This window comes from Struthio camelus, chromosome W (assembly GCF_040807025.1).
Source record: "Struthio camelus isolate bStrCam1 chromosome W, bStrCam1.hap1, whole genome shotgun sequence".
Lineage (NCBI taxonomy): Eukaryota > Metazoa > Chordata > Aves > Struthioniformes > Struthionidae > Struthio > Struthio camelus.
The window spans coordinates 56594982-56667070 of NC_090981.1; the positions used below are offsets into that span (position 1 = coordinate 56594982).

At 41.4% G+C, this 72089-nt stretch overlaps 1 protein-coding gene across 2 annotated transcripts; it reads left to right on the top strand.

Moving 5' to 3' along the window:
• Positions 1 to 8757: 8757 nt before the first annotated feature.
• LOC138064278 (atrial natriuretic peptide receptor 3-like) lies at positions 8758 to 58253 on the top strand. 2 transcript variants are annotated; one of them, XM_068926058.1, is made up of 8 exons: positions 8758 to 9455; positions 14894 to 15016; positions 20107 to 20273; positions 38390 to 38525; positions 42420 to 42514; positions 45278 to 45413; positions 46994 to 47081; positions 50133 to 58253. In XM_068926058.1, the coding sequence occupies exons 1-8, from the start codon at positions 8759 to 8761 to the stop codon at positions 50242 to 50244; spliced, it is 1554 nt and encodes a 517-aa protein (XP_068782159.1). In that variant the 5' UTR covers position 8758; the 3' UTR covers positions 50245 to 58253. The 2 variants fall into 2 exon arrangements, with proteins under 2 accessions (XP_068782159.1, XP_068782161.1); XM_068926060.1 differs by having other exon boundaries at positions 46997 to 47081.
• The last annotated feature ends 13836 nt before the right edge of the window (positions 58254 to 72089 follow it).

Below are 72089 nucleotides of genomic sequence, written 5' to 3' on the forward strand. Positions count from 1 at the left end.
CCTCTGTGAGAGGAAAAAAAGTAAAGAATGCATAGGAGAGATGTTGAAATAGAGAGAGAAAGCAGAATGGATCTTCCTGAGAGGGATGCGGAAAGAAACATAAAGCCATTAATCAGTGACTAAGACTTAGATGACAGCTGATTAGGCATTTGCAAAAGAGAACTATGATGATCTAGAAATACACTTGATGTGTGAAAAGCACAGAAGAGGAGGTATTAATTATGGGATTTCCTCAGAGACAGGGGGAAGGAATGATAATCAGCAACAGTAAAATTCAGACCTACTGTAAGAATAATCTTTTTGACTGAGATAAATGAATGAAGCATCTCAAGGAAAGTAACAGCTGACCATTTGCTAAGGACTGTTGAAACTGTCTTGAATTACAGTAGATAGGGCCTTCTTCAGCTCCAGCCTGCACTATCCAGAAGAGTATCTGGGTGCCTATTCCATTTTTAGTTTTTATTTCTGTATGAATTCAGTTTAGATCTTAGCTAAAACAGTTACATAACACTTCTGAACTGTAGATGGCTAATGATAACTTGAAAGAGCCCCCCACTTACAGTCATCTCTGATGTCAATTCTGAGTTGTATGCCTTTTGCAAGAAAGAAGATGTATGTAAACATAAACACAATGTCAATAAGCAGTAAGAAAAAAAGATGAAAAATAAATACATACACTTCAGTCACTTGGGATTTTTTTACAGAATTTAGTCAGGAACTCACCACATTAAAAATCTTCATAGATTTGTATTGTCCTTCATGATGTCTATGGCTATAATGAGTGTATTTGCTGCTATAATCTTCAAAATTGAGTTAGTCGTTTATCTAGGCAATAAATTAAATGGTAAGTTAAATTAGAGAAAATTCTTTAAATAGGAAACATACGGTTTTTATTGTTATTTGAGTGCAAATTTCTGAATTAGGATTTAGATGCTTTCATAGAGACTACAAATATTTTCCGTTCATCAAACTATGCTCTGACCATACAGTAGACCACTGCTTGGCTTTCTCTTGCACCTAGATCTTGATACCTTGTAAATCAGTCCTTCATCTGAGTCTTACAGCATGGCTGAAAATTGCACAAGAACAGTCTTATCTGTATAGCTTCAGCTCTTCAAGCTGCCAACCTGGCTAGGAACTAGAATCTGAATGCTTCACTAAGTTGTGCTACTAGTAACAGTGGTAGACACTATGCAGCTCTTCTTATCTGGACTCAGTTTGGTGTTCCCACATTAATCTGTTGAAACTTTACATAAAACAGGCAAAACAACTACTACCTCTTCCCACATAGAGGTATGCGAAATGACTTCTTACTGTATCTGGCTTGATATCTGATCAAATATTATACAGTACCAATACACCCAATAATTAAGTCGGTGTTTTTCAGCTGCAGGGTGAAAAGTTACCTGGTTCCTTTTTCACTTTCTTTTGAACTCAATTTAAGGACAATTCCTAGCAGTCAGAGTGCTGTGCTAAACAACACCCTTCCAAAAGAAGAAATGGGTGGTCAAGACAAGAACTAGTTTTAAAACAGAGCCGTGTCCTTCTATGAAAGCATTCATTACATGCATTTTTTCCATGTAAGGGCATACGATTTCTGCTGATAGCGGAGAAAGAGATGTGATGAGCTTGGAGACCCTTTTCAAATCTGTGTTCTCAAAAAAGACTCTGACTCTCACTCGCCTGCTTGCTCTCTCTCTCTCTCTCTATCCCCCTCTCTTTCTCATTTTGGGAAGGGACAACATAAGGAAAGGGTACTTTATAAGATTATACTTTTTCAAATAATGCAATTTAAAGTTTGCTTTCTAAATATTTATCTCATCTCTGAAAGTACTTGGAAAATCAAAGGAAGTGCTGGGATGCTTTGCTTGAATTGAAAAAATTCAAAAAGTCTTTATTCTTAGAAACAAAAGGTATATCTGCAGTCCTGCTGTCAACTTGTGATCAGTACTTCTTGCGGTAGAGTTCAGTGGAACCACACATATGCTGTAAAAGAAAAACGAGTAATGTAAGTAATACCTGCTGTGTTTAAAGTTGCATTTCACCCCATATTATATGTTGTCTGGGATGGCAGGCAGAGGACAAGAGGTATTATTCTTTGCACTCCTTGAACAGCCATCACAGCAAGTTTAATCTTCATTATTTATGGAAGAGAAAGGAAAGATAGTTTTGCTCTGTGAAAATCCAGTGCTTCCAAGGAGTAAACTTGTAGAGCCCAAGTAAAGTTAGTGGAGTCTGGCGATCTGACCTCTTGCATCTGTGGAGCTACAGTTTGTTTACTGGAGGCACCTCTTGCAGCTGTTTAGGATATGGGTCCCCTTTTTATAGTGTGGTTGTCCACTTGTGACGTGGGTTATGATCAGCCAGTCATTTATTACAAATTTCCTCTTTGTCTTTGAGTGAAGCGTGCAAGCGTTGAACTGTTCCTCAGTGTTTGTCCACGTTGTCTGGCTGTCCGTTGGCACCGGTTCGACACTGTGCAATCTCTTCTGCAGTGCAACACAGACACACAAGAGCCACATGCCAAATTTTGTGGTGAGAATTCAGTGAGTCACGTCTGAATGGTGTTCTTGGCTTTTATTGGCAGCTAATTACCTCCAAAGTCGAAGCTAACAACCGAAGCTCAACTGGTTCTTTTTAATAAGGCTGTACTAACAAATGAGTCTATGTTTTCAAGTTGGCCTCTGAATTCTTACACCTTTCCTTGCTCTGCTGCATGTTGTCAGTAGAATTTCAGAGTCTGTGGATGCTGAACTGAGATTATTTGACCTCAACAGATATACATCTATACCTAATAATAAGACTGAATTCTCCCTAGCCCAGTCTTATAATTTAAATACCATGCAAGTATAGCATAATTTCTTATTATTAATCAGAACTTTTAAAAAAATTGGTTCAAATTAAATGCTGCCCAAGCTGAGTATAACACGTAAGGATTAGTTCCTGTTACCCAGGCTGTTTTTTCTGTGAAGCATATGAAATGCTTTTTGGAAATCTATGGTTGGGCATGGGCAAGAATCACCATGCCCAGCTGACTCTGGAGCTTGTCTTGGAGAACTGCCAGCACGGCGGTGTCTCAGGTGGATGCAGAAGAATCCGTCCAGCTTTCCTCTGGGCTATACAAAGAAAACAACAGGATCAGACTTCCTAATGTTACTTCTGGTGCCTTCACCCAACACAGCCTGGAGCAGCTGGAGCCCCCCAAAGACTGAAGAAAATACCTTCATCCCTGTGAAGCTGTGTGTGTGCATCTGGGTCACAGCTAAGGTAGAGGGTTGGAGTGGAAAGAAGGCTTGGTCACTCTGGGTGGACAGTGCAGGTACAAGGTGATAAGCAAGTTGCAAGGGGATGGTGCATACATAGGGCAGATGAAATCTTCTTGGCTGTAAGCTGTTACCCTTTTGCAGGCCTGTGCTCTGCTTGTAGGAACATCAGTCTTTCGGATCTCAGAATTTGCATCTGGTTAAATGCAAGCACGTTTTTCATGCCCCTGCCCCTCACATACAGGTGACCGATCACCCCCCCCCCCCCCCCCCCAGATTTGAAGGGCTGAATTCAAAATGAAGTTGCCAGGATTTGTTATGGGGGTAAGACAATAACTATTTCCTTAACTTCTTGAGAAATGGCCAAGATTTTCTGCCTAAATTTAGAAGAACAAAAAGCAGCCTAGGGTAGACCCACATCATGGAAACTTGAGCCCAAGCAGTTAATATTGGGCTAAAATTATAAGCAACTGAAAACATTGTCATTTCATGCATAATGACCGTACATAATACCATTACATAATCAACAATATCAGGCAGGCTGATTGACAGGTAGCGCTAACAACACTATTATAGCTGAGGTATGTTATACTTATTGCTGCATTTGCTGAACACTACGGGTCTTTTTTATAGTAACGTCTTTCTTAATGTTCCTTCATTTTGGAGATGAAAGGCATAGGTGTGGCAAAGTTACTGCGGCAGCTGCAGACATGCCTTGACTGCAGAAGTACAGGTCATTATATTTCTCATGAATATTAGTCATAGAAGGGAAAAGAAAAATATACTTTGCAATAATCCCTAAAGCACCTATTTCCATTTGGTACTACAGAAGAGAAATTAACTTCAAATAGAAAGAGAATTTTGTGCACATTGTTCTGTCTTATTTCAAAACGCTTGAAAAGATGATTTCGTCTATTCCTCTTTGAATTTTCAGTATCTCTTCCTGCATTTAGTAGACGATGACCTTCTTGAGACAGGTGACGAGTCAGTAGAAACTGAAAAATACTACATACAATTCCTGGCAATTTTAGCAGCATCATAGAAATGAAAAACTATTTCCCCGTATTTTAAAACCGACATGAATCTTTCTGAGCTAGGCCTACAATTCCTTGGCAATCTATCATATATTTAGATACATTTATTACTAAGGCAGTTTATTGTTGACATAGACTAGGGTAGAGATTAGAAAGGCAACACAGAATATACTTCAGACATGTATTGATGTCTACCTGTGTAAAATAACTAGTAGCTTCAGTAACTTCAGCATCCACGAGCAACCTATTGCATATCTTCAGAATTCTTTTCTATAAAATATGTTAGGGCTGACTTATCCCTGCCATAATGTCAGATAGTTTGATGGGAAAAGGAAGGGGAGAAGAAATGAGGCGACTGGAAGTGTTTCATCAAAGTGCTAAGGAGATATCTCTAGTTTAAGGTCATTAGAGCTGTTCCTGTATGCAGCGAAGCGCAGTGCATCAGGGAGTCTCCAAAGTCTTCGGATGGAAATAAAGACATAGACCCAGTTCCTGTGTTGGGACTGCTCAGGGCACAGACCTGAGACTGTCACAAGGCACATTTGCGGGCTGTGATTTATGCCCGAAGTCAGTCCCAAGGGATTATTCAGGACCATGTTGAAGTTGCTTTAACTCATACTAGTTGCCAATAATCTAATTTTGATAAATCTGGATACGTCCCCAACATGCATATAAGAAATATACAATCACGTCTCTGTAATAATTCTTCTAAACCCAGAGCGGGGCCTCCTAGGACAATTCTGAGAGCAGGGTTTTTCCCTAAGCCATGGCAGCTCTCCAGCATTTTGCCTTGAATGTCATGTCTCTGCAAAGATTTCCTGATTTGTTGTCTTTCACCATACTGCCTCACATTCAATATTACCCTGTAGGTGGGAGGAAACACGGCAAGTACCAATTTTTTACTTTTAGCCCTCTAGTTTTTATGCCATAGAAGAGTGCGTGCTCTTGAAATGCTCCTCAGAAACATAAGCACACCCTGGGAGAACACCCACTAGACTGGTTGGGGGATTTCCAGCTGCTAAGATAGTAAGCAAAATAAGTTCTGCAAACTTTCTAGAACCAGCAAAGTGTTATTGCTGTATGCTCACGTTTTCCGTGTGCAATTTTAATCTGTCATTTTCTAGTTCTTAGAAACGTGCGTACACAGAAGTTGGTGTCAATTAAAGAACAGAATTAAACAGATTCTATAGGACCACTTTTCATTCACTTTTTTAAGAATCAGCTCTGCCCATCTTGAGTTTTCACGCTGCCAGGTTTTCACCTAAAAGCTGTGCAGCATTTTAGTGGAACATAAGTATAGAAAGATAAGACCACAACATGCAAAAATAAACACCAAGATGCGTCATGTGCAATAAGAGCTCCATTATGCGTGCTTCAGAAAAATACAGATTTCCTGAAATAAAAACAAATACATTTCTAGAAAAACGATGATTTTGAAAGTCTGAATGGCAGGATGTATTTGCAGTACAGGCGACATTAAAATATTTCACCTTTTCAACCTCTAGGGGGGACTATGTTTTCAGCAAACCTGTCTGTGAAGAATTTTCTTAATCTACAGCAGGCAGTTCAGGCTGTTAATGCTAGTTGGAGCGAGCCAAGTGATTCTTGATTTGTGCACGTGTTATTTCAGAGGGGAAAAAAGCCTATGTCTGTAGTGACCTTAGCCCTAAAGGGTCAGTCTGAGATCTTTGCTCTTGCTGCAGTGCACGGACAGTCTGCCTGCTACCGATTCAGCACTGCAGGATTTGCTCCTATGAAAAAGCATTAATGTAGCTGGAAAAAAAAAAAAAGTCTGTGGAGAAATGTTGGATTTAAAAGTCTGTGGAGAAATGTTGGATTTATAGCTACGGAAAATCCTGGAACTGAACTAATGATGGGTTGGATTAAGAGATATTTTGAATTGGGATTAAAAGTCCACTTTCATACATAATTTTTTGGCTCAGAAAAATAAATGAATCACAGGCTGGAGTTACTCTTTATAAAATGTCTTTAAGGTGAAGAATTTCTTGATGCTTCGGGGCCTGCAGAGGCATGGTTACTTCCGTAAGGTTGAATGCAATTGCTCATGCAAGTAAGGACCGCATACCGTGGGCCAAATCCTTTTCTAGAAGCATCAAAACTGGTCTTTACCCTTTACTGCTAAATAATACTGGCTCTATGCCCTTTTCCCACATGCTGGCGCCCTGCTTCTCCCACTCTTATTCAGTCCCCGCAGTACTTCACCTCACAAGGAGCAGCCAGTGTGAAGGATGGCAGCCCTGTGATTTATACGCTTACTATCTCTGCCTTCGTGTTTACACAGCTTACACTCAAATAAGACAGCTAGGACAGTATGGAGCTCACACGTAAAATGGAAAAGATATTCTGGTGGGGGAAGGAGGGAATCAAAAGAGATGTTTCCAGATTTCAATGTTGTAAACACATCTGTAGGGTCACCATAAAGCAGTAACTACAAAGGTCAGCATTTCAAAATGTGTCTTAAGAAAATGTTTTTGCAAGCTCTGTGGTGAAGATGGCTGGAGTGTTGTATATTGTAACATTCTGCTTAATCTCGACTATGTTATATGTAGTCATTTACAACAAAAAATGCCTGACATAACTTACAGTACAGGAACATACTAAATGAGCTTCACCAGGGTGGATGTTTATGTGATCTTCAAGAACGCTCTGAAGTTCAATTCAGTAACCAAATAAAAGTACTTTAGAGGCACATTTCTTAGAGAAGCTAGCCATCTATGAATTTCTGAGCTTTATTATTTTATTGAGCTGTATTAGATAAATGATTCCCCCCAAAAGATTTTTTTTTTTGATGATTACTTTTGTACAGAGTATTATCCGGTGTTTTCATTCCACTTCACAGTTGTAATTGCAGATGCACTTCCCAGCTTTCTTTTCTTTTCAATCAAGAAATCGCAAAGCTGAGTGGACGGGTCACCCCGGGAGCCCAGGTTTCCCGTTCAGAGGTTGAATGGTGAAGGCAGCAACAAACCTGAGTTTACACATAACTGCCCTGACAACGACCTTGGCGCTGAACGAAACAAACCCTATCTGTAAAGCAAGGAGCAGTTCACTCACCTTACTAATTCAAACCTGGGACTTTCTGAGTAAGCACAGAACGTGCCGCCGTGCTGCCCTGCCCGGGTTTGAGGGTGCGGACCATTATGGGACACAGAGACATCCACTGAGAGACGTGCCTTAGGATTTCACTGTCAAAAAACATCGGAGATCCCAAAGCCTCTTTCACAAAATATTCCGCGTGTTTCATGCTGGCATTGTTCCTTATTCCAAAAAACGGGTGTCTGTTTTAAATGGATAACACCGAAATCTTAAGCATAGTAGCTTTACAACTGGTAAATAGAGCAGATCAGGGATGCAGTTAACACGCTGCTGTTGGGCAGCCTTGCCAGGACAATTTCAAAAGTTATTTTCCTTTTTCTTTTTTTTTTTTCTCCCCCCTCCCCCCAAGAAAAGCATCTCGGGACAGCCCTTGTCTCCCCTCTTTCACCGGGGAAGCCTCTGCCCCTCGCGGCATCACGTCGCGCCCCGGCGGCTCCAGCGGGCAGGCGGCGGGGCGCAAAGCGGCGCCCGGAGCCCCTCGGGCGGCGGCCGGCGGGCTGCGGGGACCGGGGCCGCCCCCCGAGGGCTGCGATCGCCCCCTTCCCTCCGCCCCCCCCCAGCCCTGCGGAACCCCCCGCCGCCGCCGCTGCCCCCTCTCCCCCCCGCCCCGGCAGCCGCGGGGCATCGCCGGGGCCGCTCCGCGCCGCTCCGCCGCCTCCAGCGCGGCTTGCGCCCCCCCGGCTGGGGCGTCAGCACCGCCCCCCCCCCCTTCCCAACGAAGACAAAAAATTAAAACGAAACGCAGTGGGTTCCTTAATCGCCGGTGTGGAGCCGCTTCTCAGGAAGGCAGCAGCCTAGCAGGGATAAATACATAAATGTATACGCGCAGGTCCGCAAGGACGTGTACATATACTAGCTAAGCCCGGGGCTCGCTCCGTCCGTCCGTCCGTCCGTCCGTCCTGCGCGGCGGTGCGCGGGGGTGCGCGGGGGGCGGGGGCGGGCCGGCGAGCGGCTCCTCCCCGGGCGCAAGCCCGGCCTCGCCGCGCCGTGTGTGCGCCCGCGCTCCCACCCTATTTAAACCGCCGGGCGCGAGCCGCGGAGCGGCACGGGGCACCCCACGGGGGGCGGCGGAGCGCGCGCGCGCGCGGGCGATGCTCCGTCCGTAGCGCCAGCCGGCGGGGGCAGGTTGTTAATTTATTTATTTATTTTTATTTATTTTTTTGCAAAGCACCTGAGCAATAAAAGCACGAAGCGAACAACTCGAGAGGGGAATAAGGAGGGAGCGAGCGAGCGAGCCGGCGGCGCTCGGCCCCCGCCGCGCCGGCCCCGCGTGGCCGTGGGCGCGTGGGCTCGCGGCCAGCGGCGGCGGTGGGGGGGTGGGGGGGGGGGGAAGGAGAGGCCGCGATGCCGCCTTGGCTGCTCGGCGGCCTCTGGTGCGTGCTGGCGGCGCTGGGCGGCTCCGCGGGCGCGGAGTCGGCGGCGGAGGAGGAGAAGGTGATCCGGGTGCTGGTGCTGCTGCCGCAGGACGACTCCTACCTCTTCTCGCTGGGGCGGGTGCGGCCGGCCATCGAGTACGCGGTGCGGAGCCTGCGGGAGAACGGCTCCAGCCTGCCGCCCGGCTACGCCTTCCAGCTCACCTACGAGGACTCGGCGTGCGGCAACCGTGCCCTCTTCAGCCTGGTCGACATGGTGGCCTTGCAGCGCCGCCGCCCCGACCTGCTGCTCGGCCCCGTGTGCGAGTACGCGGCGGCGCCCGTGGCGCGGCTGGCGGCCCACTGGGACGTGCCCATGCTGTCGGCGGGCGCCCTGGCCGCCGGCTTCGGCGCCAAGGGCGGCGAGTACTCGCACCTGACCCGCGTGGCGCCCGCCTACGCCAAGATGGGCGAGATGCTCCTGGCCCTCTTCCGCCACCACCAGTGGAGCCGCGCCACGCTGCTCTACAGCGACAGCAACCCCGAGCGCAGCTGCTACTTCGCCATGGAGGGCGTCCACGTGGTCTTCCAGGAGGAGGCTTTCCACATGGCCGTGCACAGCTTCGACGAGAGCAGCCGCCACCTCGACCTCGACGACGTGGTCCGCGCCCTGCAGGCTGGCGAGCGGGGTGAGTCCGCGGGGCAGGTGGGGATGGGGCGGAGGGGTCTCACCTCCGGTCTCGCTTCACGTTGACGTGAGGCTGGCTGCACTTCTGCTCTCCTCCCGCCCACCGCTCTCCTGGGGCGAGGCCAGGGCTTCAAGGCACGCCAAGCTCGGCTTCATGTCCAAAAACGTCCCTGCCGCCGCTCAGGATCGATGCGGGGACACTGGGCAGGCAGGGCTTTCCAGAAGGGATGTCGCTTCTCTACCTGTTGGGAGAAGGTGGCCACCAGAGTGGGACCAGCTGCCCATGAGTGCAGCCTGCTAATGCTTGCCCTTGCGGGGAGGGGAGGGAGTCGCCCTTGGTGGTTTTTATTAGGATGCTTTGGTGGTGTAACAAGAAATTGGCTTTCTCCCCGGGGTAAGCTGTGACACCAAGACTGAAATCACGTGCGTCCACCCACAGATGCGGAGCAGCAAATCCGTTGCTCGTTCTGTGAGATTGTTTTAAATGACTGTGTGTGAGTTCAAAGGCTGAGCGGAGATGTTTTCTTCTTGCCCTGCTGTGTCTTGCCGTGGCGATCTTTCTCCCCACTGCTGCTATGAGGGGCCCCGTTGAGTGCTTCATGAATAACAAATACATTTTGTGGAAGCGGTCGTGTCAGGGAATGTGTGAACTCTAAACTGTCGAGTGCGTGCAGTAATATTGCCACCAACTGTTAGCAAAACACTGTGGAGATAAATGGCTTGTAAAACTTGTTGGAAAATCACCCCTGGGCTGGATGCATGAAGTAATAAAATGCTTGAAGTACTTTGGAGCGTTTAAAATACATTTAATTACAAATTTGAAATGAGGTCTTGCCAAGTGATGCACAGATATGGGGGCTCATCAAAAAAAGGTATTTTCTGTTAGAGGCTTTACCAGCTATAGATTTCTTTAATAACTTGTGGCAAAAAGGGTGTATTTCAGCAGCGGAATCTTAGAGATCAAGTTAGAGAAAGTCCTTAGCTGTGTTTCAGTAGAGACATAGATGTTAAAAATATTTTATACTCTTCTTACATCCCTAGTTGTAGAATCTTAAAATAGTGTAAAAACTGAGCAGATATAAATCGTGCTCTGTATGGCTGACAGAACTCATGTCACCATGCTGTAGGCTGCAGTGCTTTAACAGTCCAGCTTTGCACTAGTGATGTCATGTTGATGTGAAATTCCTTAATATGCACAGGACCATATTTGTCTAATAACAGATGGATCTTTAATCCTCTTTGTGAAAATACTTAAGCAGGTGCTTGAAATGTACCTTTCCTGTAAGTACTGTTTGGGACAATGTAGTGAATGAAGAGAAAGAAACTTGTAAGTGCTAGAGGAAACCAAGTATGGAAAGATTTTTTTTTTTTTTTAAATCAACCTAAGTTATGTGCATGTTTGCCTTTCCTGATGCTAAGAGCATAAAAATAAGATTATGGCAAGAAAACATAAGTTTTAATACTTAGCCAAAGGGAGCTCTGGCTGTGCTGTTGGATCATGAGTGATGGCTAAAGGCAAGCTCTGCTCTCTATCCCTGTGTCAAGAGCCAGGGCAGAGAGGTTTGCTTTCTACTACACTTAACAACGTCCCAGCTCAACAAAACATTTGAGCTTGGTCTTGCTTTTCAATATCATTCTTTAATTTGCTAATAACTGGGTTAAAGCAGCCCTCTGTGTTACTACTTTCTCCCTTTGTGCATGGGGTGGTCCTCCCCCTCCGTCTCACCTGTTTTCATATGTCCTTTGGTTCATGCTGCTACTGCTAAATGCAGTAAGTGAGACCCTTCCACCTCTGTTTGTGCAGTCCTGACTCTATGGCCTGCCTTGCCTTGCCTTGCGCATCCCTTTTGGCCTAAGTGGTGGTCCTGCTGCCCACAACGCTAAGGCCATCAAAATATCTTATAAGTCATTTATCGTGACAAGGATCCACCATGCACCTTAGCTTACCAGCTTAGATCTTCATTTCTCCTTGGGACTCCTTGAAGGTCACCTGATGGGGTAGTGTGGCTCGTGGGCAAGGTGTTTGTGTGGTGCTATCCAAATTACTTCCTCTCTACTTCTTTTGATCGGTTTTTAGGGCCTACGGTGTCACACCTATGGTGACATTGTCCCATGCTCTGACTCTACACCCTCTCCCTTGCCTGCACAAATGTACAGGCAAGACATCATCTCGTATCCCTGCTGGTGGTGATGCCACCTGGACGGTGGCACTTCCCTTAGCAACAAGGTATAGGAGCAGACTTTAAAACAGATATGGGATGCCTGCTAGAAACTGTCTTCTGGCTCAGAAAGAAGTTGCCCCATCGGATACGAATCTTGCGCTTTGCTAGCCATCTTCTAGCGACTCTGACTGGAGGAGTCTTAAGGTGTGTTACCTGCTCTATGTGACCTGCCATCACCCCTGGCTGGAGCTGCCAGGCCTGCGAGTGTCCCGGGCTGGCCCAGGGGGTTAAATCCCCAACGGATGGGGTTTGCGCAGAGCTGTCAGGGCTGGAGCCTGGGCCCTGGGGTCAGGAGCCAGGGATGCGCTTGGCTGCACGAAGTGTTTGCCAGAAATGCTTGTCCAGGCCCTGGAGCCATTTCAAAAGCCTCAAGCCTTGGAGCCGCAACAAAATCATGATGAAAAATATGGTGATAGAAGTTAACCACCTGTCTTTAATGAATGTCATTAATCACTGAACCTCACTTTTGAAGGCTCATTTTCGCTGCGGTGGTCATGAACCCCACGCTGTGCTTAAACACACCTTTTGTGTAAGGAGGCAAGTGCGTAGCAAAGGGGACACTTACTCCTTTAAGGCTCTCTTCTTACTGGAATTTTTACACTAAGTGTTTGCAGAATGAGTCAATAATCTTTGTCAATAAATTCAAAGTATTAGTATTAGAATTACTTTATGTGTATTTAATACCAGAGGGAAAGCACTGTGTGTGTGCATGTGTACATTTGTATGTATACAGCAGTAATGTACAGATGCAGATTAAGTAAGCATAATTTACATTTTTGGAAGATTGCAAGAGATCTGACCATAGCTAATTTGCCCCAAAATCTTGAAATATGTAATCTTTGCTCTCCTGCTGGGTTAAAAACCACATCCAAATAGTTAATAGTTTCCTTACGTTCCTTCAGAGGCTTACAAAACGTGACTTAATGTATTTTAAAGTAGATTTTTTTTCCTCCATTTTTCTTTATTTCTTTTTTTCCCAAGATCTTTTACTGATGTTAGGGGAATTGCTTTGATTTCCATCTACAGATTATAATTTTATGATAGGTATGAATTATAAAGGCAAGTCAAGGGAGATTTGGGAGGACAGCAAGGAAACATTTCAGAAGGAAATCTCTCACCTATACTGAAATTAGGAACAGGGAGACAAATCCATTCCTGCTGTAAGTCTGGAAAAAATTTGATCCAAATTTTATTACAAGAATTGTTTCTTTTTCTTTTCCTTCATGTTGATACCTCATAATAGTCATGAAATACGTCTTGCTCTGTGACTCTGGAAATTATTATTATTACTCTGCAATAATCAGCTGGACAGAGGTATGCATGGTATAACTTTCCTGAAGTGTGTGGATTTAACAGAATGTGATTTATACCAGGGCCGCATCTGGAACTTTATGCCTGTGATGGCATAAAACCAGAAAAGTGATGGGAGAAGATTCATTGTGTGAGAAAAGATTTGGCCTATTTGGCCTTTTCATTTTTTTTAACAATAACGAACACTTCTAACCAGAGAAGCTGAATGTGGTTCTGATTCAGTTTTATTGTTTGGGTGAAAATATTTGCGTACATTATTGTAGTTTAAGTCCTGCCATGCGTGACAGCATTCCTGGAAATGTGTGTGCAGTTGGTTTTGAATCATTGTTCTGACAAGTTCTCTTATGACTCTGCTATAGCATATAGCCACGAAACGTGCATTGATACAATACTTCACGGCACCATCTGATGTTATAGCTTCATACCCATAGTCCTGTGAATGCATATAAAAGTTGGTGATGTAGAGTGCTCAATGTGGGAGGTATCTACCCACTGTTGAAGGTCAAGCTTGAGATTATCCCTTTTCCTTGCAGAGGGAAGGGGGAACAAGAGGTGGTTTGCCATGCCCAGCGCGTTGGGGAAGTGACCTCTCAAACATCCTTAGATGAACATGGAACAATGCACTGGGGGTCTGCTGCCTCGTGGAGGGGTCTTGCACAGACCAGCTCGCTAGAGTTGATGTGGTAGGGCAGCGGCAGGACGCTGGGCTGCGCAGAGCCTGCAGCTGTCACATGGCAGAGAGCAGACCACCCTGACCTCCCGAGCCCCTGCTGCAGCATCTTTCAGGATGGGACATGGTGAATTTGTCTTGCATGCTTGAGATTGATGGCTCCGGTGCCAGGCAGGCTTTTAGTTGGGTTGTCTGAAGCTCTTTTCACCCTTGAGAATCACTGGCAGCTGTTTGGGCACTTGGTAACAATAGGGCTGTGCCTGCATGGTCTCCTCTCCCCTGCCAGGCAGAAAGTGAGCTGGGCTGCTGTGCTAGAGATCTGCAGTGACGTGGAGGTTGCTGGGAGGGTACCTGGAGGCTTTGTTACCTGAGCTTTGAGTTGTCATTATATGGATCACACTTCTCCATGGAGCGCGTCTGCCGGCTTGTAGATTCCTTTGCAAGACATAAGCCCCTGTTAAGCCTTTGGTCCGTGACAAACAAGGCCTTGTGGCATTTCGTCTTGTAATCGCCTTTTGTCTCCATGCACAACAGGTGGCACTCTCTCCCCCCCCCCCCATTTGTAGCCAACATTTAAGCATCCAGTCAAAGGTAGTTGCCTAAGCTCATTGTATTGTCGGAGAGAAAGTCATCTGCTGGAGAGATTCATATCATTGACCCTAGAAAATTGCCTTAGGATGGAATAAATCAGCTGCAGAGATATTGCTCTCCATTGACTGTGCGGGACCCCTGGTCAAGAAATTTTAGACTAGATGTCTACGCTTGAGGCAGCTGAGGTGTAGGTGAGATGAATCAACATCAAACTGGTCAATGGACTGGAAACTAAAATGGTAATATCACTGCATCATCTTTGTTCCTCATCTTCAGATTGTCTTATCTTCCCTGTGAAGCTGCCAGTGGCTTATTGTTGCAATTAACTTTATGAATATATACAGTTGAACAAATTCAAAGCCAGCTCTTCATTGCATGTTGCAGGAGTAAAATATTATGTCATAGATTTTTTTTTTTGAATCCCTTATCAGAGGAGATAAGGGAGTATAAAGTTGCTCTGTGTTTGGTACCTGTCGTCTTTGGACTCTGGGAAATCAGCTTTATTTGCTAGCTGAGCTGTCCTGTTTGTTGCAACATTAGGAGAACAGTTTGGGTCATTGTCTCTGGCAGCGTACATACTTAACAGACTGTTCTCGAAAGTTCTTGAACTGCATCTTATCTGTATTTTCCATTTTTCTCCACTAGTTGTAATCATGTGTGCCAGCGGTGACACAATCAGGAACATCATGTTAGCTGCTCACCGGCAAGGAATGACCAATGGGGACTATGCTTTCTTCAATATTGAACTCTTCAACAGCTCGTCATATGGTAATGTTTTTGTTCTTCAAGTATGTTGCAAGGTTTTCTGTAAATCTGGTAATGTTTTTAGATTTGTTAGCCTCAAAATATGCCCTACTGAATCTCAGAATACAATACTGTCTCTCCCTTTTATTGTAATTACCTTCTACTTGGGCTATGATATTGCAGGAAAGAAAATAGACATTAATTTTTTATTTAGCTATAGTTACCACTGGGTGGATCACAAGATGTAGCATGACTCTAGTATGGGGATTATTTATTTAGTTAGTTTTAGGGGAAGCAGCATCAAGCAGAGAGGTTGGTCATAGCAGCCAGTTGTCTGCACCTCGCATTGCGTTGTGTGTGCTCAGTTCTAGGTTAGTTGTGCTAAGCCCTGTGATTGCAAATTTTAGGCCAGGAGGACTTGGGGCTCCCTGGTGGGCTGTGGTCCACGCGGCTGGCTGAGAAGAGGCACCAATGATGGCCAGGCCGTGGGCAGAGTTGTCATGCAGGAGCTCCACAGATGAGCTGCAGGACCTGGGTTTCCACCTCTTGTCTCTGCCAGGGATCCATGCGTCTCATTTGTTTCAGCTTTAGATCGCAAACGGATTCTGCAAAAATATTCAGCAGTGTTGCATTGAAGGGGAGATGATGGACGGGACACAAGCAGTCCAGATATACTAAAGTAGGATGGATAAAAGTGATGACTTCACCCCTTATTTTTTAAGGAAAAATGATCAGATTTGTGAAGTTAGAACAAGACTTCAAAAATGTAAATTAAATTCATTTGCTTTTTGAACTATACCCACATTCAGTTACATTTGTTTTTATGGTAGTGCATGGTAGAGACCAAACCTGCTGTCAGCTGTTAACAGCTGTCTCAGTTAAATTAAAGTTAGTACTTGAGCAACGTGCATGTTCACAGTTTTAAACAACTTCGGATTGCTGAAGCTGAGGGAAGTACCTGCCTGAGAACTAGACTTTATTGAAGTGCCAAAGTGCTGGCTTTTGAAAGAGCCGTCTCTTTTGCAGGTGCAGAGAAAATAATTTCCCCCCTGCAGGCTGCCTTAACTAATCCAGTACGATAACAAATTCGTTTAAAATTGAAGACCAAGTAGGAGTTGAAAAAGAAGGAAAACTTATTTTCTTCTTTTAAGGCTCTAAAAAGCTTATGAACATAAGCAAGTGAATATGCAAAAGGATGATGTGTTTTGTTTAATAGGTAAGTTATTCTTAAGTGAAAATCTTTTAAATAAACTTTTGATTATCCGTCTAGGATCTCTGAGATCACTTTACAATAACTAGCCCTCTTTGTCAAAAAGCTCTATGATAAGCATATGTGGTTGTTTGAATACAGAGTTATAGATACTTACAGAAGTACAGATATAGCTACGTATCTCTTAGGTTAGCTAAAGCAGTGCCAAATTCCACCAGCTAATAAGAAAATTACTGAAATAACTAAAAAGTAAAATTACAGAACCAGATCCAAACCAATAGTTCAAATCCAGGTTATGTGTTTGCTGATCTAAATTTGCAGTGATTTCATTCCTTGTGACATAAGTGAAACCATTTGGCCCTAATCAGGACCAGGGTAAAAAGCTGGAGGTTTTACCCATATCATCAGTCACAGAACCCTGAAGTTTCAGCTCTTCTGTAGACCCTAGGAGTTTGGCAGACCTTTTTTTTCTTTTTTTTTTTTTTTTTAAAAAAAAACCACCTGTGCCTAGACACTGCTGATCAGTAACTGCTCCAGCTTCTGGTACTGTCTCGTTACAGCTGAGCTGCTATATTTCATCTCACAGAATGAATGTCAGATGTGATTCATCTGACCGCAGATACAAGTCTGCCTCTGAGCTAGGTTCCCCTTAGGGTCACAGGAGAGAAACAGGCACTCCTGCACAGTGATTCACCTCAACCTTAGATGTCTGAAATGGCTCAGATTAATCATTCCCTAAAGCTCACTATTTCTTTGCCTTGGCTGTAAGCAGATCCTAGGGTGACTAGCTCAGCTCTGGAGGTCTACCAGGGAAGCACCAAAGCTGGCTGGACAAATGCTACCCAAAGTCCTCTTTGAGAACGGAGACCAATGAGTGCAGCAGCTACAGGAGTTGGGACACTGCATTTTGCAATCAGTTCGTGTTCCATGACAGTATTTGCTAGGTGGTTGCAGGAGGCAGTGTTGCACTGGGATGGGTGTCTGCAGTGATGCAGCCACTGGTAGACAGCACTTGTTCAGCCAATTACTGGGCAGCGCTGTGCTGTTCTGGTGGGGGACCTCCACAAGGTGCTGTGCTGGGGGCCACGTATGGCCCATGGTTGTGTGAGGACCTCAGCATTGTCCTCCTTGGGTCGTAGGAAGTCCAGTCTACTTGTAGTTTTTCAAAGTAAATAGTTACAACTGTCTACCTTCTGATATAGTATTGTTAAATTGTGGCATTTCCTAACACTGACAGAATTCTTCAGAAAAAGTTTTTCTCCTTTTTTGTGATTGTGTTTCCCATGAGGAGCAAAATGACTTTATGCAGATGGTCATCACATGCAAAAAGCAAACAAACAGAGAAATGTGGAGAAATTCCCCCTAACTTGCATCTTCCCAGTGTCTTGAGATAGTGGAATTACAAAAGATACATAATCTAAGTCTGTGACTGACAAATCAACATTTCCCCAAACCAAGTTCATGTGACTGTATTTTGTTATTGCCCTCTGTTGTGAATATTTTTAATATTCCAGAAGAGCAGACTTATTAAATGTCAAGGCTGCAACAATTGCAGTTAAGTACTGGAGCAAGACTACATCCCATAAAATTATCCATGAAGGAATTTAAATATGTAAATTATTCTAGGAGCTCTGTTATGCAAGTTTAGCCTCCCTATTCCCACTGTCAGTTTGTTTAAAAATAAGTAGGTATAGTGTACAGGACAGAAATTTATTCACGTTCTACCGGCGCTACCAGTGTTTTGTATGTAACTCCACCCTTTTCAGCCATATCCATTGGTAAATGCAGAGTCATAGCAAAGCCCACGATATTATAATCTTTAGGGTATCCTACTGAAGTGCTGTACCTCTGAAATGCAAGTAACTGGCTGGGGGAGAAGTTTCTGAGCTTCAGTGCTCTGGCAAGGCTTGTGCCCTCTCAAAAGGAAGCCACCCATAGTTACGCTGGTGGCTCAGGTGCCTACCTTCTTTTTCCACATATGGACTGAGCTCTTCAGGTGTTAGCTTTGTCCGTTGAGCTAGGTTTCTCTTGCTGGACGTGCATGTCTGTCTTTTGGAAAGCAGGAACAAGGACAGAGTGCGCATGTTAAAAGGAAGAGTGCTACCACTGACTGTGATCATGTTAGTAGCATGTTCAACTGCGGGATGTTCGTTGCTGTCCAGTGTCAGGTCTGATGAATGGAGTCCTGGCATAAATAATCTTGACCAGTTTATCTTTGAATTGAGGAAAAAAATGCTTAGACCAAGGCAGAAGTGTCTAGAATTTATTCATAAGAGAGCAGAAGAGCTCCAAAAAAAAGCTGGCAAATAAATAAACAAGCAAAGAAGGTCATATATGAATTTTGTAAATATGGCAATCCTTGCCAGTACTGACCTGTGGTAAATAAGGATTTCCTGGGGTTGAAGAGAACTAAAGGGAGTTTCCATTTAACGTGAATCATTCTTAGGGCTTAACTGGAACTGTGCCTTGCCTCCCTTGCTGGGAGTGACGGGAGCTGCCGTAGAGGCAAAAGCAGCATGAGGAAAGAGTTGCTCTCTTGAAGAGCACAGTTCCTTCTTTATTTTCCCTGTGCTCTCTGAGGAAGGAGAGCAATTCCCGAATTGTCTTCAGTGTCCAAAAAAAAAAAAAAAGTCCTAACAGCAGTGTCTGGGTACCAGAGAGGGTGAAACACAGGCTCTGTAATCACCTGCTTTGGGAGGACTTGGGGGTCTGTCCATGAAGTCCCGCCCCCACAGATGCTCAGTGCAGCCTGGAGTGCAGTGCAAGGAGCACTGAAGGTTTGGTGCCTGGGCTCTGTCTCTATTAGCATCTTCTCTCCTAAAGCGTTCACTTCTCTTGGTCCAAACAGCACCATGATTAAGGTCCTTTAACCAAGCAGGATAGCCACATCCTCCCTCATCTCATGGTCCTGCAGGTTACCCTTCAGAACTTAGCATGTTGCACAGTCTTCACTTTTGCACATTTAGCCATGAGTTTTTGTTGTTATTGTTCCAAAAATAAAATGATTGTCTAGCTTTTGCTTGTAAGTATTTAAAGGCACACTGTTTAGGACTACTACTCTTCTAGACCTGCGCTAGGCCCCTCTAGTTATCATTTATGTAGAATAGCACAAAACCTGATCCAGGTCAATGTGAATCTTTCCACTGATCTCATGAAGCTTTGGATCAGAGTCTCCGGATCTGTTAGGGTCAGGCCCCATGAGGCAGAAGGGCTGCTTTTGTTAATTAACAACCAGTCAGCTGTTCTACTTTTAAAAATCTGATTACTCTATTGGTGGTCTGAGTTGAATCATTTCCCTGCTGTGATGCAGAACACATGTAAATACAGCATAGGCAAAATCCCATTTATTTGTAAGTATTTCTCCTCCATTAGGAGCAGGCTTCGTCTGGCAGCCATTGTGCACGTGGCTTTCTCCTTGACTGCTATGGGAGAAGTAACTATACGATCTGGCTCTCGTGCAGGCTGATGATTATGCTATTATATTTTCTGGCGTCTTTCTGACTGCCCAAGACTGAAAAGAGCGTCACTGGGGTGATATGGCACAAAAGCTTTGTGATCAGACCCTCCTTTGCTTGTTCCAAGTTAAATATCTCTGTGTTTGAGATCTGGCATGTTTTTTGCTGGGAGATGTCTTCTCATGCTTAGACTTGAGTCCACCCTTTAAAAATAAGCAAGTGCAGCATGGGAGTAAAGTTGTCTTTCTGTTTGCATGTTTACTTCACAGCTGTCACATCAGCCGTTGCTCTTTGCCCTGCTTCCTGCACTTCCTCGAGTGGGTTCAGTTCTTCCTCATACTTCGCTGTCTCCCCTAGGGAAAGGAGAGGGGTCTTTCTGATGGAAAAAGGAAGATGATCCTTTAATGGTGCCCAATTTGGTGTTGGAGATATGTTTGTTTTCCTCCTAGGAAATGGCTCTTGGAAAAGAGGAGACAAACATGACCTTGAAGCCAAGAAAGCATACTCATACCTCCAGACTGTCACTCTGCTAAGAACAGTGAAACCTGAGTTTGAGAAGTTTTCCTTGGAGGTGAAAAGTTCTGTTCAGAAGCAAGGGCTGCATGAGGATGATTATGTAAGTACTTGTTTACAGGCTTCAGGTTTTAGCATCTTTAAAAACACTCTCCTAATTAAAGCAAAAGCAGCACTGAGCCCTTCTCAGGTCAGAAATACCTTGTTTCAGTTGTGAAAACTCACTGTTGCCCATGTAATCTCCTTTCTCTTTCCTTGGCAATATGTGGTGGGCATTTTTTGGTTTTGTTTTTTTTGTGGGTAAAGTAAATATCAGCTAGAATAGACCTATGCGCAATCATCCATGACCAGTTGTCCTGTGTTCAGGACAACTTTTTTTTTTGTCTTCTCCCAATACTTTTCTTCAGTAAAAGCAGATCTTGGAAAATTACACTCAGTGTATTGCATAGAATGATGAAATTTTTCTTGAGGCTAGTGAGAAATACCGTCTTGTTTCCCTAGTAAGCTCTTTAAAATTGTTATTGTTGTTTATTTTAAACGGTCTAAAATATCACTATAGTCCTTGCAAGCCCTCTTAAACCTAGGGGAGTTCCAGCATCTTCTAGAGATGGGTAGAGGAAAGTGTACGTTGTTATTCTTTTTTCTCTCCAAATGCAGGAGGAAGATTCCTCTGAAAATTTCCTTTGAGCTACAGCAAAGCTAGTTCTTTAAGCATATTCATAGAAAAGTCTTTGGTGGAAGCAAGAATTTATAGCACATACCTATAGGAATTTTTGCATGCTGATACAAGTACTTCCCTGATAGTCAGCCTTCCCCATAATAGAGAGTAAACTTTCCAAATGTGCTTAAAGAAGCCAGCCTTGAAAAGGGTTTCGTCACTACTTAGCTGTAGGAAATGAGAGCTGTAATACAAACAATTCAATAGGGAAAAATGACTGTCAGGGGAAAAGCTTTAATTTGTTGCAGTTAAGCCTGGCACAAAACTTCTTTCACTGTCATATGTGCTTACCAATAGAGGAAACAATGAGCTGGTAAAGACAGAAGACATTTTGGCTTCATAGTATAAGGTAATATATTATGTTGTTTTTTTCAAGCTAGTTCAAATGTTGCTCTGAAAGGTATTCTGTGAATTAAGATGCTGCAGCAAGGGTAGATTTGCTTGAAAGCAGGCTCTTGAGTGAGAGGACAAGAACTGAGGCATCCAGAGCACGTGTGTTAACACTTAAAATGAGATGTGGGGAGAATTTAGGTCCTAAACTGAAGAAAGCAACCTGAACCCCTCATTTGCCAGCTTCCACTTAGGCACTTACCTCAGCTCTTTGCTTTAAGCATTGTGTACCCCCAGGTGGAGGCATCATCCTTGATTAAAAGCAAAACCTGATGAACTTGAAGGTTGTGTTAATAAATTATCCCTCCTGCAGTTTGTTGCATAACCTCAACTGTATTCAGAAAACCTGCACTAGTTAGAACTTTGATGTATTTTATTTAAAATGTAATGTTGAATCACATCAGTGGCTTGCATTTTTACTGTAAAGTTTCCAGACTCTAAGCAGGCAGAAACAATCTTTTGTTGGCATTCTTTGCCACAGGCTAATAGAGAAACCCCAGCTGATAAGCTCAAGGTGCTGCTCTCTGAAGAACCTGCTAAATGAGTTTTGAACAAGGCACAGGACTGTGCTTTGTGCTGTTTTCCCTTTTCCCTCTTGTGTGCCCTTTTGCAGATGTTACTTGGCAGGACATCTACCTTGAAAACCTGCTCTTGGTTGTGGTTGTTGAGAAATGTAATTTTGTATATTAAAGATCCAGTCACCCCCAAAGACTTCCAGCTGTAGAGTTTTGTAGCATTTCTGGTTCGGGCAGCGTGAAATTTTCCCATATGAGGAGCACTGTTAATCCGGCCGAGGGCTGGGGATCTTGTGCGCAAAGGTCACAGGTGATGGTCGATGTTAGAGAGGGTAATTTGAAGCAAGGAGGAGGGATGCTTCGGTAGGATGCAGACCCACATCAAACCATGAGCCAATTCAGCATTGGTGCATGCTGAGATGCAGTGGTTTCACTGGATAAGTACGAGCCCTGTTACCTTCAAGCAGAATTGGATCTGCGAGAGATCAAATCCCCCAGTGCTGGCAAGGAGAAGGTTTTGCTGGCTAATGTGTTTGCTGGGGAGATTCCTTGCAAGTCTGTGCACCTGCTGCCAGAAGTCCTCTCTTCTCTTTTCTTCAGTCCATGCCTGCTTGTGCAATCAGACCTGTGTGCTGGCAGCACTCCTGGCTGTCCCAGTGCGGCTGCATGGGTGCCTGGATCCCTGCTGCCTTCCCTTCTTCCCTGGCTGCAGATGCCTCGTCCTTTTCCTGCGTAGCTCTGCGGGCTGCCTCCTCCCATCTGCCCTTCTACCTGGCTGGGCACCCTTTCTTGGTCCAGAGCTGTTCACCTTGTTCCAAGCACTGCCTTCCCCCGAAATGTCCACCCTTCCTAGGGCCACGCAGTGGCGCTGGATTCCTGCTGGCATCGCTGCTGACTTTTATGCCTCTCCCTGCTCTTCCTTTCCCACCTAGCTTTCTGTACCCTTCCCAGTCTCTTCTCATTGCCTTGGGGCAGAGAGAGAACTTGTGATATATCTGTGCCTACTGTAGTTTCCTACCATTTGAAGTGGTAGTTCTTGGCTCAAGAGATCTTGCATATCTCCTCGTGGAGACCTCAGGGATTTGGGGCTCCCCGTTTAGGAACTATGGATCTCAGCTGCTGGGAAAAGAGATTTGCTTTCAAATGCAGAATTTCCTGGTATTGCACTGATGCTTAACATGTATAGATCTCAGCAGACCCTCCCATATCTGCTCTCTCATAGCTCCCTAAAACAATGGGGAATACAAAACCTTTTTTGAAGGGATATTCTTGGATTGAATACAGCAAAATAGCTCTATTACTTCATTTACAATGTGTGAATTTTAATAATCTGGTCTGTTTTTCACATTTATGATGATTTTGCATTTCCTCAGTTTGGACAATGAGAAAGAGATGGAGCAAATTCCCTTAACTGATTGTCTTGCTGCCACGTTCAGAAGAGAAATGTTTCTGGGATGTCTTGAGGCTTAAGCTAATGAGGAGAAATAAAAAGCCAAACTGAGGTCCAGTACCTTCCTCTCTGAAAGATGTGTGCGTAGTGAGCATCTCATTAACAGTACTTCTTTTAGTAGCATGGAGAGAAAGTGGCAATATTTGCCTCATGGCATGCTGACCATAGCTGTTTTCTCCAGGAGAAGCTTGTTAAGTAGAGGTTGCTCAGCTGAGTGGGCTGCAAAGTGAGAGAGACTGACTTTTCTCTGCTGGATTCTGCTCTTAAAATCAAAACCTGTGAGAGAAGGCAGGTCTTTGTCTTTGGTACAGTCTATCTCAAATCCTGTCTGCGAGTGTTGAAACAATCCTCATCTTTTTCTGCAAGCCATGTCCCTGGAGGACAGATTCAGAAAAATTTGGATTTGAAGCATTCAGTTCTGCTACTCTATGTGGATTTTTCCAGTGTTGCTGGAAAATGAAGCCCTGGATATATGGCCTAAATTATCTCACAGTGACCTTAACTAAAACAAAAGCAGTTAGTGCTGCCATTTTGTCCTGCCCTCTTGCCAGCATTAATCCTAAAGGCATTATTATCTACCAAAAAAGAATATCATAAAAATGGAAAATAACCAGATGACAGAAGGAAAGATAAAAAAGATAGAAAGGGCAAAGTCCTAAAACAGCAGTTGTCAAATTGCTGGACTGAAGAGCACATATGGCCCTTGGAGAAATAGCAGGTCAAACAGTGTTGGCTATCTTCATTTCCAGCTGTGAAATTACACAGAAAGGAGTGAAATTCAGGGAACGTGTTCTGGATACTTCTTTCCCAGGTCAGAAATTGCGGTTTCAGTAGGGATGTTATGTTATGGTGATGGGGAAGGTAGAAGAACCTGCTGTTTGTGAGTGGGTAGAAAGCGTTGGGGAGGCAATTTCTCTGACTTCTCGAGGAGTCTCTGTTCTGAAGCAATAAACTTCCTTAAACACCTTTTAACTAACCCCCACTGAAAATAAGAGTGTCAAGGGGTTCCGAGAAGTTCTGGCAAAGCATCTTAAAAGTATTTGGGTAGGTAGTAACTGCATGGATAGGGCTAAAAAGGATGATATTCCCTGCCTGCAACGTCCCATTGCAACAGCTGCCTGACAGTCAGCAGTGCCTGTTAGTAAATATTATTATTTTCTTTATTATCACTTTCTGAATTTGAAAGCAGTTACTGTCATGTTAATGTAAGCCAAAGAACTGGGCTGAAACATCAGATCTGCTCAGCTCTCACTTCAGCATTTAACAATGACCTGATTACTTTTTCAGTAAACATCATGTAGTTCTCTAGAAGGTCTGGCCATTTTTTTGTACCTTCCTGGAGGCTGTCCTCTTTGATTAAAATAGCCAGAGGTGCAATTCTTTCCAGAAATCCCTTTAGATTGGATATTCAGGTATAGGGACACTAGAATCACTTTAATTTTGTTACAGAAACTATAGCATTTTTCTCACCTCTGTAATGTTAATATATTGCCAATTACATTCCATTGTCTTGGAATTTATAAAGCAATTGAGATCCTCAGTTTAATAGCAACATATGGGACAAACTCTGCTCACAGATCTTTAGCATAGGTCAGGCAGACAGCAGTGGGAATTACATGCATTTATTTGAAGGAAGAACGTGAAACTATCTCTGAGTTGGTGTGTGAATAGGTCCCAACAGATGCTCTAGTTAAAATGTTTATGAATAAATAGTGTTTCAGTTAAAGTATATGCATAACCCATTTTTATTAAATAATGCTGAACACTAGATGAATTGGTGGTAAGCTGCAGTTTGAAAGTTCTTAATGCACCTTCTGTTCCTTACTCAGGTCTAGAATTCAATAAATGCTTTTTTTACGTCTGACCCAGTATTCTGAGCGGGGATGATTTTACAGCCCAGGATATTTGCTCTTCTGAGGTTACAGACCACCCATGGCTTGTTTTTTCTCTTCTCATTTAAAAGCTGAAAATTAACTAATTAAATACATATCTCTGCTGTGCTAGCTACATGGTATCATTGTTTGCTAGATAGACGCGTGGGTTTTATCCTATCCACAGCCCTTTTCGCAACACTGAAAATGAACAGGAGGAAAAGGGAACTGGAGTCTGATTTGCCTATGAAGTTTTATCAGTGAAAGAATGTCAGAGCCTATGCAGAGCCTGAGCTACATAGATTAATTAGTTAGCAAGATGCCATTACCTATTAAAAAGGGCAAATCTGTGACTTTTAACATTTTCAGCCCTCCTAAATGAGAAATGGCCAGCGTAAGAGCAACTGTTCGTGCTCCAACAGTTAACTACAAAAGCTATGTGGGAGGTAGCTGTACTCATAAAGTTTATCAGCTCATCCATAACATCCGTGCCAGACTCTTCCCTGTGTGTATTCCTTACGTCAGCCTTTTAATTAGGATTGTACACCAGCTAAGATAAGGACTGGGAGAAGCAAGCAATTCAATAATGTCACTGAGAGAGATGGTAGAAGTGTAACACATTCAGCAGTGTATGTCCCACTTGTCTTTTTCAGGCACAGCCAGGCAAGATTAATGACAGTCAGGCTTTTGTGTCTCTTCTGACTACACCAGAATGGGATTTCTTTTTTAAAAAAACTTTGCCAGGGAATAATTTGTTCAAATGAATAGATCTATTCAGCTGCTGGAGTGCTTTGCTAATTGTGTTCGAAAGAATAAAAGCAAACCACAAGCTGCTTTCAGCAGCAGGAAAAAATGGGTTCACATGCCAGCTTACTTATAAGGTAAATTCTATTAGTAAAACACATTTAAAATTTTTGAGCCCAGCTCTTCACCCTCTGGCATTAATGAGAGTTTCATTAGTTTCTGTAAGGGCAAAGTTGAACTCTGGACTGCTGAATTTGGTGAATATAGCAGACGTTTATTTCTTTGCTAAAGTTAATGCTTTCTCAGTGATATGAAAGACCGTAGTGTCTTCCACTTTGGTGTCTTAGGCAAAAATATGGAGTAATAGAATCTTATTTGCAGTTAACAGATATCATAGAAGACAGGAAAAGAAAGATATTGTTCTTCTCGCTTCCAGTTAGTTTTTCCTACCCTGTCTAAGCATATTTTTGAAGATGTCTTAAACCATGAATGAGATAATATAAAACTGTAGGTATATCTGAAAATAGTAACATTTGAACTCTTTGGGAATGTAGAAGTTTAGAATTGATCTTCGTATGTATGTTGTATATTTTCCATAGCTCCGTGTTTTTACTTTGGTTTCACAAATATTCACATTCCACTTTACTAAACAGATACAGACATTTATGGGCAAGGTAGTGTCCCTTTGAAGTTCTTGCTAGAAATGCACCTTATTTTCCACTAATAAAATGTGAAAAATGTCTTCCAGTACAGCTCATAATCTGTTTTTGTTTGCAGTGTCCTCAATGCTATTTGCATTGCTAAGCTAACGAGCAAAAAGCTGATGTGTCCATTTGAGGTCTTGTTTTTATTTACATTCATAGGAATTTTGCTGTGGATTTTAAATGGTCCTCAGGTTTGGCTCTGTGGTGTTTGAATGAAGGCAAGAAAAGACTATGTACCTAATTTTGCACAAAATGAAATTTTAAAAATGGAAGAAATTTGCAAACTGACTTTCCAGCAGCTAATACCTTTCTCTACAAGCCTTATTCCCTGTAACTTGTGGAAATGGCACTCAGTTGAAAGTTTCTTTTTTTAATTGAAAAAGATTCTAAACTAAGCAAGGCATAAAGTAGAAGGTTTGGGTGAGACTGGCCTGTGTCAAGAGGCTGTTGGTAGCGAGCAGCACAAGCAGGCACAAGCACAAGCAGGGTCCTAGGCCAGCAGCTGGAAGCACTTTTCTTGTGACAGCCTTGTTCTTGCTTGGATGGTAGATTGGCTGCTCCAGCCTCAGCATTTTGGTCACTGCAGAGGATTACCTCAATTGGTAGCTAAAGCTGTAGTAAAATAGACTGCATTAAGATTTCAGTATTTGAAATTTGCCGGAGCCAAACAATTTAGTCAGAGTTTGATCAGGAGGGTGACAGGCATGAGAAGAGAGGATTCTCATTTGTTTCCTTTAAGGACACAGATGAAGGTGCAGGTGATACTTCAAGGCCAGAACTGCATGTACATCGTTATGTTTTCTGCCCATGAGTTCTGAAGTCTCCTCCACAGAGGCATTCCAGCTAGATCTCACATGGAACTTGTTCGGGAAAGCTTTTCTGTACTCGTTTTAGCTATAACTTTGGTGAAGGCTATCCTGCATGACAGCAGGAGAAGGTCTGACTTTGTGACATTCAGGTGATAGGGTTCCTGAAAAGTCTTTTGGACTTCCACCATACAGGTGGAAAACAGTAATACAGTCTGTGATCTTCTCGTGCAGTGGCACATTCATTTCTTACTGCTGAGCGCCAGGAGGTTAATATATCACTGAGAAAGTTGCAATCAAATACGAGGACACATCAGGCCCTGTGTTTGTGTGAGTGAAGTTACCTAGGTGTATGACTTTGCAGAGAAAAGACAGGCAGCAGAACTTGGACCTTGTCAGCCTGGGATGTGAAATAAGAGCAGCATACAGCTCCAATTTTTTTTTCCTTTCCAGTGGATATCTAGCAAATCCTCCAATGTGGAGGGGTTAATACTTGAGGATGGACCCTTTGAATAAAGGCGGTGGTGTCCTTGTGCACAGAAGGAGCCATAGGAATCCACTCAAGGATACTCCCAACTTTCCTTCTCTCTTCCATAGAATTTTTTTCATTAGGAAGAGAAGCCTGAAACAAAATCAAAAGGTTTAATCCATTCCCAGAAGAACTAATATATCAAGGCAGATTGGAAAGACAAGAATTGTCTGTGTCCCAGAGCAAATGGATAAGAGGGGGCATGAGAAAGGCATGCGGGACAATGGGAGGAGGGTAGGTGGGAACCTCTGGCTGCCCTTTGCTCAGAATACAAGAACAAGGAGACATTCAGTAGGCAGGATATTTGCATTTGGTGGGGTATGTGTTTTCAAAATGTAACCAGTTAGCCCACCAGACTCCAGACCGCAGGATACCTTAGAAAGTAAAATCTAGTGGGGAGCTCAAGGATTGTGCAGTTAATAGAGAAACAAGAATGCCTAGCACAAGAATGCAAGCAAACATCTTGCTGCTGGAGGTTGGGAGGACGTGTTCCATGTGCGTAGCTGGAACATCACTGCCCACTGACCAGTACACATGAACATCTTTTGAGGTAGCTGCTGTACCTTTCCTTTGGCATGCTAGGGAATTCCTTGCAGCAGAGGGATGGTTAATCAGCCAGCTGAACATCTTCCATCACACTACCTGAAAGAAAATAACAAAAACAAGTCATCAATTTTTAAAGTATTTGGAATGGAAACATGATTAACAGCAGCCTGAGGGTTTGCGTTAGTTCCATGCCATTAAGGTTTACAAGTTCATATGCCCATTTACCCTGGTATTTAATAAAAGGATCATTTGTCATAGCAACCTCAGCTTCAGGTGGGTTCTTCTGGCAAATGATTTACTTCTAGCAGTGAGGTACTGCAAGTGTTCACAAATCCTCCTGCTCCCCAAGCACCTAGGTTTCCACTCCAGGGCATGCACGCCCTGGGAGGCCCTGCAGCCAGATGGTTGATGTCAGGCAGGAGAAGGGTGGAGTTCACGTTCCCTCCAAGAAGAGATTTCATCCTGAATTTCTTTCATGCTGGCACAGCAGTATCAGCCCTGGGGCTTTTAAGATGAAAGGGGGCAGTTAGTGGTGCTTTCTTTCAGGGGATTTGAAAAGATTGGCTCTTTCTGGGTTTTTGTACCAAAAAAGAAAAACAAAACAAAACCCCCTGAATGTGTCTCCATCCAGCAACAGAGTTCATCACGCGAGTGTGTGAGTAACAGGAGAAAATCAGTCCCTCATTTTCCACCTTCTCTGCTGGCAAGGGTGAGGCAACATGTTGGTGCTTTTGAATCCTGTTTTTGTGTGTCTTAATTTCTCTCCCTGTTGAATAAGAAGCTTAGATGACTAATCTCGGCTCCAAGGGTACTTCAGAGCTAAGCACCACGTTTGGCTGTGCCTAAATCATCTGTGTTTATCCAGTCCTTAAGACGGTGTTTAAAGCAAATGCTCTGCTGGATAGCCTTTGCTAACCTGTTACAACACAGAAATACTATGGTCCTTTCACAATGCTGCGAGCAGATGCTCATAATAAACCTGTGTGGCTTTTTATCCTACCTATTGAAGGTTTCACTAGCCTGCACTCATAGGATTTATTCAGAAGCTAGCAGAGCATAGTTAAATTCAGTTTGAATGCACGAGTTTCCACAACAGTAATTTTTCTGAGTTTTTCATTAGAACTGGTGTGATCCTGAGAGTTTTCAGTGTAGAAAGTAAAGTATTTCCATGATTTTTGTTGTGCGGTGATAAAGTTAGAAACCCAGAGTCCAAAACAATCACGCATGAATGCCCTTCCTGTTTGTCCTAGCTCTGCATTTATTTAAAGCAGTTAGCTTATTTTAGCAAGTGGAACTGATTTTTTCAGATGAGTGACTCTGTCATCCTAAAAAAATGAAATATGTTCCTATTGCAAAACAAACTTGCTCGCTGACATTTTAAACTTAATATTTAATGAAAGTACTGGTTTTGGTTACAAGATATTAATCTGCAATTAAAATGTTCCAACTGTTGCGTAATGCTAACTTAAAATGGGAGTATTTGTTCCAACTGTAGAATAGGTTATCATCAGACTACCAGTGGGGTCCTTAGTACTTCTATTCTAAATAGATTTTTCTTAATTTTTTCTGTCTGTTCAGCTGAAAAGAATGACAGCTGTACCTTTTAGGATTAAAATCCCTTCAGTGGCCAAGCCATGATGCTGTAATACCTTGTGCTGGAGACCCTTTGCCTTGGTCACTTATCTAGAGTTAGAGATTTATTATACATACGGTGAAGCATATTTCACCTTAGCTGCCGGAATGTATTGATGCATTCTCTGATTCTTTTTCCTTGATATCTGGCCTAGGGTCCTTACAGCTGAATTAAATATATGAATATTGCATATGTAAAGTAAGCATACAGGAAACGTATGCATCCCCTAAATGATTATTATGTGGGTAGTTCAGTTCTGATACAAAACAGTGCTACTCATTAGCTGCATTGATTGCAGTCCTTTGAGACCAGTGTTACAATACAGAAACCAAAGCACGGAAGGGTAAAATGTCCTGTATCAACTTGTACAAGATTTGACAGAGCTAGGAATAAAACCCATACAGGTTTGCAGGAGGGAAATCCAGTTCCAGCGAAGTTCCCAGTCCCTGGAATGGGGCAGTTTTCAGCTCCCTGTGCTTTGGGCACGTTGTTGGAGGTCCGAGGGGGGTTCGAGGCCCAGTGATGTCAAGCCATGAGTTTGGTCCAAAGTTTGTGCAAGTTAGCAGCAATAAGAGCCCCTTGATGTGAGGTGACTGTGGTTTATGCTGTAAACCTGCTGAGCTTGAGATTCCCATTTCTGTGTTTATTGCAAGGAATGGGTTCTGGCTATATCTAGAAGGCTTTCTGCATGGCCTATTGACAGCAGACTCTAGGGATTTAAGGCTGTTTGCTGGATAGTCACACAAGAGGATTGCAAGCAGTAAATTAATAAGCAATGGGGGGCACTCACCAGTACTGCCGTGGAGTGATTCTTCCATGGGCATGTGTGTCGGTGGTTGCTGTACTGTTTTAGCTGGCATTTTACGGTGCAGCTCCCCTGCAAGCTAGGACTGAATAGGTTTGGACTTCAATTCACAGCTGAGACAAAAGAGCAACTTGTGGCTGCCTCAGCTGGATGACACTGAGTAAATCTACCAGTTTTTCAAGACCTAGGTATTAAGAAAAACAAAGAAGAGAGCACAAAGAATAGGTAGGAGATACAAGAGTGGGAGGGCAGGCTTTACATTTGGTTTTCTTTCCCTAATGAGAAAGTAACCTTCACTGACAAAATTCCTGACCTCCTGACAGCTTTTTAAAAATAAATTCCAGACGTTTGTTGTTCATTTCTTTTTATTTCAGCATAACTTTTTGTGGAACAAAGGGCCAGCTTCTGACCTTAAAGCAGATAAGGAGTTTGTTACGGTATTTGTCGTCGGCGGTATTTTAGTCCTATTGGATTAAGCATTCTTTTGCCTAGGTGTAACAAGGTTAGCAGTGGCTTCGTGTGCCCGGGAGTACGCGTCAGCCGTGTACCAGCTGAGTCAGATGTGCTGGTGAACAGGGCAGGCAGGCAAAGGCACAGTTGCTTCCTGAAGGAGAAGGGCTTAGCCACAGAAGAGAATCTTTGTGTCCAAACTGCACAGAAAGCAGTGCCACGAGAGGAGCTCTCTTGGATCTCCTGGCCACGAGCCTCCCATAGTTAGTGCTGCTGACTTCTGGGGAGCTTCGCGTGCTCCAGCAGAGCAAGGGGTCATTGGTAAACCCCATTGCAAAGGAGCTCCTACAGCCAAGAGCCTGCAGCGCAACTGGCTTTCTCTACTTTACACCACTGCTGTCGGCAGCCGCAGGGAAGGAGGCATAACCACTGTGCCCAACCTCGCAGCCTGCCTGGGAGCACCAGATACCCGTGGTGTGACAAGCCACCCCCAACTGATGTTGCGTGCTGAAAAGTGCAACAGTATTTGAATAAATCTTTCTAAATTATGTATAATCTTTTACTGTTATGTAACATCTCCCTTCTCATTTCCATTCCTGCAGTCTGTTTCTAGCTAAATGTTCACCCTAATGAATATTACTCCTCTTTGTCTAAGGAATGATGCAGGATCCAGACCCAGAAAACAAATGAGACTTGGGACAGTTGCCTGTCCTTTAGAAAACAAAGTGTTGAGCTCGGGCCTAATGTTTTCTTGAGCAGACATCAGTTAATTTACGTATTTATACAAAGCTGGTATCAGGGAATACAGTGGGTGAGAGGCTGTCCTTGGTAACATCTGCATTGCCCTGAATGTGGCATAATGCTGTATATTCTTTTTCAGTGGTGAATTAAATACTGAGGAAATGGCCTTCTCTGGACAAGACAAGTTTTTCTGTTATTTTTCCTCTTTTCCTTCCTGTTTCTTTGAACCTCTAATGTTCAACTCCATTAGGGAAGCAGTGTGGTTAACCAGGAGAAGGCTCTATTTTTAGCATGTAAGAATTTAAATGTACAGCTCTGATTAACTGTTTTGTAGCTTTATCTCCCTTTCCAGTGTGGGGTTGGTTTCAGTGATGTGATCCCTGTGGGAGCAGGTCAGATACCTGGTTGTGTGTCCATGTCAGTGGCTACCACCCTGCAAGACATTATTTATGACAGCTGGATAGGTGAGCCCTATGGCTTTGCCTTTACTACCTTTGGGAGTCCTTGAAATGCCACTCCAGATGCATAGAGCTGTTATCTGTAGATCAGGTTAGGAACTCTGTCTGCTGCATAGCAGCATTAAGAAATCCTGTGGGGAGCTGGACAGTGAGTTAATGAGGCAGGCAGGCAGAACAATATATGACAGGGTTAGTGGTGGTAGGACTAACATGTTGCTCCAAAAATGAAATGGACGTGGCATTGCAGCTTTGAAACGCACTTCACGTACTTGCGGGTAATACTCAGATGTAAGAGTATTCTTCCCTCAGCTTCCAAGTCTCAGTCTGCATGCTGCCTCATCTAGAGTTTCTTGTTAAGTTTATACAAACCACAAATTTAATGTAAAATTATTTTGAAACAGCTATATTTTATCTTAAAAAAAAATAATTATTAAAACCTAATCAGTTACATCTGGCAGTGGTCTGCTGTATGGAGATCATGAGCACTTTTGTTCTGGATTTGGGCAGCTCAAAGCAAGAGTACAGCAACTGATCAAGGAGCTGCTGAGGGCCCCTGAGCATCCCAGAAACAGAAGGAGCGCTTGGCTCAATGACAGCAGCAGCAGCAGCAGCAATGTGCCGAATGGGAATGTGTGATGTCAGTGAATGGTGCCAAAGATAAAATGAGGAGTATATTGCTAGGTAATGTGTCATTCAACAGTAAACAACCCAAGATGTGCGTCCAGAAATGGATGAAAAAATTTACTGCATGAGTTTCTTGCAAAAGCTCATAAAGGAAGGACAATAAGTATAATTGGCTTGTTGAAGAAGGATTAAGAAGAGATACCTGAGAGTTAAATTACAGCTGCTTACAAAAAGACTATTCCATTGAGATACACTGAAACAGAATAAGGTAGTAGAAAAAACTTCACCCTAAAACATTGGATGTGTTGCCATGCTGCAGAAATCCATGGTCAAACACAATGGAAGAACCAGTTTGGCAGGAGACTAGTTTGAAGTATGATATATGTATAACTGAAATATAGTTGCTATATTTGAACTATGTTGCTATTATTTTTGCTGAGTCATATTATAGTTGTATAGCATGACACAATATTGTTAAAATTCAGAGAGTTCATTTACAGCATTCATAGTTCTGAAGATGTGATTATAGTGTCAAACTTCTAAACTTGATTGTTTTTAAAGTTTCATCCCCATGGACTAATCCAAAAGATACTGAGCGTTAGCTCACATTGTTATATCCCTGTCAATTAGTAATTAGTAAGTTAGTAAGATGTTTGCAAAAATCTGGGTACATCCCATGCAGCCCCCGGAGTCCTCAATGATTTTGGCTGGGACTGTAGTTTGACAGGACTTGAAAAGCAGTGTGGACGTACTGGAATATACATTCAGACAGACACTGTAGGGGATGTTAGCTGTTTGACTTTGCAGTAGGGGGAAAAAAAAAGTAATGATCCCCCGCCCGCCCACCTAGCACTGAAGTGGTATGAATTGCTGTAATTGCTGTGCTTCAGACCTGGGCAGTTCCAGATGGAAGAGAGTAATGTTACTTAACAGTCTGTGGGGAGGATACAGAAAATTATGGGTCCTGTGTAGCTGAAGCTTGGCTGTCTTCCATGTCGGTAGTATTTTGCATTGCTGTGTATGCTGTTAACACCTTGGTATATATGAATAGTGTGGTCACACTATAGCTGCTTGGGGAACTATAACTTTGAACTGTGTAAAATTTATTCATGTGATTTCCATAGAGAGGGTTTTTCTCTAATGGATGATGGTTAACTAGAGTAGAAAGGTAGGAAAATAAAAAGAAAAAAATGTATGTTTATCTCATTCAGTTTTCCAGCAGCTACCTTATCTGCTTTTAATTATCCTGTACCTTGATTGGGATGTGAATGTGATATGGAAGGTATCGCAGGACGGGGAGTTCCACATACTTGTATTGCAGCCTCCAAAGAGGTTCAGCAAAGTGGCAGCTTTTCTGCTGCCAGTCACATTGCTCGTGACCCATTTTGGTAGGGTGGCTGTGCTGGGGAGTCAGCAAGATTTTAATAGACCTGACTTATTGACAGTAGTCATAGCATTTTGAGTTAACCTCCCCCTTGTAATTTAAAAAATCAACATAAAACAAACTGGAAAATACTACCATCAAAAATGTCTCCTTTAATTGGAGCTCAACTAAAAGAATTATTGGTTATCTACAAGATTAGGGGATCTTCAAAATCTTAAGTGGTGTAGGGTCTTCCTGAGGGCTATCTGAGGTTAAATCACACGTTATTAGCTACCATGGAGACCATCGAGCCACCTGTGAAGACACCTTCACAATTATTCTGGTCCCCACTTGACACATTCATGGAACATCTGCTTCTTCTAGTGCTTTAAACCTTTCGTTCCCGCAGTAGTATACTTCTTGCAGCAAGGGAAGAAAACACTATTTTTTATAACTGCTTTTAGTGACAGATATTCTAAAACCCAAAGAAACACAGCCTCAAAAAATGTAAAAATTGTGGGGAAAAGTTTGATATCAATCTGTTTGGTCATTTTTGATAAGTGGTCAAGATTTTCTAAAGATATTGATGGTTTAGATACTTCAGTTTTGGGATATGCATCTTGAGAAGCTTTGGTGACCCGATAGAGTGATGTCACCGTCTGCAATTCAGGTGTCTCTTTAAGTTAGTTCAGGCAGCACACTCAGTCTCAAGTTTCTTTTGAAAATACTGCTGAGTTTTTTTTTTTATTTTTCTTCAGCACACACACGTACAAATTTAATGTTTAGATTCCTAAATAATGTTAGTTACAAATTATATGAAACTTCTCAAGTATACGTAGGCTGAAAACTGGCACAAAAATATTTTGGACTGACTGTAGAACATAAGCAATGTTGTTTGTGTTTTTTTTTTTTTTTAAAAAAAAGGAGGGGGGGATAAAAATGAAGAAAAGCCTTTTTACCAACAAGATACATGAGGTACAACAACACTCAGAACTAATGTTATCCAAAAGAGAAGTCCTGGGACACTGTTCTAGTGCATCAGGAGTGGTATCAGATACACCATCTGGCACAAATGTTGCACTCATTTTATTCAGCAGGTTTGTTGTAGGCAATCTTAGTCACAGCAACAGGCCTGCAAAATGAATCTGAATGAGCAAATAGAAAATGGAACACAGAAACAGCAATCCCTTCAAGTTGTTAAATAGCTATGTAATACTTGAATATTCCTCCCGTCTCAAATGTTCTCTCCTTTCTAGCTTAGAGCAGTCCTGAACTCTGTTGATTACACATCATGCAACCCATCCTCTGTGCAGGACCATACAACTTCTGAATGACCCAGCAAGATGATAGGCAGGAAAACTTTATGCTGTTCACAGTATCCTATGTCCCCTTTCAAAAACTGATGCTTGAAAACGTTACTGGTGAAATCTGAAAAGCAGCCAGTGTGCCCAACATTTGCTTGGCTGGAGAGTGCTTTCCAGCTGCAATTAGTAAAATATTACTCTTTTCCTAAAAGATTTGAAATGGTGTAAATTACCAGTAGTTTCACCTTCCTTGACAGCGTAAGGGAAAGTGTTGGTTCTTGTACTGGAGGAACTGCAAGGTGGTGCAGATGATTTTCTGATGATTTGCCTATGCGATTTCAGGACTTCTGGCCAAGGGGCAAGGCAGGGGACTGCAGCAATACCCTCCCAAACTGCCAGGCGAGTTTTGCCAAGGCTCATTTGGCTAATCTTCTGTAGCATCTACTGGAGGGTTTTCAGGGTTGCATGGATAGATTTCAGATTGAGCAAGTTAGCTGACCAAACAGGTTTTGACGGTTGCTGTGTTACACTGAGAGGTCTTTGCCATGGACAAAGGAAGCAACAAATAGCTTTCCTTGAAACTCATGCCAACCACAAGCTGTAAATCAGTCAGCAGGGAGGTAAAGCAACCAGAGAGACTCGTTCTTTCTCCTCCTGAGAGAATGAGTGTCACATCATGAAAGCCCATGTTTGATCCTCCACAGGCCACTTGGACTCAAAGGCTGGCACATAAAGCAGTTGTCCGGCTTTGTGAGTTGCTTTTTTGTTTGTTTGGTTTTTGTCTTAAAAAATTAATCCCCCACTGGCAAAGCCTGTTTAGTGTGCACTCTCTCCATCAGCTCTTACTATTCCACCAAAAGGTTGACTTTCACCTTCTCTTTTGTGCTTTCTCTTTAGGTCAAAATAACTTCAGCTACCTTTTTAATCTTTGGCTGTCTTACCAAACTGAGCTGTGCTGCGCCTTCCATTACACTGGCGGCTTTTTCCCTAAATTTGTGTTGCATTTTCTTAATGAAACATAGATCAAAGTAATGTAAACATCCACTTTTAAATGTCAGAGAAATTTAAACTTCCATATTATCGGTGAACAGGTTTCATTCTCCTTACTGTTGGCAACCAGTTGAAGAGTGAAAGAATGTCTTGTATGTAATTACATAACCAGGAGCTTGGTTAGTTCTGCTTGGCCAATCAACTATGTAATACTTTTTATCTGTGGAGCAGTTATTTACTTAACTGGCTACATCTTTCAGCTTTTTTAATGTCCAGCTAAAACTGTGGGAGTTTGAGCAGTGCTTTGTTTACCAACATTTTTTAGTTGTTTAGATACACTGAAATTGAAGATAAGCTAAATATTGTTTCTAACCGGGAGCATATTTATAGAAGGGTGTTGTTCAGTGGAAATGGCAGTAAGAGGCCCCATAATGTGCTACAACCTTTGCTTGCACCTTTGCTAGCTTCAGCACACGAGGCACTTTTCCAGTGTAACTAAACTATGAGCAAATGGGAACATCCTTCTTTCAGTTGAAAAGATAATTAATTCTGAATTATTGTGCATCGAGCCAGGATGTGTTGCAGGACGGAGATGTGAGTTGTTGCTTAGAGGAGGGGAATAGCTGTGCTGTTCAAGCCGCTTGCGTATCTGCTTCTTGGTGATGGGTCTAGATCTGAACTCAGCTCCTACTGCGGTTCAGTGCTTCATCACTGAGGTGCACCTGGCTCGGGCAAACAAACCCATAATGTTTGTGCAGCACTCTACTTTAACTGCTGTTGATATTCAGAGTGGTGCAGGACAAAAGCCGCAGGCTGTCTGTGTTGACTCATGGAAGACGTCACCGGTTTGCAGCAGTCTCCTTATATTAGTGTTAGAAAGCAACATTTCATTTAGTTCATGTCATTTACTGAAAAAAATGATAGAAGATAGGAAACTGTTCTCCTGGCAGCCCCAGAGAACACATTACTGCAGAGGGTAAGCAGTTTCCTCCATTGCTCGTTTGCTAGTGGAGAGATGCTCAGCTGAGCAGGGGCCAGAAATAGAAGTGGTAATCATTAAACAAGCAAATCCACCAGTCAGAAAAACTTATGCTCTCCAAAAAAAATCATGGCAAAGCATATTTCCCAATCCTGACAGGTGCTAAGTCCTTTGTGCAGAGGGAGGAGGACGTTCTCAGTGCTGTGGGATGAGGTGCTCAGCACCTTTCAGAACCCCATGCGATCAGCAGCAGAATTTGTGCAGCTTGGCATGGGAACTGTGATCAGCAGATTTCTCCCCTATCTGCAGAAATATTCAGACACAACATTGAAGCGCGATTTGAATGTTCAGAATAGCAGATAGTATAACTGTTAACTTTTTTTGACTATTTTTAAAAGTGGGTCAAAAGTTACACTTTTCTTCTTGCTTTTTTTTTGAGATACATTCCTTTGTGTTCCAGCAGTTGAGAAAATAACCCTTCAAATTGGTCATTTTGATTAATCTGGAGATTCTCTCCAGTTAATCAGTTCCATAGGGAAGACAGATGTTTTTCATGTGACAATTGCCATTGCTTTTTTTTTTTTTTTTCTCCTTTTTAGGTGAACATGTTTGTGGAAGGATTCCATGATGCTATTCTTCTTTATGCTCTAGCTTTACAGGAAGTCCTGAAGTATGGTTTCAGTAAGAAAGATGGGGAAAAAATTGTTCAGCAAACACGGAACAGAACATATGAAGGTAAGAGTTAACGTGGAATTCCAGCTTTCAGAGACAAAAAAAAATTCAGGTCTTTACTATGTGCAGAATAAGGACCAGTGTCTATGCAACTCTTAAATGAGAAGCAAAAATCCATATGAAACCATACACATCTTTAAGGCTGCCTCACATAACAATCTAAACTTTTTTTGCACCATCCCTTGAAGTGTTATTCGGCTCAAAGAACTTACCGTTTAATGACCCTCACTGATGATGTAAAGAATACCAATAATTTTCTCAGGCTCCTTTGTTTTTGAAAAGATTACAGCTGCTCACTTTACTCAAGTGCATCTATTAGCTCTCAGATTGCCTCATTCTTTCCATTTGACTTTTTTATCTTAAAAGGCTGGGAATGGATCGAAGCAAGCAGGTGCCAATTTTTTATTCCTTGACAAGGCTGTTTTGGGCCCTGGAAGGATTTCCTCCCAGCCTCTTTCAGGACCTTTACATGTTATCTCAGAGGCAGCAGCTGAGTAGTACTGTGACTTTCTGTGCCTAATCCTGTAGGCTGTGATTCCACAGTGCAACTGGCACATGGATGTCACCCTACTGATGTAAAGCTATGTGAGAGCTTTTGCCAGGCAGGAATAACTGAGTTCTGGCATTGTTGGATTCATCTGTCATCTCTTATAATATTCCAGTCTTTTGGAGTACAATTGATGAGATTTCCAATGGAAATGCCTAAGAGCAAGAAACGTTCTCCCTAGATAAGAAGCCAATGATGAATTTAAACATGTTAGAAAAACTCCGTGGCCAGATTCTCTGCTCTAAGAACACACACTGGACATAGTGGAGGAAGGCAAGAAGGACAGTGGCTGAAAACCTCTTATGTTCTGAAATTACGGCTGAACAGAAAGCAAAACAGCCCACAGTGTGGCTTTAGACAACCTTGGGATTGCTTTAAATGATGCTGGCTGCAGTCATCCCATAAGGACCCCTGCACCAATTGGAGATTGTGCTGAAAGCTACATTATCTCCTGTCTCATCCATGGCTTCCCAAAACACGCTCCTTTAACAGAGGTAATCTGATGTCTAAGGATTTGCCTTACTGTTTGCCCATCCTGTGTATGAACAGATGCTCCAGCACAGGCTGTCTGTGTTTTCTTGCCTAATTTTCTGCTCCAGAAAGCCCCCAGATGAAGTGCCTATGCACATCTTTTATAGCACCATGTGCTCCATGCAGAGGAGAGCACAGGTTACACGATAGGTTCTCGCACCTTACTTGTAAAACCAGCCAGGAGGAAAACAATGTTCTCTTTCCTCACCTGTGAAAACCAGTTTATTGTTGCTGGGTGACCTGTCACAGCTATTCTGAAAACACAACTGCCAAGTTGAGTTGTGAGGGCATAGTTTGCAAGGTCAAAATGCCGTGCAAGTTATATGCCATCTCCAACCTGTGGCAGTACTTTGCTGGTCTTGATTTTACAAGGATAGGCCTGATTTAAGAAGCCTTCCACCTGGCTTTTTGCGATCCGGTCCTTTCAGGAAAATCATATCCCTTTATCCTGTTTGTAAGCCCCTCTCTAAAATGAATGCAGCATCACAGCATACAGTCCATCTGTACGCTTACCAGGTCTGTTGCAGGACTGAGGCTTTATAATTCACTTAAACTTTTTCAGGCCTTGATCATCAGAAATATAATTGTTGCCATTAATTTGTAATTGCTGACATATAGATCTCTAATTGCCTGTGCACGTCATCTTACAGCTGGCTCTGAGTAGGTGACCTATCAGAAACCCAACTGAATGTGGATGCCATTTCATGCAGCATTCACAGTCCCAACTGCCAGCCACAACTGCACAGACAGCAACAAGTACTTAAGAAAAGAAGGCTGAAATGATCAAAATATTTATTGGGTTATACCAAATAGCAGAAATACCAAAATTTCTGGGTTGTTAGAGACACCTTGATATGACTGAAGTGAACATTTTGTGAGCGATATTTTGATTTCATTAAGATTTCCTCTGAAACTGTAGCAACATTTTCAGTATGTAAGTATCTAACATAATATAACAAAAAGATGGTCCAGATAAAATCCTTCTAGATTCATCCAAATGTCGTACTACTTTGAGGTTATTATAAAATTTCCTAAATATGCTTCTTCGGGAACAACGTTTTAGGAAATGTTGAAATTTCAACACTTTGTTTTGCTTCATATCGCAAGTCAAAAAATTAGTGTTTCCCATTAAAAAAAATTCCATAGGAAATCTGCTTTTCAGCAAGTTCTAGTACCTACCTGCAATAATTCAGTTTTGGCTTTCTTAGGCCAGGAAGGTGACTGTTCTGTATACAGCCTCCTGTCAGATCCAGCAACCTGTAGGCAAGGACATTGCAGCTCTTTATAGTGGCGTCTTTCACCGCTTTCATAGCGAACTACGGAACGCCCATTCTGTCCTCCTGCAATAATCAAATTGCAGTTGTTTGGTTACTGTACTGTTATACTTGAAACTAGATGTTTGACAGTAAATCTTTTAATTAACAGTGCATATGCTGAAAATCACAATAGGCTTAAACGTTCCTGATATCACTCTGTTAAAGTGGAAACAGAGCAGATAAATGTAGGTGTGTCAATCTGTTGAAGGCTTACTATTCTTAGGTATGTTGAGGGGAATTTGCACTCTAGCTGAATAGCTGACCTCTCTTTTCTGATTTTCGGTCAATGGGAGCCTGATTCTCTACTGCTTTGTGCCTGGGGTAGTCACATAACCTGTGTAACATGGATATGAAGTGATGCCTGTTTGACTTGCACTGGCTTTGCACAGGTGTAAATTGCTGCATTTGGTGTCAGGCAGTGCAGGATCACATTTCAGCAGCCTCCCAGTGTGAGGACAGTTAAGCATTGAAACAGATCGTGCAGTCTCCCAGCTTTGAGGTTTTCAAGACCATATACATCTCTGAGCAGCCTATTCTGACCTCCTAGCTGACCCTGTTTGAGCAGGAAGTTGGACTGGAGTCCTGAAATCCCTTCCCACTTAAATAAGTTTGCCCAGCGTTTCCTAGAATATTAGTAGTAGTTACAAGTAGAGATGGTATCTAACACATGCACAATATCCACCAGACATTTAATTTATTCCTCATTATTAAAAACAAATATTGAAATCATCAGGAATCTTACGTGATTTCATGTATAGAATTTTTAATGTGACTTCATCATATGAAGGGCTGCTAAGATGAAGCCACGATCTGTCAATAAGAACGGTCTTCGGGAGTCTAAATTTTGTTAAAGTATGTGAAATAAGAGTGGCAGCTGGCCTAAGGGAATGTGAGATCCTACCCTCAAATGTGTAAAGGAAGGAAGTGAGTTGGGGTCAAAATTAGAAAATGAACAGCACCATATTAGGCAGTTAATCATATGTAAATGAATGCAGAATTTAATGCACATGGTTCCTCTTTTCTCTCGCACCTCCAATATCCCATCAGATGGGATACAATGCTGGATTAGCTGTATCGGTGCCCCAAGCCACATCAGGTTGTGGGGCTTCTGGCTGTGCCCTGAAGGTCTCTGCAGCATGTGAGCTGGACTCCCTTTGCTGAGGCATCATTAGCTGCTTTGGGGCTGAGCTCTCTGTAAATAATTTGCATTAAAAGTATTTTTGTTTTTTTCTGGCCCACTGGCTTTCTGGATAAGATTTTTCTCACATATTCCCTAGTCTCACACATTTGATATTTAAAAAGGAGAAATGTTAAGAATTCAGGAATGCAGACACCAAGATGAAATTACAATTTCTTTTGGAATGTCAACAAAAATGCTGGGAGACTGATGAGATTTCCTGTCATATCGGTCTGTAAAACCTGTCCACTGTTTTCTTGTTTTCCTTGGAAAGGCTTGATATTTTAACTAATTAATTTTCTAATTCCTCACATGCCATTCTTTAGGCATTGCAGGGCAGGTGTCCATTGATGCCAATGGAGACAGATATGGGGATTTCTCTGTGATTGCAATGACGGACCCAGAAGCAGGCACACAAGAGGTAAGGAAACAAACACTATTTCAGTTAGCCACTGATGAGTTACCCGGGTTGATGTAACATCGTATCATCTGTTTAGTTAATGGGCATCTGTTTATTAAATAAATACATTAAAATGGTATTGCTGAGTTTGTTAATATATATATTACCCTAACTCCAGCTGAAGCAAACAGGTACTTTACCATTGTGCTGTTAGTTGCAATGTCAGCATCAACCTAAACTTTGCTGGCCTTCCTCATTTCGTCAGAGGCCAGTAAGCTCAAATGCAAAGTGGCAGTAAACCTGAGCTGGACATTTTTATGTGTGGATTTGAATCTAATGAAGGAAACTCTCAAGTTATTGTTCATGTCAATGCTGCAGTAAATACAAACTCAGAAAGCCTTTTTAAATGTCTGTGATTGCTAGGGCATTTTGGTAGGTAAAAATGACTGAAAAACTTCAGCAGTGAATTACAGACACTTCCAGGAGTGTCTGTAGGAGGAGTAATCATCATTACTTAAAGTTAGTAGGACAAATTGATTGGGATAAGTTTGACAGGAACAGTGTGCATCTCTTCTTTTCGCTTAATGTGTTAGCTTTTTATCATGTTTATCAGTTTAGTCTAATTCTTCCAGGCTTCCTTCCTTCGCTTTCCTTCCCTTCCAGTTCAGGCTATCTTTTATTTCTTTGATGTTGCATTCCTCTTCCCCTTTAGCATACTTCTCATCTTAATTTCTCTGTGCTTTGTTTTTGATGATACATAAAAATATACATGCAAGTAACATATTCAATATGCAATTATTTATTACTAGCGTCCACTACATTCAATTCTGCCCTTGTACTTTAATCTGACTAATAACATGGTTTCTTTGATGCCTTTGTTTTATTCATTCTGCCAATTTCTTCCATGTCAACGTGAAAATGTTTGTTTCTCAGTGGAACTGAGCCAGATGAACCTGTGTTTGGCCAGAACGGTTTTCTAAATCCATTCATAGAGTTTCAAGCTAGAAGAAGACATCGGATTACTTAAGTCTGACCTCTGCTGCATCACAGGCAGGCACAATCCTTTACCCTTTACGGAGCTCGACAGTTTACATGTGACTAAAGCTCACCCTCTAAGAGGCATTCATTTTTCATTGGAAGACACTGAAAAACAGGGACTCTCTCACTTGGTCCCTCAGTGTTTGTTCCAGTGTTTAACCGCTCTTGCTCTTTTAAAACATTTGTCCTGTTTCTCATCTGAATCAGTTTGGTTGCTACTACCTATCTGTTCTTGTCAAGCCTTCCTGCATCCTTTCACGTTTACTAAGTCCTCTTGGTAGAGGAGGGTTACACTGTAATAAAGACACCTCTCCTATTCCTTTTTGATAAATGAAACAGTCTCTCAGTGAATTGCCTGCTGCCTGCAAGTGGTCTCTGAGGTTTTTTTTTTTTTATATGCTTTTTCCAGTTTACTGAATTTGCCTGTATTTTTGAACTAATATAAAAAGGACTTTCTTCTAAGATCTTAACTCCCAGTTGCAATACTGGGAGAGAAATCTGCTCCTTTATTTAATGTGAAATCTACCTTTGTGTACTTAATCAGGGCAAATGTTATACGCCTTCTAAATCTTTCTCTTCAAAAGGGAGTTCAGGTGTAAGATTTGAACAGGCTATCAGTAGCCTGAGTAAAAGAAGCATTACTCTAATATCTAAACACAGTGTATTTATAGATAGATCGTATCCGTAGTTGGTCACTTATGCCTTTTGATGTGCTCCTCCATCCCTGCTGATTCATTCAGTGTTTGTGCATCCTATCTGGCCTTTTACCTTTATTAGAGTGTATAGATTTTTGGGAACTACTTTCAGATGAGTGACCTACTACTGTTAGCACAATTTAGACCTGCAACTTTGCAGTAGATCCAGTGGATCTTATCTTGAATAAAGCCTGGATTTACTCTTGAGGACAGGACAGAAATTCTAAAGTATCTTGATGAATTGGTCTGAAATAATAGCACATGCTACCAGAATGGTAAACCCCAAATGCCTTTTCTATGTAAATATAAACAAATGCAGAATTACAAGGTAGAGAATAACTGACTCTGTAGTAATTCTGCAGAAGATGTGAAGGTTTTAGCTGAACCTCAGGCGCCTCCAGGTCCATACAAAAAAGAAATGTCCAGCTAGAAATGTGCAGTCAGGAACGTCAGCACTTTTGGTTAGCCCAATGTCCTGCAGACCTCCACTGCAGTACAACCATTCCTGAAGACTCAACCCATGGTGCAGCAATTGAAGAAAGTCCAGGGAGAGAGAGCAGCAGGAATATTCAGAGGGCTAAAAAATGTATGTGAGTTGGGTTTATATACAAGAGAAGGCTGAGGGGAGAGCTGATAGCAGGCTATGAATATGTAAACTGATGTTTCAGAAAGGAAAAGCCTCTGTGTCCACTGGCAATAGAATAAGTAGTGATGGATAATTACAACAAGGGAGATCTAGGTTACATGTTAGGGGAAACCACTAACAACAAAGATAGCTAAGCTCCAGAATAATTGCCTACAGGGCTTGTCAAGACTCTGTCTCTGGAGGCTTGCAAGAGCAGGTTAGATAAGCATCTGCCAGGAATGCTTTCCTTCAGCTGATCCTGCCTTGGGGCAGGGCATGGACTACATGACCTCCCAAAGACCCTTTCAGCCCTATTTTCCCTCATTCAACATCCTGCCACAAGCGTTCAAGTGATGCACCCCTCCTGTTTGTTTTCCATAGTCAATAGGAAAATCTTTTCTTTTCTTTCCTTTCTTTTTTGCATAGGTGATCGGGGACTACTACGGAAAGCAGGGGCGTTTTGAAATTCGATCAAATGTGAAATATCCTTGGAGTCACGGCAGGCTGAGACTAGATGAAAGCCGTGTTTCAGAGCATACAAACAATACACCTTGTAAATCATGTAAGTGTAGTGACATAATGCCTCCATCCAGGCTGTCAGAGAGAGGAATCCATGTGGTGATGCAGCAAAATAGTTTGTATTGGATTGCTTAGCACAGTTGTCCAACTGAGACTCCGTGGCTATGTCTCTCTGCTGACCGTTTGGGAAGCTAGAGTCTGGCAGCCCTGGATGGTACGTGGTCTGAATCACTCTTCTGTACTTAAATATGATAGTAATCATGATGCCTGCATAAGGCACTGGCCCAGTGCCCTGGAGGTTCTGGGACCTTCGGGGGGGCTTAAAGGTAAAATCTCTTTTAGTCAAAAAGAAGCAAACAAAGGATATAGCTGAACCCCCCTAGTAGAGAATAATCATATTGATAATTATCAGTTCGGGAGCCCCGTCTGACAGGAGCAGAGTTTATTCTCCCAGTGCAGAATGATATTTCAGTGCTGAGAAGAGGCACTCTGAGGAGTCTGGTAAGGTGAGAAGTGAAGAAGGTTGAGTAGGCTAACCACTGGGAATCCAGAAGGCTGTGACTACCCTCCACAGAGCAGGTGCCCTTGTTTTCCATCATACCGAGTCTCCAGACCATGTCGTACTGAGCAGGGCACTGCAAGGAGATGAGGGCAGGAGGATGGGGATGCTTGAGCGGCAAAGTGTGGTCTTAGGTCTTTGCAGGAAACAAATTCCTAGCCTTGCAGTGAAGAGGTATTTGCAGCTTGTTAATTCATCAATCCCTGAAAAGCCCTGTGTACATAGAGACTGCTTCCAGGCCGTGCCCTCCATGCTCAGCACAGATACACAGTGTAACTACACGCACTCAGTGCAGGTACACAGTGTAGCTATGCACCTTGTTTCCTTCCACACACGTTGATATACAGAGACAATCCCGTCAAAGGGTCAAGGATAAATGAAGAGGAGGAAGCTGCTTCATTTCTTTGTTTCTTCTCGTTCCTTCCCGTGAACCCAGGTTTAGGCATGGAAAGGGAGCAGGATGTACCCACCTGAAAATGCCATTGTTGCTCAGCTGCCCTGCATTTCCCAGAGTCACAGTCCCTGCTAGGGGCTGTGTCCCTGTTCAGACTTAGGGCAAGGCAAAGCTCACGTGGCTTTAAGTTGAAACAGCATAGGTTCAGAAAGAGCCTGTGGAGCCACTGAATAATCATACGGTCATTTCAGTAAACCTGGCTGATAGGTGGTTATGATGCTAAACCAGATGAAATGGGATTGTTTCTGTAACACCAGCTTAGGTGATATTCAGTGCTGATTCCTATTACATGACTTGTTATAATCACAGTACAGGTATTATGATTCAGACCAGTTTCTTAACAACATTCCTGCATGTCACATCTTTACGATTGTGACTTCTTTTGGCACTGACCTTGGGGGCTTGTTTAATCTCAAGGAAAGCAGGGACAAAAAATACACATGCAGGAACTGGAACTGAAGAAAAGGTTCCCATGGAGTCCTGAACTCTAAATGGCTTTTGTTATTGTCTGATGCTGGTCATTCATTTCCTAGTCCTGTGTATTTTCAAATATGTGAATGCAAATAGTTCTCAATGTGAACCCTGATGGTTTATTTTTCCCTTTTTCAAGCAGGTGGTCTAGGAGAATCAGCTGTTACAGGAATAGTTGTGGGTGCTTTGCTCGGAGCAGGATTGCTAATGGCTTTTTACTTTTTCAGGTCAGTCCAATTAACTGAAAGTTTCTTAAACTTTTTACTCTTTATCTAAACCTCTCTGGTCTTGGCAGCACATCCTTGATGTGAGGAAGATGTGAGGCAGGAGGCACCATAATCATTTGTGGTAAAATTCCCACCAAAGACTGTGAACACACTTTGACTGTCCTTATCTTCTGTGCATATCCAAATCATTTTATGGATTCAGGGCCTCATCCTGTAAACACTTACATGTCAGAGTAGCTTTACTCGAGGAAATAACTCCAGTGTGTTCCATTCATTCATGACTCCCTTGACAAAATGTCCTGGCCTTGAAAGCTGCCTTTGTTTGGTATTCCTTGCAGCATAATTGTGCAGTCTGTGATCATGCAAGAGATTTATATCACTTGCCTGGTATCATGCTTAGTTTTGATTATTGAGCACAATTCCACTGGAAGCTAGAAGGAGATTTCTGTTTTGGTTTAAGAGAATATTTGGGTTTCAAATCTGTATCTTTAACTTAGTAAACTGGGGTCGGTGCTGGGTGATTGATGTTTTGTGCCTGTTTAAGAAAAATGATGCTTATACTGTTGGTCAGCAAATCTAAAGTGCACTGACAGACCAAATTATTATAACACCTGTTCAGCATCCTATTTTTGGTGTGATTTATCCTCTTATGGCATGGAAAAGGCAAACAGGAGAACAGAAGTAACCTCTGCTTATAACAGTCAAATCATTTTCTTCAATGAAAATAATTACCTATAGAACACATTAACAAAATGAAGCAAGCAAAACCTACTGTGGTTCACCAGCCCGCATCTAGAGTTGCAAAATATCCCAGAGCCCAGGGTTATTCATCAAGTAATTGTAACTGAAATTCCATAGAGTGACTGATGCTAGCTGCATGGCCAGTTAATGCATCGTTATGAGAGGAGAGGACCTTTGCTGTCCATGTTATAAGAGAAAACTTTCCCTATGGCTAAAGAAAAAAAATTTGCTTGCATGTGTTTAGTGCTTATGTAATATATTGTTTGGGTCTAAGACAAGGCAAGGTAGCTGGGACTGATTTTTTTTTTTTTTTTTGTCTTTGAAAAGCCAAACCAAAGAGAAAATGTAAATGTGTCTACATTGTATGTCATCATAGGCTCTTGCATTTTTTTATACCTTCCCAATCTGAGATGATAACTTTTAGGTGTTTTTATTTTTTAGCATAGCTGAGAGGGAGTTCGTGGGTGGGGACAGGAAATGTGGCAAAAGACTCATCCTTAGCTGGTATAAAACTATACAAAGCATTCAATGTAGAGTAAGAAATCTCTTAAACTCTCAAGCATCTGACACTAAGATTTGGGGTGGAAATTTGTGTGAGCAAAGCTGAGTGTCTGTAAAAGCAGATATCCACACTTGAGCTCAGCACCTAGTCGTCTTATTTATGTTAAAAGGGGAGGCACAGGCTTTTTTTTTAGTGCAGTTCATGTCCCCTCATGTAAAATAGGTCAGAAGGATGCTTCCTAGAAAGGTCCATTACTCTCTATTGACTATTAAGGAAGCCGCAGGTATCTCAGATGGACCTGCATATTGGAGACATCTAAAAGCACGCAGGTGAATTTCACCCTGGAGATGTGATTGCACTCATTGAAAGGAGGAATACAATCAAGCCCCCAATTGCTCCTTTAGAATAAGCATATGAAACATGGCATATCAGGATGTATGGCTCAGATTTTCAGAAAATGCAGGTCTGGGACCTGTGTGCCTGGAAGCAATTTGTACCTGCAGCTTCTACAGCATTTGACCTGCATATGCACCTTCTGAGTGCATCTCTCTGATAATTTGGATCTATAATCACCACAAAAGGACATGCAGATACTGTTTTGAGTGTGCATATGAACTGTGTTGAAGAATCTGTGTTGTAGTTCTGATATGTAGCTTTGTAAGGATTTAAAGGTGAAGAGCTGCATTTCTAAAACGTGAGTCTGTCCTTGTGCATGAACTACTACTGTGCATTGTCTGACCTGTGAAAGGACTGACTTAAAAATGCATAAGTGAAGGATACAGGTTTTTAAAGTTTTTTTGGAGCCTACAGATACAGATGTCTAGGGGAGTTTTTCAAGATGCAGAGGTACCCACTTTCTATTGAACCACCTTATCCAGCTAGACGACCTTTTTAAAAATCGTGGTGTTCTGAAAATCCTTCTTTCATCGCTATATGTCTGGCTCTGACTCCTGCTACGCGTGCAGATGGAACAGAGATATCCTTGGCATACAAATATTTTGTCATGCGCCTGAACAAGCAGTACTGTATGCAGAGCAGCTGGACTAACACCCTTTTGAAAAATTGGTCCTGAAACTCAGTAGATGCAAAAATGCATAAAATATAAATGTGGGGAGTCTAATGATTTTTTTTTGGCGATCTGGATACTGATGAGGAACAGAAAAGCAATCTGAAGGCTTCTGTTTGACACACGAAGTAGCATTAACAGAATTCTTCAAAAGGACCTGGAGGAAGATGCACAGGAAAAACTGTCTGATGCGTGAGCAGTTGTATTTACTCCTTATCTGTCGTCTACTTCCCACTTCTTAATTCATCTTACTACCTCCACTGACATTATAAACATAGTAACTTTCCTCAGAGGGAGATGGGAGGGCTAGTTAGTTAATATATAGTTTCAGTGAGAAATGCAGCTGAATAAAGGGTCAGCTCCGTTGTTTGAACTCTGCAGAAAGTGCCTCTGTATACAGGAAAGAAATTTGGCTTTGATCAGTATAAAGCAGTGATGTGACACAGTTCACATGCCACTTCACAAAAACTTCCTAATCACTTAGATCAGAAATTTTCAAAGAAACAAATGTCTGTGTCTTGGTGCTTTGAGACTGCTGTGGAGAAATTAACAGGCATTCCTGAGCTTGGGTAAAATGTTTCAAGGCAAACTACTTTAATCTTTGACCAGAGTTTCACATTCTGTCACATTTCATTTTTCAACTGGCATCCAGCTGTCCCCTACAGGCATTCTTTATAAGGGAAGTCCTGTTATCCTATAGCTGGAGAACGATTTCTCACTCTGTTCTTCTCCTTTCATGCAGAAAGAAATACAGAATAACTATTGAAAGACGAACTCGACAGGAGGATTGTAACATGGGGAAACATCGGCAGTTACGTGAAGACTCCATTAGATCTCATTTTTCTGCTGCATAAAGAAGAAAAATAATCCCATTCTTCCTGGAAAAAGAGATTAGGGAAACGGACACAACCAAAGACATCAGTGTAAAAAGAAGAGGCTCTCGAAGAACTCACTCTTTTGAGCAGTAATTTTATCTTAATTTCTTTCAGAAGCTCAGGAATGATTTACTAATCACATTATGCCACATGGCCTTTCATCTCATGAAAAAAGAAAATGACACAGTTTGATCTTGTCAGATGTACCTAATGTGTAAAGACAATATTTCTTAAGGCATATACTAAGGGCAGCAGATTTGGGCTTAGTTGATGGGGATGCCTCTTTCTGTTCCCTTCTTTTTGTCTCCTACTGCCTCTTTCCTTAATGGCATCTCACTTGTGGGTATCAAATGTGGTTTCACAGGCACAAAGGTGTCTGTGGAGGTGCTGCTTTGCTGTCAGAATGAAAAAAGGGGTTAATCTGGGGTATGATCCTGCATTGCTGAATGATTGCAATTGATTACAGGGGATGCAGGATTGGATATATGGAGTTCAGTCCTGGAAGGGAACTGGCACTTGAGTGTAATTACTTCCACTGAGAAAGTGAGGCAGGTGGAAACACACAAGTCCTCCCTTCCTTGTGTGTACAGTATCGAAGTCAAAAGCACTGATTCTCCCTCGTATACACAGGGAGTCAGGAACAGCTCCAGTGAAGGACGTGGAGTTTCACTGGTTTAAAATAGCATGGGAGAAGACAATCAGGCTTCCAGAGAGGACTGGCTAATTATTCAGTCTTATATGTGTTTTATCATGCTCTTTTCTCTCCACTGCTGTCACCTTTCAGAGGAGCAAATATAGTCTATGTAGAGCCTGCTCCTGTTCCAAGTGAAGTCAATGGCAAAGTCCCATTAACTTCAGTGAGTACAGGATTACATCCAAAATATGTAAATATAAAAGATACAGAAGTGTTTGTATAGCAGAGGCAATTCACAAGAGGGTCTTTTTGTGTAAAAACAACATTCCATGCTAACATTTTATTTTTAGGATATTTTTTATCTTGTATTTTTCTATTGAAATATCTATTTTTTGCTTCGGTAGGGTTAAAATCAAGGGGAGTGAATGTTTTGAAGACATATTTTTTATGATAGGAGTAACATGCAGAGAAAGTCAATAGATGTAAATACATTTTAAAAATCAGTATTTGGGGAGGAGAAGGGAGTTCATGGATAATAACAAGCTTTTTGCTCCACTCTGTTCTCCAGGCATGTGCAACATGCAAATAGTTATTTAACTAGTATAAATGTGCTTATACAATTGCCTATATGATGGCCCTGATCCTGAAAATAATTAACTTTTCCTATGTTGGAGAGTCTCACATTAGTCAGTGAGACTAATCATTCATGTATGCACAATTAAACACACAAAGAACTACCTTCGCGACTGGGGTGGTAAAACACTACTGTAGGGCTAACTTTAATCTTGCTGCCATCAGTAGTGTTGGGAATTTTGCCATTAACTTTATTGGGAGCAAGACTGAATCTGTGATGAATTAGCTACTAACAGGTTGTTTTACGTTAGACAGAGGAGAGCTCTGCTTTCTAGTCAACAAATGGAAGCAAACAGTACATATTATAAATGTGACGAATAAGACCCATACAAATATTGTTTGAGAAAATCCAACTGCCAACTGTGGCTATGATTCTAATGCATGAAATCTTTTGGTTTATCCTATTCTGATTTCATAAGCAGAACTTTTTGGTCCCATAATTATTCTTTACATGAATGTTAGCCTCAAAACTGGCACTGAAGCCCATGTTCTACAAAGCTTTTATATTCTGAGAAGCCAGAGTGCAAATTCAGAGAAACTGTTTTGGGGTAGCTGGGAGTGAGTGAAGAGCAAAAGTTGGCTTTATCTTCCTTCAACTGTCTTTTTTCTGTTAATGTTAAGTGCATAGATCCCATAGGGTATTTCCTTGGACTGGTTTCACTATTTCTTACATTGCACTGTCTCTTAACATATGTAGTGGTTCATTGCCTGCCCTTTTGAAATAGTCTAATGTCCCAAGGCAGGGTTTCTCGAATTTCAGGGCTGCTTTAGAATAGGTGATGGCTGTAGAGCGCGTAGATGTGGTGGCTTTAGGCCTCGCTGTAGCAGAGCTGTCATTCATGTGGTAGATTCACATCATCTCATTTCCCAATGTTGACCTACAGTGTATGACTTCTACAGAGGTGCCTTGGCCAAAGTAACACGTAGGCCGATGGATGCTGTTTCCTGGAGTGGCCCCCTTAGACCATGGGCAACAGAAGGACGTTGATTAGAGCAGCAGTCATACTGCTGTAGTGTTGAGGTGGAAAAAAATACTTTCTAATTGTTTTTTGGAATTTTTTTTTCAAGCAGTTGACTTTATTTACCTTGGGGGGGAGGGGTGTGATTACTTTTTTTTTAAACTGATTTCAAAGGGAGTTTTATGTTTTGTTTTGAAATTACACCTTTCACTATTCTTACTTTCTTTTATCTGTTTGACTATTTTGCCATTGAAAAAGGGAAGGAAATTAAAAAAAAAAAAAAAAAGAGTATGATTTCAAGGATAAACTTTTTTAGAAATGTTTGCTCTGACTTGCCGTGCAGTCTGAGCTCACATCCACTGGTCCCTAGTTAGGGAGCATTGCAGTAGTGTAGATCTGTATTTTTCCTGTGCCAAGCACTGTTAGGTCAAACCTGAAGGTTTGGGCCAGAAGCAATCTGGCTAGGACAACAAATTGTTAGGACAATATTTTTATTGTGCCATTTTACTATAACTAAATCAAAAAAAAAAAGAAAAAGAAAAAGTATAATTAAAGGTCAGTCTTAAATTAAAAGTGTAATAATTTTGATCCCCAATTATATGAAACATTTTTAATCATGGCCTCAGGAAGTGTTTTGAGGTGTTTGAGATTTCTGCTGGTGGGATGCTCATGGAGGTCTGGTCACAACTTTACGTCCCAGCATCTCCAACCATCCTTCAAAAGGTGAACGATTCTTGCACATTAGAATGTTTTAGATCAATGGGTTGTAATCTTTCTAAATTTGGGCACACCTGTACAATTTTGCCATGGAGGTGTAGAGATCATGTCAGACATTTCACATGAGTAGATTCCTGTATAGCATAAACAAACTTACTCTTCTTAACTGCCTTTCACAGGGCTCTCGCTAATAGTTCTCAGATCTTCCAAGGACCATAGATCACAAACTGCTCTGAGTTTAGATTATTCAGCAGAGAGATTCTTTACCATCTAATACACTTTTCCTTTCTTGCTCATCTGCATTAGCTCAATGCCACAATGTTTAAGCTTCAACCTCTGTAAGGGAATGTCTAATCAAAATAATAATAATGGATTCTCAAAAGAATTTTCAAAACCTACATTTTTGGCTGCAACAAATTGCCCGTATTACAAACATACGTCTGTATTACAGAGCAGCACAAGGAGGGCCTTGACTCAGCCCAGCACTTTAGAACACATTTAAAATATGCTTGACTTCAGCTTCTAAGTGCTATGCTCACTCAGGACCAAAGGGTATGATCCTTGTTCTGGTTGAACCAAGAGGAATCTCTCCATGTACTTGAATCAGAGAAAGGTTGGCCCCGTAGTCTTGATGTTTATTAAGTCTTACAGTTGTGGTTGTTAACTTGAAACTGCACTTGTGGCTTTGCTTTTTTTTTTTTGTTTGTCAAAGTGAGATCTTCAGCTAATTTAGCATTTCTTTAAGCTGAACAATATTAAGTAATTTAATAGAGTCTTTTCTTGAGGATTCTAGGGACAAGTTATCTGACTTTCACTCCCTTATCTTCAACGTATTACAGGCTTTCACTGCAAGTTGGCTATTGCAGACTACTCTCCAAAGACAAAGATGAAGCAAAACTTTCAAAAGTACCTCTGATTTGGTATGCTGAAACCCGCAGCTTTAGAGTCAGATGTCTAGATGCCTTAGTCTGGGCCACAGGTACTTCTGGAAGTTTTGCTTATGAACGGTTTGTCTGTCCTGAGTTGTCTCAGCAGTTTATAAGCAGTTCCTTCTCTGATGTGCTTCACTGAAGACCAAACCCAGCTAAGTTCTGAGAACACTGAGCCATTGCTAAAAATTAGGATTGAGGGTGCTGTGCACCTTGCAAGATTGTGTCCAGAAATTAAAGAGGTATATTCATTCACTTCTGAAAATAAAAGAAATTTTAATGATCTATTTTCAGATTGTTTTTTTAGAAATGCTGTCTTGCATTTTTGAAAGTCTTTTGTTATTTTTTAATTGGGAATTATTAAGATGTGGCTAATGCTTTGAAAATCCTGGGAGGATGAGAGTTGTGCAGAACAAAATAAGAGTGTGTTGCCTGACAGGGTGTTTTATTGAGAGGTTGATCTCTGATTAATTTTTTGACTTGGAGATTCAATCCTACTCCTATTAAGCTGATGAAAAAAACTCTCATCGACTCAATGGAAGCAAGCACAGGCCCTTAATGAAGTGTCTGCAGGCTTTAAATTCAGCATCTTGAAGCAGTTCAGAGTGAATTTCTCAGCTTTGCAGTAGAACAGGCTGCATCAGCCTTAGCTGACCTTGGCTCTAGAGCGATTTTCACCTCATGAATGCCATAATGCTCCTGGAAAGCCAAGAATAGACATCAAAGACAGGAAGCCAATAGTCCTGGTCATAAATTTCTTTGGCAATTCAGTCCACCTTTTTCGGAGCTCAAGAGAGTTCCACATCCTTCGCTACCCTCCTTTACGCTTCAGAGTAGCCTTGTAGCCATTCTTTAAATAAAGCAGATGAGATATTTTTCTCATTTTCTCCCAGGGTAGAATGAACGCTGTTGAATCCCCTGGTTTTTCCTGCTTTTTTCTCTAGCTTCAGAAGTACTCTGAAGCGAGATAGTCATTTTCCATCATTTATTCAGAAATGCTTCCTCTTCACTGAGATATGGCTTTTATGTAGTTTCAGCCTTGCTTGTGACTGCCATGCTGTGGAGCTGCCAGCACAGCTTGCGTTGACCCTCTTCCGTGCCAGCCATTATCTGAGATCTAGACCCAGAGCTGTCAGATGTTACCTGTCTTTGTAACTGACCAAGTTGAAAAATTGGCTTGACCAAAAACTTTCTGAAGTTTAATTTGAAATTTGCAGCTGGTCTCCTTTGCTTTTAAGAACACCCAAGGCTAGTACTGCATATTTTGATTATTGTAGCAGTCCCATTAAAGCCAGCCTGATTACTGGGCATCGCTGGGCTGCAGGACTGGGTTGTAGTTCAGTCATATTTGGCTGACGATGTCTGTTTGTGTGGTGATGTCAGCTGATGTCTTTTGTTTTTGCCCTAATTGTTGATGCTATATAATGTCACCAAATGTAGTGACTCTCAAAGCAGGACAGATAGGAACAAATAGGTAAGTTCTAATGGTGTATTACTTATTCTGCTGGCCAGGGATATGTCCTAGTAACTTGTGTCACAGCACTGAACAACAAAGGGACAAATTTCAGCAAGGTGCATGTATTGTAGGAGGCAATTTTAGTCCTTTTCAGAAACAAAGATATATAAAAGTTACTTTTTGGAATATACTTTTAAAGAAATGCTGGAAAAAGTTTTGCCTTCAGGTATGTGCTGCATGTGTCCCCAGTCCCTCCCTCTTACTTTCTTGCTGTTGAAAGCACACGAAGATTTGTGGGTGTGTGAAACCTTTCAAATGGAAGAATGGAAGTGTTTGCACTGTGCATATCCGTGCTTAGAGGCAGAAATGAGTTCACATGGCAAAAGGCCTGTATTTTTTCCATTCTCAGATGCCTTTTAACATTGTAACTCTGAGACTGATGGAAAATGGTTGTTGAAATTAAAACAAATAGCTACTTGTGAGAGACCTCAGACCTGGCTGTCTACAGGGTCAGCAAGCTATGCAGTAGACTTTGATAGTGTCTTTTCTCCTCTAGAGAATGATAGGAAGCCTAAGCACTTTGGTTTGCCCCCATAGAAGAAGAAAGGGTGGTTATGGCTGCTGTTTTTAGGAGGCTATTGCTTGTTTTGATCAAGAAGATAATGCTGCCATGGCTTTGAGGTGTTCTTGGACTAATGTTTAATTATGTCCAGTATATCATTACATAGATTTTTTTTATTATGTTATTACTTCTTCCAGAATTTACGTTTCAGAGTGCCTCTTAACTGACGTACACCAGCTTTACAGCATATGAAACTGGCTTTTTCAAAAGGAGAGGGCTTAGAGTTCATTCAAAGTCTCTCACTAACCACTAAGTTAATATTCTACATCAAAGCCAAAACACTCTAAATAATCTGATACTGTTAAAGTTTGTATGTTAAGCTATAGTTCAGAAATCTTATGTGGATTCGTTAGGTGTTAAATCTTTGAAAGGTTAAAAATCCACTCTGTGAACTGTTGCTTGGTGTTTTTGTCATGTGAACGTTTCTAGAAGACACTTGAGCAAGCAAAGGAAATGTACCAAAAAGTTTTATAAAAATAATCATTTTAAGGTTTCTTTTGTAATTTTAACTGGTATGCACAAGGAATATACAATTCTCTCCCTAAACTCTGATCAGAGGTTTCGCTAATGTTATACTAAACCTTCAGCTGATGTAATCAGCACAGCTATGCTGATTCATACCAGCTGATGGTCTGGATGTTTCTTTCTCTGTGAACTGCATATGCAGGGTGACATAGGAGCGAGGCACCACTGAAAAGCCAATATCACAGTTACTAATCTGTGGACAGTTATTTTGGTGCAATGTGAGTTGATCAATGTTTCTTCCCATATTTAGTACCCTCCCCATTGTAGCTTTGTGGCAGATGTTGCAATGACTTCTGCAGCAAAGGATGCAAGAAAGGAAAAGATCTGTTGAAAATATGGGGAAAGTATCTGTGCAGTTGAGCTAGGGAAAAGGAAGAGGGAAAATACTCAGGGACTGATTATACTCCCATGAAGATACTGTTGACTCTGGTGAGGCTGGGATCAAACTCTTTCTGTACAGTACACTGTCTTTATTGTTCCATACCTAATTTCTTAAAGGCTCGGCACAAAGCCAGTTCACCTTTTAAATCCCACATAGTCCCCTTACATAAAGTTTAAATGGGATTTAAGTGGTGCATAGAACCTGGCCAGGGTGTGCTAGACCCTAGGTTGTGGTATTATCTAGTAACAATGTCTCCTTGACTGCGCAGATCTAAAAGTGCTGAGGACACTTGGGTACAGTGGCAGAATGAAGGCAAGGGCTGGAATTTGCTGTGTTTCTTGTGCATAGGCTGTAATTATCACAAAACTAAAAGGACTCAGGATAGACACTGTGGACGTTAACTTTGTCCCCTTTTTTGGGTGATACTGTCCATTATTAATGTAAAAATACTGGACAGCAGAAAAACCTAGTATCCGTCTAGTAGAAACAAATGAAAAGCTGCACAGTATATTGTACTGATGTAAGTAGAACTATCTGCATATAATGTGATTTTATTTATTGTTGTTTTTGTGTAGAGGAGCGTGAGTATTCATGACTGTGGATATAACCTTTGTTTATTTGTGTAATATATTTTATTTCCTTTATGACTTGGTCATTTAAAATATCTACATTCATTGGTGTCCTTTGACTTATTGTTATGTGCATTTTCTTTTAAACATTTTAAAAAGGCAAGAATATCACATACCCAAATTGTAACAAAATGTTCCCATTAAAGAAATAGGAATCTGATATCTCCCGTTTTCCTCGTGTCTTTTGTCACCTGTTCACTGTATTCTTGGTCTGTGATGTATGTTTTGTATAGAGGGTACTACCAGATTGCAAAGAGTTAATAACAGGAGGATTCATCTGGATCTAAGACACCATATAACACCCTGATTGTAAATATGACTAGCAATTAATTAAATCAGAATCAACTTAACCTAATGTTTCAGGGTCTGAGAAAGGTGTTATTCAGTATAAACACACTTAGAATATTTTTATGTTTATTCAGAGTCCTCCAGAAATACAATTAAATAGGAACAGAGTTATTTAAATACACTGGAACCTTAACTAGTAAGCATTAATTCTTACAGGCTGTATAGATGCAAAACTCACACATTTTACCAACCTACAAGTTCATTTCTTTGCAGCAATCTTATCAAATTTGGGACAATTCATTCTGTTTCTTTCCTGCTCTTTTAAATACAGTCTTTATTATCCTGTTTTGTCTAGCCTTCTGCTTTCTTTAGGCATGTGTCTGTTATAGCGATGTTGCCAAATTTAAGAATTGTGCTTGAGAGTATGCCAGGCCTTTAAAATCTAAAATAACTTGGAAATGAGTATGAGGAAGAAATATCTGATCAGACTTATATCAAAACTAAAAGTACTAAGAATTCACTAGAGAGTTGATGCAGAGACGGAAACATCTTCTGATTTATCTACCAACCTAAAATCTCTCTGCAGCCAAGGGAAGGATAAAGCAAAGGGTAGAAATACAACCTTGCAGAGGCCCATTCAGTTTTCAGAGGGTTGAACTACTTTTCTAGCTGCAGTCCCTTTCATTGGTTAAGTTTCCAGATATGTCACTAAATTAATTAACTCCATATTACCAGCAAGTAAATTAATATTGCCAGTTTGTACAGCTGATCAAACCATAAGATGCAAAAAGATTACCTTTCCTAAATTTGCTTAACATTCCTGATAGATAATTTTAAGTCTGCAGCCTCAGAGATGCACTTCTAATTGTATGGACATTGTATAGACACAAATTACTATTTCTCCTGGTTTTGTTTGTTTGTTGTTTTTTTTTTAGTGGTCATATATCTTTATCTCATTATAAACAGGAATTCTCTGGAACTACCTAGGGATTTTCCAACGTTTCTTTATGAAGAACTGTGAAAAAATTTTGAAAGTATGGTTTTGTGTTCCGAATAACTGCTGCAAAGATCTTCAGTGATCCCTTTAAAAGTGCACATTTTACATGACTCATCTGCAGTCTCTTCTAACAATTTAAGACCCTAGTTAGGGTAAACTAAAGATTAGTTTATTAATATTTACTAATACAGTTTGCTAGAACTGAGATTAGTGACCACGCATGCTTTACTGCTGTTATATTCCAGGGATACATTGTCAGGGATGACAGCAGAAACTGAACTTTTGACATCTTGCCTTCATTGATGGCAATGAAAAAAAACTGCTTGTCTTCAATGACATCTGATTTTCACTCAGGCTTGGGAGTGTGGCATGAGACATTACTGACTGAATTTATAGCAAGAAAGACTATTGACCAAATTTATGTTCAGTGTATAACCCTCAGGCTGTTACTGAATGCCCAACATGTAATCACCTCTATACTAGAAAGACTCTTCAACTGCTATAGTTTCTTTTTTTATCTTTTTAATAGCTTATCCTTCAAAATGAACGCTTGATTGAGAGTTGTGTGATAAATTGCATGTGCATATACATACATCACTATTTATGCAACAGTTCACTCCTATGTGTTAAGAATCTTTTTGTCAGAGCATATCAGCCAGTCTGCCAAGTAAAAATTTCACTTGGTGAAATTAGCTATGGTAATTGACCTTCAAGGGAAGCAACTTCTGGATATCATTGTAGATATCCTGTAACCTGGCTGGATGGATTTTTGTGGCTTTCTGAGGAAACTATTTCTTGAGGAATATTCATCACATTTCTCAAAAATTATAGTGGCAGTTGAGCCAAATCTTGGTCTTGAACTTCAGCCAATGTTTTCTTGACTTGAAAGAGCACTGCCAATAAAAAGTAATTGTACAGCTGACAGAACTTCTTTTGTTACCTCCTAGGAATAACTGTAACTTACAGCCTGTAATGCCAAAAGGGTCTCCCTGTGTATATATGCTACTTTTGGTAAATTTTCCTGAGTCATTTTAGGGCTGATTTGATGGCCTTCAGTCATCTGTCTCAGAAAAAAATATTTTACATTTCCCTTTCTATAAGTTAATTATGCTGTCCACTACAGCTATTTGTTCTAGCTGTATACTGCTTTATTACCATTTTCCACTGCTTCTTGACACTGCCATTCAATTTACACAATATGCGTCTGCTTTCAAATTTTATTTTTTCATACATTTATATATATATATATATATATATATATAAAATGTCTATGTTTAGGTACCGGCTGATGGTGAAAACTGTCACAATGGGGAATGTGTGTGTCCAGGCTCAGCTGCTAGATTTACAAGAAGACATAGGAAACTCACATCCTTGGAAGCCCTATTCTTCTCCCACCTACATTCCCATAGTACCAAAGCAGCCACTTTCCTCAGCCTGCTCTATTCATAGCACTTGCTCTGTGAACCACCAAAGATCTAATGCTACTGCATTTTCTATGAGCCAACAGGCTTCACAGCTGGTTATTTCTGCATTGCCCTTCTGGAATCTAGTACACTAACAGCACATCTAGACCATGCAAAACATATGACAGAAGCTGTGCTGGTCCCTCTTCCTCCTGCCTGTTGCCTAGTGTTAGATTAGTAGTGGCATGACTAGGGAAAACCAGTGTCAGTTTCCTCTTCTACTGGACTTGGTTCAGGGACAGGACACCAGTTCTTCTGCTTCCTAAGGAAATGCCCTAAACATGAATGCTATTTGTGAACTAGTGTCTTGCTGAACTCATATACTGTTGCATAAAAAAATGAAAATGCCTCAGTGAAAGCATTTTAAAATAATTTTCCCATAACCTAAACATATGCCTAGACTACCAGACCACAGCAGGGATGTCTCACTTCTTATTTCTCTTTCTGCAGCAGAACATTTCTTTATTATTTAGCCTTCAAAGGGAAAGAGTGAGAAGACAGACTATATGCCATAGCTCAGGGGCCTTTCTGCCAGGAATGTGGATTTCTGGACTTAAACTGCTGTTCAAATCAAGCAGAAGAAAGATCTGATCTGAGGCTTCTTAAAACCGTGGTAGGTATTACTAATTAAAAGGACATCAGTGAGAACAGTCCCCCTCAGTGTGATTTACATGTCCCGGCCAAATTAGATGCCTGAACCCAGGAATGGACTAATGGCTGTGAAACCTGAAGAAAGAGAAAGTTACTCTCGCAATGAAGAATCAGCTAGAGAGGCAGAGCCCCAACAGCACTGCCCGCTGTTGAACTCGCATAGGTGTATAATATGCCTCTGCTTAAAAGGAAAGATTGCCAGTAAGAAACAATTATGTTGAACTATTGCTTGGACAGCCTTAGAGTGTGGATTTTATTGGGAATCTTCTGCAGTACATTTCTCCTTGAAAGCCAAAAGGAAATGTTCACAGCCCCTGACTGAATCCTTTGATGCAAAATCTCTTCGGGATAAGAGGGGAGAGGATCCCACTTGCTCCCATTTGATTACCATAGTGTTTTATGGGATATCAACTGGAATAACAGCTTAAGAAGTACCTGTGTATTCCTTGGGCATCAAAGGAACAGGTTCAGTGAAAAGGTATTAAGAAACCTCCTCAACTAGTTCAGGGAGAACAAAAAACATGGCAACAGCCTGATGAGTACAGGAAATTAAGCTGGAGGAATTAGGCTACTGGGTAATGATTAGAAAAAGGTATATTATAGACAGAGGAGATCAGCACTTTGGTCTCTGTTCTCAGAAGAGATTTGCCAGAGCAGAGAACTGGCCAGTATCCAACCTCCTACCCTCCTAGGATAGAGGGAAACAAGACTTTCTACTGGGACTTGGGCAGTTTTAAGGAAGAAATAATGGAGCCTGTCAGGAAGGCACCAGAAGGCTTAATGAATGTGGACTAGTCCCTGCCTTTTTGCAGGCCTACTTAAACAGAAGTAAGCCTCAGTACCACCTGGGATTCACCCAGCACTAGTTATAAATAGGAATAACAGAGTAAAGACATCAAACAAAGGAAAATGTAGGCTACGAATCAGGAAAAATTGTGTAAGAGTGTGATCTATTAGCTCTCAGACACCCCTCCCAAAGGGGGTGGGGGTTGAATTTCTGTTGCTCAAGGCGTTAAAACCCAAAGCCCTTGGGAGTGTGCTGCAGGAACAAACCCGCACTGACTAGAGGGAGAATGAGGTGATTTAACTGGTGGTCATTTTCATCTCCAAATCCCTTTAATGTACATGCCAGGATGCCTTTAGTGACAAGCTCCAGCTCAACGCCAGAGCTGAAAGCAGCCTGGACACAGCTCTAGAGAGTGATTCAGAAAGAGGAGACGGGAAAGGAGGTATAGAAAGGGGGGCGGGGGCTTAATTTAACTGAGACAAGCCAAGGTCTATAAAAAATTTTCCAGTTCACTTTGGGATGGGAGCTGAGGTTGAAACAAAGAAAGAGTGAAGTGATCCCATCATTCCTTAAATATTTGTAGATACCTGTCACATAGCAGTGGCAAGTATGTTAAGGCCTCATTAACTTTGCTTTCCTTAGTCAGAGCCTGACAAATTAAGATAGATATTAAGGACTCCTGCCTCCAACGCAGACACCACTGCTCTCTAACCCTTCACCTGGGCCTGACCAGTCTGAAATTCTTCCTCTGCCAGAGTTGCAGCTGAAACAAAATTTCCATCAGCACCAGCACCAAACACTTAATTTCCTCCTCCCTACAGCTCCCCTTTCTCTGCCAAGGAAATAAAAATGAAGGAGAAATAACCTTTCATAATCATGAACGTCTGTACAAGAGAACGTGCTTTATTTCACCCCTTTACATTGTCAGTCCTTTCCACAGTCCCTCCTTTCATCATTTGTTTTCACTTTGAGGTCATTTTTTTCCTCCACAGTCCTCTCTAGTGTCTCTACTCCATACCTAACCTCCTTTCCTTCTACTTGCCAGCCAGTTTTCCTAACTGCTTTCTTTAAAGTTTTTTAAAAACTTTTTTTGGTCTTTTTTTAAAGAGTCCACCTGGATTATCCAGCCCCGGAGAAGAAGCCTCAGCCACCCCTGCAGCCTGAGGCAACCAACCTCTGGCGCGGGGGGCCTTTCCTATGGGTGCTGCAGGCTGTGCTGAGGAGTGCTGCTTCCATTGTTTTGTCCTTGACCTGCTCTTGTGTCACTGCACCTCTATGCTTCTCTCCTTCTCTGTCCCATCAGATGCTTAGACTGTTATCTGGGAAGAAAGTGCCTCATACTATAGGGCCTTGATTTTATTTCTGGCTCACAGCGGTGATAAAAATAATCACAAATCAACTGCATTCCTCCAGAGGACATTCCTTATGCCACCTATCAGTGAATTCCACAGTGTCTTTTTTTTTTTTTCATAAAAGGTAACACAACTTTCTTTAGAACATTTTCAACATATTTTTGTAGAAATAGCTGGCTTCTCTCTGAACTCTCACTGCTTACCTCTCCCAGCCTGGAAGAATGACTGAAATCCACATCACTGTAATATTGCAGCCTTCAACCATGTATAGACCACCTGTTGAAAAGAGAGTTTATTGTCTGTCAAACAAATGTTATGTTCTGGCAGAACACAGACTCCTAATAATGTGTCTAACTTGGCTGACTAATGTTAACAGGATAGTACCATTTTAGCAGGAGGAGGCAAAGTCCCCCCCTTACATATGTCACACCAGCACAGTTTTTGCTATTCTTCCAGGTCTGGAACACTTGAAGCTGGCTATATTATCTTTAGACCTGTAGCCCTGTGTTCAGGTGACAGTGAGAGGTATGTTGTTGGAGAAAGTCTGTGAACATTGATAATAACGACGTCTTACATAAGACGTCACAAAAGTAAGAAGTCCTGCACGAACATTAACGTGCAGCACAGCATTGACGATGAACAGTGCTGCCTCTCAAAGAATGTTTAATGTTTTGACCAAGCGCCAGCTCAATTTTCCTTATAGAGTAAGTTCTTTGACTAAAACTCAATGTAGTGGGATACGTCCCATGACAGATTAGATTTCTGATAAAGCCTTTTCATTCTCCTGTTGATTTGGCTAAATACGAACCTGGCTATGGGACAATCCCCATAACTTACATTAAAACGATCTTGTTGGGTTAAGACACTTCCAGATATTGCAGTCAAGACTTTGAAAAGACTGGTGATTTTAAACCTCTCAGTTCACGGGTGCCTAATTTGGAATACTTTGAAGCAATTTGACTTTGGGAAGTGATAAAACCTTGCTCTCAGAAAATCTGACCTGCTGTAGATTGGCTCAAGCAGGCCCACCTACAAATAAGGCATCCAAAATCACTAGTCATTTGGAAAATAGAAGTGCAAAAAAAAAGTCAGTCCCCAAACCCTCTTCATCAACCCTCTTCCTTCCCCACCCTAAAAATTTGACTATTGTCTCCTGTTACTGGTAACCAGTTTCTTTTCACTAGTTGTTTTGCAAGTGCACATCAGTTCCATAAGAGGAATCATATGGAAACAGCAAGGAAACTGTATAGGAAAGTTTGAAATATTGGAAAAAAAGAAAACAGAGACATGATTTTTTTTTACCCAAATTAAATACTGGTAGAGAAAGCCATGTGCAACTTTCATCAAAAAGTCAAGAATGATCCTAATTCTTTTCCTTGATGCTGTTGTGTACTGCTATAATTATACCCTGCAGTTCCAAAGCCTATGAACCCTGTTGCAGAGGTAATGAACTTGAAGTCATTATCTGACTAATTCCTGTACTCAAAAAGCAATTTGAAGCAGGGCGTTCACTCAAAACATCACCTCTCAGTTCTGCAGCTATGGTAAATTTACATGCCCACACGTTTACTTTACATTTACACTGCTGCAGTGCAGCAGGTTTCACATGTTGCTTAGGCTCCCTTGTGGTTGCAGAGCTAACTGGATTAATTCAAGCTTCCCAGGAAAGGTTGGTTTCGTAGCTGGGAGGCAGAAAGCCTCACTTTGCTAACAGGGCCAACAGTTCGCTATCGAGATTAGTGTCAAAATCAAGGGGGTAATGCTATACCAGCTAAATACTGCATTAACTGACTTAATAAACCTAGTCAGATTGTATCAATGCATTCTTATGCTCAACACGTTGTCTTCTGTTAGCTTATACCATATAATTGGAAACACTAAAAACATGCATTAACTGTATAGTGGAAGGAAAGCTAGGTTGTGCATCTGTGTGTCATTTACAAAGGCTCAGGGTTAAACGCTTTTCTCTGGCCTACGAATCATGCCTCCTGTGTAGATCTGCAATCTTCACTGTTTGCAGAGAAAATTAGTAGTTGAGAAGCAAAATTTTTTAATGGAAGTGATGGCTCTTTTTTCTTTTCTCTTCCATGACTATCCTTTTCATAACCCACTTTAGGGTTTGTAGTATTCAGGCAGGGAAAATAAAGCTCTTGGAATGAAGGAAAAGCTTTATAAATTATTCAAGATATGATCTGCCAACATAAACTCAATAGAATTATCTCAACTGTACCACCATGGTATATGGATATACTACATGTAAGATATAACACATGTGATATAGCATATACCACATGTATTGAGATATAAGATTATATTAAGATATACTGAGATATAACACCCATGTAAGACTTCTCACAAACACTTGCATGTAATGTTATCGGAATGAAAAGCATCTTTCCAAGGCCTATTCCAAGTTATTAAAATCCTTAATATACTTCCTATTTGTCGCCATTCATCCTCCTAATTTGGTGACCACATAAGAAAAGCTTTGTAAATGGTGTGGATTGAAAAATGTTCATCAGTACTATTTTTCAGTGGAAAAATATTGGCTAAATGTTGTTTGAAAAGAACCTATTTTGTGAGGAGAAATAAAGTATTTTACTAAATACCTGAAAAACATTACTTTAGTTTGAAGTAGTCTCAACAGTTTTAGGTGGAGATTTTCATGTATGTTATGATGCTACCTTATAATATTTTCTTCTCAATATTAGCCTCTCAGACTAGATGGCATCTGAAAGATTTTCCTAGGGTTTATAAACTGCACATTGTGCTTTACAGAGGGAAAAATTGAGCATCATGAGAGAAAGAAGTCTGGCCAGCCCTGCTCACAATACTCTACTTCAAAACCCTTGAAGGACTGTTACATCATCTTGAACTGATAATTTTGTTTTCTGTTAGTCTTTAAAAAAAAACCCAGCATTTTCTGCATGAAAGATAGCCCTTTTTGTTTTGAACAACTTGTTTCCAAACATGCAACACAAATTACTTAGAGGCAAGGTAAATATATTAGATAGGATTACCCTCATCAGGCATTTTCTGCCGAAAAACACTCAAAGCTTCAACCGAGGATTCTGTAGCAAGGCAAAACTTAAAGGAAGGATTTCTGTAATAAGGGCCTCATTATGCCCTCTCCAGTATTTGCGTGGTTTGCTAAAGGAATGGGATTATTGCACTCCAACATTTTATTCATCTGTGGCAAGTTTTGAATCAGCTGGCTAATTTCAGTAACATTTGACAGAGGGGTGGAGGGGGCTGAAAGATACTCGGGCCCAGAAATTTCATGCAAATGAAGGACTAAATAGGAGAGAACTCGAGAGAGAGTGAGCAAGAGATGACACAGCTGAAGGTCTCTACTGATGGAAAAAATCAAAGGTGGGTTCAGCATTTACCTGCTCTGTTGGCCTGATGCTAGCCAGTATACACCCATGCACTGTGCTAGTGATCAGGAACGCTGCCCTATGCCCATTTCACAATAACAATTCTGAATGGTAGTACAAGTTGGAGCCATTATTTTTCATTTGGCACTGAAATAAACAGAGGAAAAGGACAAGGAAAGGGAAGGATAAATATTTTTGAAAAATACATCTTAAATACTAATGAACATTAAATCATTTCTACAGGAGTTTCCAAATCAAAGGAAACAAGGAAGAAACCCTCCTGAGTTTGTTAAATTGAGAACAACTCCACTTATTTTTAGTTTTGTACTATTATCTGGAATTCTCCTTCTCCCTAACATTATCATTATTAACTTACATTTAAGCCTATACTAAGAGTGATTTAACACAGGAGATAGAAAGCCAGAGAGACCTGGTTTCCAGTATCAGAGGCATCTCTGTTGTGGAAAGTTGTCAGTTCCCAAACGTTGTCTATACTGCATAGGTCTGTGTACTTTGGACAGGTTTATAGCTCAAAATCTAACTCCCCAGAGTTTACTCGCCAACTTGTAAATCCGTAAGGAATTTTTCAGACCAGTTCTATGTCCTAATTCATTCATTTGTGAGAATAGATCCACTATGCCATTTTTAAATGCACTTTCAAATACTTGCTTTTCTTTTTCACACTTGCTTTAGCAGTGATTTGAAATACTGAAAAAGATGTGAGGTTAGTTCTTTGGACTAGATAGCTTTCTCTTTGAATTTCTAGGTAGAATTCCTAAAGCTTTGGGTTTGTTATCTGAGGGGAGCACAAATGGAAGGGACAGAAAGTAACTCAGCATTTTTCCTGGCTTTTTTCTTGGATTTATTTCTAAATGTACTGCTCACCTTGTAGGTCAAATGCCTGTATCAGCTATGCAGCTGGACCAAACACTTTCCAACTGAAAAGTGGGGAAAAAATGAATAAACTAACCAGCAAATGAAACATTTAATCTTGTGTTAACCAGTACATTTCAGGATAACCTGAAACATGTTGGAGTTTTTGATTTTGATCTTTTGCTGGGGAAAAAACCCCTGTTTTCATTTCAGTTCAGTCTGAATCAGCTGCTCTCTCTCTTGAGTTTTCAGTTTATTTAAATAACCACTAATAAAACAAGAGCATGAGCTGGTCTGTATATTACAGTATTATTTAATCCCATTCTTTCATTAAATATCTTGAGATGTTCCCATTTTTTTCTGGGGGAAAAAATCAAGTCCTTTCACTAGAAATTATTCAGGAACCTCCAGTACTATAAAAATGTAGCTCGGTACATTACTTTACGCTTTGTACCAGGATTATAGTTTATTTGGCTGCATGGATTACTTGGCTTGGATCTTTTATCTTTTTTCCTCACCAGTGCCTTCCAGACTTCCCCTAATACTCTCTTACTCTTTCATCTTCACTTCTTCTTTTTTCCATCCTTTATAACCTTTTCTTTATGCTGTTAAAGCCACAGATACAAATCATTTTTTGAAAGACAAAGCAAAACCCCAGTCTTTTCTGAATGCCAAGAGAACATTGCAGCTGATTGCAGACACCATTGCAGGAGGCCTGCTCAGCGCTGAGATGGGGCTGCATTCCCAGGTAAGACATGTATCACGGCAGAAAGAGGGTGGCCAAAGCTTTGCTATACTCTAGCAGTCCCTGCCTAAGAAATGGCACGAGGGGGCCGTTGCAACTGGAAATAACCTTGAAGCCCTGCAAGATCCTTCAGGGTGCCTCCACTCCAGGCCTCGGTGGGAGAAGATGGAGAGAGTATGCTGATGCAGCTGAGCTTGTCACTTCCTTGCAAAGCTCCAGCACACCTGAAGCGCTGTCTCACTGCAACTGTGAGGGACCGGGAGTGACTGAAATTAGTCTCTGGAGAATTCACCTCCAAATGATTCAAACAGCATTGTGCAAAAGCACGTTCCTGATAAAGTATTTACACACCATTTTGTAGTGTTTTCATGTAACCCATACTTCCTCCTATTCTGTTCTGGTTCATTTACCCCGTCCACCACTATGGTGTGTGAGAGTGTTGAGAAAGGGTGTGATTACATCTGTTTTATCAATACACACCATTCTGTGGAAAAGGGACCAGCAATTAAAATTAAATTATGCTGCTTTTCCCCTTTGAAATCATTGATGAAAAAAATAATCTAAAAATATTATCTTAACCTTTTGCTAATATCACTGTGACCCTTTGGTTTAAGTTCTCTTTATTTAACTGTTTAAAAGAGGAAGTGATAACAAACGTTTCAAGTAACATTGTTTCCAAAGACGTAGGAACTCTGTCTCCAGGCAAAATACTTAACTACTTCTTGTTTACAAGAGGTATTTTCTAATGTTCTTTTCTGGTTTGAAAAGGTCCAAAACGCGCAAAAAAAGGGAGAAGCACCTTTTTTGAACTCACAGATAAAATCCCACACTTGCAGTGCAGTCAGTCTGATATAGAGATGGAACAGAACAGGTGAAAAGTACCCAGCAATGAGTTTTCCCATAAGACTCTTGAGGCGCACATAAGCACAAGCCAAGCTAATGATATCCAGCCACATGTAAATTGCAGAGAAATTAGAGTCTTCTCTAATTGTGAGAAATTATTTAGCCAATTTTTCTAACAGAGATTTTTAAAATTGAATTGACATAAAGAAATTGATGCTGCAGAATATTTGGTACACTGTTAATCAAAGAGAATTAAGAAAAAATCACATATCCTATTACCTAATTTTTGCACAGTGCTGAATGCTATTTTTATCCACACTCACTCCATGAAACTGATGGAGCTGACTGAGAGTAAAAGTGGCATGCAATAGCACTCATCACTTCTATTTTGATTTACTTAACAAAGCACATCTAGGTTCCTATCTGCACAGTCAAGAGCTTTTGATCACAAATCTTTAGTTACATAAGTAGTACTGCTGCAACCAGAAGAGAAGCCAGTGCCTCATGCGCTTTGCTGGCCTGTGGAGTACGTGCTAAAAGGACTCAGCACTTCTGGAAGGCATAGAGCTTACGAAACCGCTAAATATTACCAGTTGAAACAGTTTTGGGGATATATGTTGCTGACGTGGAGAGCACAACCTGGCCTGCAAAATTCAGTTGCTTCTTCAGTCTTCTGCAGCTGTCTTGGACAGTTGCTGGATCTGGTCTCCAGTGGGAGTTTTGTTTAATGCTTTCTGACAAGTGGCCTGAAATTCAGACCCTTGTTCAGTTGTTTCACTCCTTGCAATTGAAAGAAAATTCACTCTAACAGTTAGTCTGAGGAAATCTTCAGATTCAAAAAAAGAGTAAATTTTTAAATAAGTGGATATTTAACATTTTTAAAGGTGAGGAAAAACCACCAGCTGAACTGTCTGACCACTGGTATCCCATGTCAAAGGCAAAACTAAGGAACGTTAATTTGTCTGGGGTTTTACTTCTTCCTCCCAGCAAGAGTAATTACACTGAAGTCAATAATGTTACCCAACTGACTTGAAACAGGTTTAATTCTTAAGCCTGGATGTGGATGCTGGGTTAGCATCAAAGAAGCTCTACAGCTATAAATAGGAAAAGCAAGTAGGAAGGCTGATTCTTCCTAGTGAGGGATGTTATGACTTTTACCATGTAGAGTGAGATATATACGCATTACTCAGGAGGAGAATAATAATAATAAAATAGAGAAAGAAACTAGCTTTTTTGAGTAATCTTTTTGGTTCACAGCATTTACCCTGTGTACTGCAGTGATCAGATAGTTTAAGGAAAGCTGAGAAATAATGCATAATAATAATGCATAATGGGAAGCCCATTCTATATCAGTTAGTGATTACTTTGTGCCCCGAAGCAATGGAGTCATATATAAACTATTCTTTTAAAAGCCTATATTAATGCCAGATTCCTATTTGAATTCATAGAGTTCTGTGTCTGTGAAAAAAAAAGTATTCTCTGTGATAGGTTTTCAGTGTATCGGTCAGATATTCCTGTGTCTTGGGTATTCCTGAAATGCAGATTAGAGCTCATTACCCAGTCAATTTGTGTAAACGGGTCATCACACAATCAAAATATTAGGTCTCTGGATTGCTTCCTATGCAAAAACATCACAGTAGATCTAGGCTAAGGTTGCCTGGTGCATAATACATGTAACACAAAGAGCAACAAAACAAAAATTTGTAGCATCACATACATTATACAGCTCTCCTGAGAGAGAGATACTTCATCACTATAACAACCACAGTATGAAGCTGGCAATGACCACAGCCATAACTCTGTCCCAGGGCAGATCACTGTCAACTTCCTGCTGCTCCAATTCATTTGTGACTCTGCACAGTTCTGAAAAATCATATTTGGGGATGAGAGTAAGACTACTGCTGGGCTGGATTTCCACTGCTGGGATATCCATACGATCTGCAAAACCTCCTGCAATTTCCTTTTCCTCTTACTGCCTCATCTCAGCATGAACTGTATGTAGAACACCTCCTGCTGTTTCATTAACAGAGCCAGAGCAGAATACAACCAGAGATGCAAAACCTGACTGGTAAAGGATGCTTTCCGCACTCAGAAATAACTGCTTTTAAGCCATATTTAGAGCTTTCACAAGAGCGTGTGGATATGAAGCAATGCAACTTGATTTTTGCCAGCATTTTGTGTCACAAGAAGTCTTTATCTAGGCATACCAGGAGGAATTTTGGAGGTGATTACTTCTCACATAATTTTACAGAGAAAATACTTCTCACTTCCACGTGAGTAGAAGGAGAATGATAGTCAGGACAGCAGGCCATGCAACATTAAGTTGATCCTGACTGCGCTACCCTTAATCAAACTGAAGTGCTAACCATTTCTCACAGAAATTATTTCCTGTCTGCTAGATGTATTCCCACAGCACTAATAGAGAGATGGTATATGGCTCTAACTAAAATACCTTAGATTGCCTGTCTTGCTTTGTATAAAATGCAACCCAGAACATTTCCTATCAGATAGCAGAAAATGCAGAAATTAATCCAAACTAATGGCTATTTTGCTTTCAGGTTTTTTAAAACTTGTTCCATGAGCAACAAAACTAAATACTGGTTGCAGTACGCAGTATGCTATGCTACCGTTTAAATAACCCTAACTCCCTCATCCCCATTTACCTTAAAGCATCCCAGTCATTTTTCCAAGTACCGCCTCTCTTTCTCAGCTTCTCTAATGCCTACTTATGAAGAAAGTAATGCCCACTCTAATGCATTCAAAGCAAAACAGGTGCTGACTGGCCAGACCATACGACCAAGCTGACTGATGAGCTGGGAGGCCAGAGAGAGCAGACGACTGATGGAACTCACACCACAGCATTTCTCTTGGTGGTGGCACTAATGCACTGATTTTCAGGAAATGCATACGAATAATTTCATGAAATATGGTCAAAATCGACCAACAGTTTCAAAAGTTCTTA

Bases quoted from the DNA above. Each gene is read 5' to 3' on its own strand.
- LOC138064278 (XM_068926058.1), top strand. From the start codon at position 8,759: ATGCCGCCTTGGCTGCTCGGCGGCCTCTGGTGCGTGCTGGCGGCGCTG. The intron at 15,017-20,106 runs GTAATGTTTTTG...TTTTCCTCCTAG, and splicing joins CTTCAACAGCTCGTCATATG to GAAATGGCTCTTGGAAAAGA. The intron at 38,526-42,419 runs GTAAGAGTTAAC...GCCATTCTTTAG, and splicing joins ACGGAACAGAACATATGAAG to GCATTGCAGGGCAGGTGTCC.